Here is a 72,089-nt window from a genome sequence, read left to right on the forward strand (position 1 = left end):
GTGGACCGGTTAGGCCAAAATTACACTAGTTTATTTCAGTCTTGTTACGAATCAGCGACACATTCTTGGGCGATGCAACGAATAAAGCAAAAAAAAACAGAAGAAAATATGTGGAGAATATAACCTCGATTAAACCATTTTTATAGGTCTTGCAGTTTCAGCAAAGAATAATGAAAAAGGAAGAAAGCAAAATGCTCTGATGAAATAGTCTGCTGGTATTTTTGCGGTTTGAGCGACAAACATCAAGATTAGAAAAAAAGAGCTTTTGATAGAGCGAATGTACTGGCGTCCAGATTAGTGTAAATTTCGTGAATTTTTTTGAAAAATAGAGTGTTCAAATTTACATAGAATACCAATCTTTGACAATTTCCGGGGATTGGATAAGTAAAAGTGCTCAGATTATTCTGTTATGACTAATTTCTGAAATCATTCAAATAAAAAACAAGTAAATAATGCGCCGAAGTTTCTTCGGCGCAAACGAGTTTTCTATACAGCATATAATGTATAGTGCTCTCAGCCACAGCTCATGGAACTCTCAGCCGAGGTCCATGAAACTTTCAGCCGCTGCCCGTCGGTGTCCTGTGTTGTTGGCACCTACAGTGTTGCCAAACGCACGATCAGGGCTAAATTTAACCTTAAATAAAACAGACACTACTGAGGCTAGAGGGCTGCAATTTGGTATGTTTGATGACTGGAGAGTGGATGATCCACATACCAAATTTCAGCCCTTTAGCCTCAGTAGTTTTTAAGGGCGGACAGAAAAGTGCGGACGGACAGACAAATAACCATCTCAATAGATTTCTTTTACAGAAAACTAAATTGGTCGCTAAAGCAACAGTCTCCCGCACTTTGGAATTTGTTAAGGTAAAGAACGAAGGCACTTCAAATGATAGTACAAATAGAAAATATTTGGTGCATGAGAGAGTCCGTGGAAAGGGAAGGGGCTAAATTCAAAGATAATGATAATAATGTGAAAACAAATTCACAGTTATGTATATGTATAGATATCTTAAGGGCTAAGAATGGAAATCGAACAGTTTCCCGAAAGCTTTCTGTACAGATTTATCTTTAAACATAACTGTGGATTTGGTTCTCCATTTCAAGACTCATAGTACTATAAGATTTTTTAAAATAATAATAATAATAAAATAATAATAATAATAATAATAATAATAATAATAATAATAACATAGAAACTACATTTTAACGTCAATGCACCTATCTGTAATGCATCAGAAATCTTGATGGTCAATGTGTAGGTACTTGTTTATAATTATGTGCGCAAGCGTGTTCGTGTCCATTGCCAGTGCTATTTTCGTCGTAGACCACATCCGACGTTTGCCTTCATTTACGCTACTCGGTGTACATAACAGCCAAGAGACCTTGAACCGCAGTTTGTCAAGTTCGCCAAAGATTTTCCTTTTCGTACCATGTTCTTCAGCTTTCTGTACTGACTCATAGTTACGCACACACACACACACACACACACACACACACACATATATATATATATATATATATATATATATATATATATATATATGCTTGATTTCAAATCACGAAAAAGGTAAGAACGATGATTACTCGAACAAAGTTAGAGCTCTTGGTCATAAGACGAAAGTACTTAGCATCGCAATTGTTTCACTTTTCCTTCGTGGCTGTAATTTTGTTCTTATATATATATATATATATATATTATATATATATATATATATATATATATATATGTGTGTGAGCATCTAATTCACTATCTCTTGGGAACAACTTACATCAGGGGAATTATAACTGATAAGCGCTTCTGCGCCCTCAGTTATTCCCAAGGTAGTGGGAAGTGGCTGTTAAACGATATTTGCAGTTTAACGTATTATATATATATATATATATATATATATATATATATATATATATATATATATATACCCACACACACACACACACACATATATATATATATATATATATATATATATATATATATATATTATATATACATAAAAGAGAAAGGAAGAGAGCCTGTAATTTACTCTGCAATAGTGTAGGAACGTCAAAAATTTAATCCAACCTAACGTCCATTTTCTTTCCTTTTGTAATGCTATTTTCCAATTGAAACTGTGATTATAAAATACCTATCATAATTGGTTCCGTGTTCTAGAATTACAGAAATTATCTGTAGTTCTCTAAGTTTAATTTGTTAAAAATAATTATATTCATAATCTTTTTATCTAAGTAGTGTGCATTTAAAGATCCATAAATGTGGACCATTTCGAAAAAAGGTAATTTCATTTTGGAATTACGATTCCAGATGAAGTAATGTGGAAATGATTTCTGTTCCTGATTTCTCGGTGACCAAAAACGACCGATTATTGGTCATTGAGAAAACGTCAGCATCACGGTGTCCACTATTGCCATTTCCGACATGAAATAACCTGTTTTCTAAATATAGAAAAACCTTATTAGGATATTTATGATTAAGGTTTTCACCTGACGTTCCCTGTTCAGCAATAGATAGAAAAATGAATCTGGGTTATGGTGTCTGTAACTGAATTTGTGAACTAAAACCATATGAATGATCGCTAATTTCATAATTTTAATAATAAAAACGGTCATAAGATACTCTGTATATTAACAGTTAAAGGCACAGTCCATATCATCCCGTTTAACTTTGTAGTTATAAGAAAATGTTGGATTTTTTTTTGTTATTTAACAATTGCATCTCATTTTTTTTTCCAGTTATTTCAACAGCTTTACCTCGGCGTCATACTGCAAGTAGTACCTAGAACGAAAACATATTTCTATTTGGTCAAGTTTTTATATATTTCAAGAAATTCTTTGCAGTATTTCATTTCATTTTCATTTCGCTGAAATTTATTATGAATTAGCTGCTGTAGTCTTTCCTCTCTGCTAAGTCATTTTATTGCTTCGTTTCGAGTTTTGACTTTTTGTCTTGATTCTGTTTCGAACATAATTTTTGTCACCCATTGTCTCCGTAATGACAGGAAGAGAGAGAGAGAGAGAGAGAGAGAGAGAGAGAGAGAGAGAGAGAGAGATAGAGAAGAAAGATAGGAGAGAGAGAGAGAGAGAGAGAGAGAGAGAGAGCAGTGACTACCTCGCTGAGTTCAATTCAGGTAGTTATAATAAAAATAAATAGAGATAAGATGAGGATTGCCTCGTCGTCGACCTTATAGGGAGACAGATAAGCAGGGATAGATCGATTTAAAGATGTCTGAAAAATAGTTTCATCTCGGTGGTATATATATATATATATATATATATATACCTATATATATATATTCTATATACATCATACATACATACTACATACATACATACATATAATATATATATATATATATACATATATAGAATTCTGTTGAAACAGAATTCCATCTAATAAAAGGAACCCGTAAAAATGCCAAAAGTTAGAGTTTTTATGGGCTCCTTTTATTATATGTAATCTATACTGTTCACCATTGATACCCTCCTTTGGAGAGTGCCAGAAGGGCACATATTTCCTGTTCCTCAGAAAGTCTTCAGTGCGAAGGTTGCAACCTCACTCCCAACTTTCTTGACCCATAGCAGACCCTGGTACCCATTTAGAGCTGAGTGAACTGGGGCGCAGTGAGTAGGGTGGGGGCGATCCACGGACCTAGCAAAAATTGAGCGGTGCAGTCCCACTCTGGATGAGCGCTTCTTCCAAAGGTGGACGTTGGGAGAGAGATAGATCTTCAGAGAGACAGACAGACAGAGGGAAAGATAGGTTGTGATGCAAAGAAAGACGATCATGTGAACAATAGGGGTAGCGAATCGCCGAAGAGCGCGCGACCAATTAGCACCGTAGCTCTCGCCTCTCATTTGCTCAACGTTACCTTTCATTACCGTGGAATGAAAGTTCCTGGTTTCTGCCAGTCATCATTAGCATCCGACTCCCTCATAGAAAGACCTTTTTCTATCAAAATGAACGCCGGTGACCTTGAAATCGCCCCGAGTGTAGGTGTGGCCATACAGTTGACGGCCTAAGGTGCTCGCCTGTATATATACAGACGTGAAGAATACATCAAGTGTCTATTTCGATTCGTCTGCTTCGCCGAGAACATCACAACCAGCACCATGGTGAGAGACGCACTTTTAATTTATGCAAATGTTTCTCGTTTTTAAAGCATATGCACATTTATTAAACTTATTCTCTATTTCTTTTTACATTTTAAAGTCAAGAAGGATAGAAAGACTTTCTTTTCTATAACTTTTTTCCTTATAACAGCGAGATATGGCTTTTTGATTTATCCATATCAAAGTTTTTGAAGCGTTCAGTGTAGAATCGTGGTAATTCTTCTTTTTGATAAATTTTAAAACAATTTTCAAGTTAACTGTCCAGTTGCCAATAATTGCCAGTTTGTATTTTAATATTTCGTCCGTAGTACTTTATAAATCAAGCAGTTTTGAGTGAAGGAGTAGCTCCTTAAATTTTGATACATTTTTATCAGTTTGTTGACTTATTAATTGTTTTTTTTTTTTTGTTTTTTTTAATAAGGGATCTCTTCTTTCTGTATTTCCCTTTACCTCGTCTTACTTCTTCCTAATAAACACCATATTCTTTGGAAGCTTGTTTCATATGAAAAAGGTTCCATCTTTTGAATATAATTATAATATAATTTTCTGTGAGTTTTTTAGTCTAAAAACAGCGAACTATCCAGTTGTGCATGACGGTAATCTATTTTTCTTTTGTAATATTCAGTTATTTTTTTTATTGCATACGCTTTCAGGAAGTATCAGTGTCCCATGATATTCAGCCGTAGCATTAGTAACTCTAATGATTCGCCTAGAGATGGCGTCTTTTTGTGTATAATGTAAACTATGAGTTTTTCCTCAATATTTGGAGTCTAGCATTTTCAGTTTAGAATTAGTTTCCTGTGTAAGTGAAGTGTTTGTGGCGATTATTAACTTTCAACTCGATAAAAGGAAAACATGTCCTTCATACAGGCAAAGTACAGTAAAAAAAAGAAAAAGAAAAAAAAAACAGAAGAAAATTTTTTGAATAAGATCAATATATGAAATTATGAAGTTGAAAAGGTGAAACGGCTATTTAATCATAACAAAGTTTTCTATAATCTCGGCGCACCAAATTCAAAAGGTCATCTGTTACATAAAATCGTGCTTCCAAGAATTTGTGACCTGTGTAGTTACGGATATGATCAGCGTTTTAGCAGATTGCGTTAGATGCTTTAGAATTGCAAGGCGCTTTAAAAAGATAAAATGAATCTATGATGACATTTATATCGGTACGAGAAAGCGATTTGACTCTAAAATGCATATTGGATGTTAACCATATTCCTGTTAATAATATAGTATAGAATTGCCAAAGAATCAATTCTCAATTCTAGGAACGAATAATAGCTTCTCTACATTTGGCAATAAACATGAGTTATTCTGATACAAACTTCAATATCCATATTGTAATGTAAGTTTGTTTCGTTGCTATTGTGTAACAAAACGTTTTTGCATTTTTGATAAATCAGGATATTGTGTTACAAAATAAACATGCAAACAAATACTTAGCATATTGTATTTAGGAACATAACATGGAGCGTTTGCAGTGCGGAGGTTTACCAAATTGCATAGTGAGGAAGAAAAAGATATTTTGATATCATGAATCAGTGGCATAGATAAAACAGACCTGCAATTATTGTTCTTTTCAGTGAAGTTCTGCTTACAATTATCCAGAAGCGCTTTGTGGCCATAAAACCATTTGCGTTGAACCTCTGGGTTTTGCCGTAACCCCTTTGCAGTGGCTTGAAATAGTTGGGTTTTATTTTATGAACAAACATATTTTTCACATACAAGTGCACTTGGCAATACGCTATTGTTTGTTTATGGAGCTTAATCAGGCCTCAGCAATGTCACTCATTATCATTTTCCAAATTCCAGAAATTCGCCCTGACTCTCGTCGCCCTCTTGGCTGCCGTCTGCTCTGCCTTCCCTTCGGACTCCTACGGGCCGGCCAACTCCTACGGTCAGGACAACACCATCAAGATCCACCACGTCTACTACAAGCACGATGGCTACGGCAAAGATGGCTACGGCAATGATGGCTACGGCAAAGGAACCTTAGTCGACGGAGGTTACTCCACAGCCAACTTCGTCCTGGGGACTAAGGGAGGATACAGCTTCGGCGGCCTCGGAAACGCCGGTGTCCACGGAGGTCACGGCAGCGGTGGCTACGGAAACGCTGGCCATGGCGGATACGGCCACTAAGTTGGTGGCTGTAGTATCAACGGACGCAACGGTGGCCATACAGTTTCCCACTAAAGTTATGGCCACAGTTACAATTGTCATGAGCAAGTGGAACTGAAAATGTATTCTTATTTTGGTAGAATAAATATTTATCTATTATTCATGTTCCCTTTTCTTACTTCTTTAGTTTAAAAACAGTCCTAAAAATGAGGAGTTTGCTCTGGCATAAAGAATGCCAGCTTTATATAACACAACACCTCGCTGCTTGTAAATAGCATATCATATTTCTAGTGAGGAAATGATACTTATCAGGAGATCTGAAACTTCTTAACATCTGCGACACAGATCTGATTATTGATTGAACTAGCTCGAAATGTCCAGTCGAGACTACCAACTTCTATTATTTGGACGAGAGAAATAAGAACGGAGCAAGCAAATAACGATGTCTTTCTCCAATTCTGCTTCTAGAAAGACGGAAAGTAATAGAACAGGAGGAATATATTTCAGTACATTGCTGATGTAGCCTAACTGAAGCCAGAGCGCAAAAACTGTCTAGGTTTCCTGCTTCCATGATCTGAAGTAAAGTTAATAATGTTTGATTTAGTTTTGCCCTAGGCAATCCCGTAAAATATGCAGAGCACCCTACAGATCTTGTTTACTCTCCAGTTTGTCTAGGTCAGTGGTTCCCAATCTTATTTTGGCCATGCCCCGCCTAATCACCTCTGAAATCCTGGTGTCCCCTGTTGTGATATATCATTCTTATATATTCACGTGGAGGAAGCCTAAAAGACAATTAACTTGGTGTAAATATTCTCGAATTGCCCCCCTTATAAATGAGATTACCCCCTGGTGGGGCGTATACCCCACGTTGGGAACCACTGGTCTAGGTAATCATTAACACAACTCATTTAGTGACACATATAGATGGTTAATGGAGAATTTCAACAAATTTCCTGGTAGCAATAGACTCAGAAAAACCCGGAAACTCATCATCAGGATATTTGCTTCTCAGGAAAAGTCGAAGGTGACCTTGAGTGACCTTCTGATACAGTTCACACCGAAGGGCAATGAAAAGCTCAGCTGTAGGTCGACTACCTTGGTCATTATTAAAAGAACCAATTTTATTTGCTATCTGAACTTAGCAAATCTTACTTCCGACTTACTTTGGACTTCCAGATCACTCCCGAAAGAACTTGCCATGTCATACTTTTGATTATAAATCAACCATTAGTCACAGCTAATACTTCAAAATTAAAAGAAGTTATGATATTGAAAATATCGTATTAAAATAAAATAAAAATTCTTTTTGTTTTGGTTGCAGAACTTTGTTGACAGAAGTTCTGTTGTCCTCTTTAGAAACCTCAGTGGAACAACATTTTTAGAAAGTTTTCGAAGTGATAACTCAGTCTAAAAAAATAGGTATTGAAAGACGAGATGTTGTCACTAATTGAAGCAACGGTAAGCTTAGCTTTTTCTTAATAGTCAAATGCTGTAATCCAGAAAGACTGAGCCCATAAGAATAGCCTACATATTCCTGAAAATAAGGGTGATTATGTCAGAAGAAAACTGATTAACCAAGCACTGGATTCCAATCGTACCATAAATGTAGGATTTGGCGCAAGGAAGATATTATGTGTGAAGTGAACGAGATCACAGTAAATTACTTATGTTTACACATGGCCTAGTACGAAGGGTAACCGATATAGGTAAACACTTTTCAAGAGAATTACGGTACTGTATAGCTGCTAAAGCAAAATTGGGAGGAGAAATTATGGTTTGTGTCTTCATAAAGCAATAATCGTAAAACCAGAAATTGGGCGAAAAATGGTTCACAGTAATCACTCCTTCTGCTGTTATCTGTGCTCTGTGTAGGTCTATGATTTTAACATTACATCCTGAAACTATCTTTGCTCGAGACCATGCGCATAGTATCAAGCACTTCTATGTTGCACATACCATTTCGTTACCTAGATGCTTTAGATCTTCCTTTGCAGGAACTCTTTTACGCCTTCAGAAATTGCACTTTCACAGTCTTCTGCTAATCTTTTCTTTTAACACATCCGAATCAAACATTCTTTTCACCAATCTGTCATACTCTGTTCCTTCCAAATGATCATGTTACCTTTAACGCTCAAATCAAATTTTTTTTTGTCTGTTTTCCTTTCTCCTCAGTTTCTGTTACTTTGTATTTCTCTTAGTGACAAACTTTCTTATATTGTATTTACTGCGAATTCATTTAATCTCAGCAGCTCCCCCTGTTGTCTGCATTTAGCATCCAAACTTCATTTCCATAACAGGAGAGTCAAGTCAATAATTCCTTCATATTTTTAAACCTTTTGCAGAGCCACTACCGCCTTTCTTACTGCATTTTTTCTTATCAAAATCTTCTCCATTTTCACACTGAATTTATTGACAAACATCAGTATCATTCGACCACTTCCAGTCTTACACCAATCACGTTGGTATTCATTTACATTCATAAGTTCACTCTTGCTGACATTCGTTACCAATTTTGTTTCTTTTACCAACACTTTCAGGCAATTTTCTCAGTCTCTGTAGTTTCTCATCCTGATCACCACTAAACTCTATAATTTACCGGCAACAAATTCTTCGCACTCCAACCTCAACTATTTTCTATTCCACAATCTTGCTTCTACGTCTCCAATCTTTTTCCTGACCCTTTTTGTTACTGTGTTTATTGAATCATCAAACAGACGAGGGGAACACAGAGTACCATTGACATTTTATATACACACATATATATACATATGTATATATATGCATACGTATATATATATATATACATATAAACACACATACATGTATATATATATATATATATATATATATCTATAAATCTTATCTATCTATCTATCTATCTATCTATATCTATCTATTCTATCTATATATATATGTATATATATATATATATATATATATATATATATATATATATGTGTGTGTGTGTGTGTGTGTGTGTGTGTGTGTGTGTGTGTCATTAATAGACACGTGACTTTTTCATGCCCACAAGTATTAAGTGACCAGTATCAATTAACATCAAATTTCCTTTACCTTATACGTAACTTATACCTAAAGGAAATTATAAATGACAAATGCATCATCACTAGTCAGGATTCGATCCTATGCCTTTTGGGTTTGATACAGATGCGGCAGAGAATTATCCATTCGGTTATCAAAAGAGATAAAAGTTGACTTCATCTGTACTTAAAATCGAAATCAACAAATATCCGCCATGAGAGACGATTGCTAAGATTGTAACATTATTAGACACATGACTTTTAGTTTCCTGTAAAAGAAAACTACTGAGGTGGCTTTGCCTGTCCGTCCTCACTCTTTTTGTACGTCCTCAGATCTTAAACACTACTGAGGCTATAGAGGGCTGCAAATTGCGATGTTGGTCATCCACCCTCCAATCATCATTTGCAGCCCTCTAGCCTCAGTAGTTTTTTATTTTGTTTAAGTTTAAGGTTAGTCATGGATCGTCGTCTGGTACCACTATATATTTATACACACACACACACACACACACACACACACACACACACACACATATATATATATATATATATATATATATATATATATATATATATACACACACACATATATTTGTGTGTATAGTAAGTGCGAACTTATAGGGTATAAGTGTCTTATTATAAATAAACACACATTAGCCTATATGTATATGTGCATGTATATATAATGCATACACACAGACATACACAAATATATATATATATATATATATATATATATATATATATATATATATATATATTACGTACAGTCAATTAGAAAGAACTAATCATTAATGGTTGAAGAGAACTATATTGAAAAATTCTTTTGCTTAGTTTACTCAATATTTTCATGTCTGTGTTCATTGGATATCAAGACACTTGGGAGAAGTAAAGAAAAATAACGACTATCGTAATTCTCCAGCAAATGGAAGGTTTTTGACATTCAACAGGCAAACGTCAAAAAATTATTATCATTATTATTATACTGTAATATGCTCCATTTCCCCAGTTATCTTATATGGAGTCTGCGAAGCTCATTCATTTTTTGTCGGCTGTTTTTAAGACTTTGTTAAAAGACAGCATCATTTACCTATCAAAGGTAAGTCTATAGAGTTACGGACTAAATCGAACTTACCGAAATGTAACATAATATCACTGATTCCTATTCAGTTTTGTAAGCTTGAAACAACTTGCAATTGTTCTATTTCCTGATTCTTACAACACAAGTTCACGTGACCTATTAGGAGTAAAAATAATAATTCTTTTTATTTTGATCATTTTATAAAGCCCAAGATAAAGGAAAAGGGTATTCCAGTGAACTATTCTTGCCCTGGTTCGAAGGAAATTAGGAAAAATGAGGGTGGCATATATTTTGCCAACTGTTTACATGTTACAGTAAATATGTGAAATCAGGGATTTCACGAAATATCTAGGGAATAAGTGAAATGACCAATTCGATTAGGTATATTTGCACTCCAAGGGCTGGTACTAAACAGGGCGAAACAGTGTAGATGGATCACTGTTTCATCGTGTTTAGTACTAGCTCCTAGGGAATCAAATGCACTTAGGACATTTAATCCCTCCCGGGCTAGTAATACTAAACACGGTGAAACACATCTGACCACCAAGGGGCTAGTACTAAACACGGCAAAACATTGCAGATGAATCACTGTATCGCCGTCTTTAGTACTAGCCCTCGGGATCACATGCTCATTGTATTGTGTCGATTTGTATAACCTGTTTGTTTATGCTTTGTTTGCTGGTAAACGATTACAAACCATGAAATATTATTTTGTGTTAATTGACTCACTGGTTCCTTTGAGGAGGTTATTTAAAAGGTTATCTGTTATTCTCACATATTTTTATAATTAGCCTGTAACGTTCTGTCGTCTATTGTTGTTATGAAGTTAATTTCAGTTGTTATCACTGATAAATATGTGTTAGAGATATGATGTCCTATTGCCAACATAGAGTTAACAATATGACTACAAGGGCATTTCCTATGAGGATGATATATCTTGACAGTTCAAATAAAATGTCACTACACCAGGTGAAATTTTTCCTTTGTCATTGACAGTCACTTAGTTACATTTATTTCCATCGGATATATTTTGGAATAAAGTCTGCTGAGCAGAGTAATCTCTTTTCCACCTGTATTTCAACTAAAGAATTCTTTGCTGATGGCGTCATTTTGCCTGAAAATTGATTTTCCATTTCACTGGATTTCTGCAACTTTACGTATGTCTTCTAAATGTTTTAATCAATAACACTGTGCGCATTCGTTCATGAATTTGACTAGTGTATTTGTACCGAATGTTAAAAACAGAGGAGATAGGAGTAAACTTAATATGAAATGAAGATGAATGAAAGTGCAGAGGCTGTATATGTGAATCATTTCTTCATAATATTATTATTCGTAACATTTGAGAACTGCTGTGTAAGAAACCTGAAAGCAATTGGAATGCGAGAAAAGAAAGTGAAACGGATGACTGAGAAAACAGGAGCAAAATCTAAGAAGACAGAAATCTAAAACAAACATATTGAAGAATCGAGAAATAAAAGTAACCCGAATAAACTCTGGCATATTAAAAATATCTCCGAAAGTCCTTGAGGTCGCCCGCAGTGTAGGCGTGGTTGACGAGTTGGCCTACGGTTCGCTATATATACAGATTCTGCTGGAAAATAAAGCATCATAGTTGCTTGCTCAGTGTGAAGAAGACATCACAACAAATCATCCACGATGGTAAGTTTGGGCTCTGAATATAAAGGTTATAGGACTTTGGAAGGAAAGACAGAAGCATGAGGCTACTCGTACTCCAAAGTTTGCGGAGAGAGGGTAAGAAGAGGTTCGAGGAAAGGCGCTAAAGTTATGGCTGGATTTCTCTTAAGAGAGGGTTAGTAAAAGAGAGAGAGTCTTTTTAGAAATTAAAGATTTGAACTAGCCCTTGTGCTTTCGTTAGCAGTAGGGGGTTTTCTGTGACTAGAAACTTTAAAACCTTAAGCGTTTCTCTACTACGTATGCATTTGCGTAATAAAACAACGTATGTACTCTGCATGATATGGTCCCATATTTTGTTGCTTGCGATGTGCTTGTAGTAATTTTCCGTAAATTTGGCTATAAATACTTATTAAGCTATCGCCAAAATGTTGCATTTACCTCAGCAAAGACCAGGTACTATCCGTAATCTTTATTGACTTTTATGGTCTGATGTAAATATTCGATAAATTCCAGTTATAATAAACAGAAAAAATTCAGTAATTGCAGAACTTTACCCTAATGATTCCATATCTTAAAAATGTCTATACACGTAAGATTTGTTATTTATTTATCTCTAAAAATAACGAGCCTTTTAACTGCGAGTTGTGTCTTGAAGTATTTTTTTTGAATTCCAGAGATTTAATTGACATGCTTCATAATTGCAGGAATTGTCAGAATTTTTAAAATGGACTTTCCCAGAACTTCAGAAATCAATGTCCAATTAATAATTTTTTACAAAATCTATCTGACAGGCTTACGCATTCCATCAATCCATTTGACATTCTTTCAAATTTAGGAACTTTATTTTACTTTTCGTTGAATGTATCATATATTTTCATAGTTACAGAATATATTTCAGAATATATTTGTTTATTTTCTATAATTCAGTTATTTATCAGCTCTTTTAGAGCTTCACAAATTATTCGACAATTTAAAGATATTCAAAAATTCATTCTGACTCCTTCCAAATTCCAGAAATTCGCCCTGACTCTCGTCGCCCTCTTGGCTGCCGTCTGCTCTGCCTTCCCATCGGACTCCTACGGGCCAGCCAACTCTTACGACCGGGACAACACCATCAAGATCCACCACGTCTACTACAAGAACGATGGCTACGGCAGTGATGGCTACGGCAAGGGAACCTTAGTCGACGGAGGTTACTCCACAGCCAACTTCGTCTTGGGGACTAAGGGAGGACACAGCTTCGGTGGCCTCGGAAACGCCGGTGTCCACGGAGGTCACGGCAGTGGTGGCTACGGAAACGCTGGCCATGGCGGATACGGCCACTAAGTTAATGGCCACTGTGGCTTTGAACTAATGGGGCCACTGTAGTCCATTGCGGACACATCTGCTGAGATAATGGACCCGTTGAGTTATGGGTTCTCAGTGTCAGTAATATCTACTATTTAAATAAAGAGCTATATAAAAATCATCCACGTTTTTTAATTGTCTTATGATATTGCAAGAATTTAAGCAGTTTTAGATTTCCAATAGTAAGGTTGATAACAAACTCAGACTAGAGCTTTAAATACTCTCATGGTATGAAATTTTTCGGTAGATCTAGGGTACTTATCCGCGGCGGCCTAGACTATGGTAGTTGCGGTTTTTCTATGCAGTTTTACCTACTGAACAAGAATTTTAAGTAATATTTATCTGGACGACTGTAATTAACCCCCCAGGGGCCAGTAATAAACACGGCGAAATAGGTACATTGGACGCCCCAATCCCTAGTGGATGTCGTATCCGCGGTTACGTTCCTTGCAGTCCGTGCGTACTGCTTCTGTAGAAATACCAATTTTTCTAGATGTATCTTAGAAAAATTTATGAACGTTTGATATAACTTTAAAGCCTTTTAAAATGTTTAGTATAGTCCCACCTTTATTGCACAATAGAAAATTGGTGAATAACTGCATACAAAGCAGTTTTTTCGCTCTTGCCAGTATGTCACCGATTATCGTTTAAGCCCACACATGTAAATAATGTATGATGGAAAAAGAAACAATTAGAGAGAGAGAGAGAGAGAGAGAGAGAGAGAGAGAGAGAGAGAAGAAGAGCGATAGAGAGAGCAGAGGAGAGAGAGAGAGAGAGAGAGAGAGAGAGAGAGAGAGAGAGAGAGAGAGATGGGCATTGCATAAAGCCATAAATGAATGGGTTACAGGGTGCCGAATGAGATTTATGTCATTGCAAAAGGATTTGTTAATAACCTCCTCTTGCTGGGTAGACAGCCAGACTGACTTTAGCAGTAGACAGTCAATTTGAGAAATCCCAAAAGGTGGGCTTGGATTCAATGCTCTGTATCTGTGGACGCTGTAACATTAAATGACATATAAACAGAAGATTCCTGTCGTTTGTAACAAAAAACTTCAGTGGAAAAATGGATGGTGTTATCTGCAGATAGTGAAACCAGGCATTTCGCTAACTGCATGAAATTTCAGGCAGGTAGCGAAATGCACTTAGAGACATTTGATTACCTCAGAGGCTAGTATTAAATACGGTAAACTAGTGACTCACCTACGCTGGTGGGTCAAATGTATTTTGCCATATTTAGTACTAGCCCCTGGGGGTCAAATGCATTTTCCTGTGTTTAGTACTAGCCTCTGGGGGATCAAATGTATTTCCCTGTGTTTAATACCAGCCCCTGGCAGTCAAATGTATTTCTCTGTATTTAGTACTACCCCCTTGGGGGTCAAATGTATTTCGCCTTGTTCATTACTACCCCCTTGGTGATCAAAAGCCCCTAAGTGCATTTCATTATCTGCCTGAAATTTCAGGCAGTTCGTGTAATGCCTAGTTTTTTCATCTGATGAAACGAGAAGATGGGCAGGCTATGTAAAGATTACAGAGGTGATAAGAGACTCACGATTGAGATGGTAAGGGCATGTGTTGAGGATGGATGACGAGGAGAGAGTGAAGAGGACTTGGGAGGAACCTGTTAGAGGAAAAAGACTGAGAGGGAGACAGAAAATTAGATGGCGAGATAAAGTGAAGGAAAATATGGAGAGAAGAGGTTGGGTGGAGGATGATGCCTTTGATAGAAGGCAGTTGAGAAGGCGCATCAGGCGACCGACCCCTTACTGTAGGGATAACAATGGGAAAGAAGGTATATAAATGTGAATATATCTATCTATCTGTCTATATATATATATATATATATATATATATATATATATATATATATATATAGTGTACGTACCATGAGGTTAAGGCTTCGCTGCTTGTTTGCCCTGTATGTCTATAAGTCTGGTAATTGAGAGCATTAGGTCACACACACACACACACACACACACATATATATATATATATATATATATATATATATATATATATATATGATATATATATGGGCCTTTATCTTAATATATATATATATATATATATATATATATATATATATATATATATATATATATATGTGTGTGTGTGTGTGTGTGTTAAGACATATATATATATATATATATATGTTATATCTAATATATATATATATATATATATATATATATATATATATATATATATATATATATATTAAGATAAAAGGCCCATAAAACACTATTTTAACATTGCAACCATATATTTCGAGCACTTCCTTCTGTGTTCCTGATCACTGGTAAAATATGCACATACGATGTCTTACAAGAGTATATATACAAAAACATATGTAGGTGTGGCAGTAAGTCTGTGTTGGTGACTCAGGAAGGGTGGAAATTAAACTATTCTCTAGTGATTTCTGACCTCATTAACTCCCGTCTGGCGACTCGTCCGGTGGTCGGATGTTCTTGGACACCTGCTTGAGGAGCGGCCTAAGGACCATTTAATTAAACAGTTTACACCGCAATGCGCCTCCCTACCTTATATGTATGGTTTAGCCAAGACACATAAAATCAATAACCCTATCAGACCAATCATTAGTTCAGTGGGCTCAGTTACGTATAATTTATCTAAATGGCTTGTAAAAATTCTTACTCCTTTGGTAGGAAACATTTCTAACACGAATGTTAAAAACAATGTTGATTTTATAAACAAATTGAATAGTTTAAATTTGAATTTTGATTTTAATATGGTTAGTTTTGATGTTGTCTCTTTATTTACAAAAGTTCCTGTAGATGACTTACTTGAATATTTGGAGGAGGAATTAGAACGTCATGACATTCCCTTAAGAAGTAGCAACCTCATTAGTCTTATAAGGTTATGTATCAAAGATAGTAAATTTTGTTTTAATGGGGAATTTTTTGTACAAAAGTTTGGTATGGCTATGGGTAATCCCTTATCTCCTGTCCTTAGCAATATTTACATGGAATTTTTTGAGACAAAACTCTTACCAAGAATTTTGCCCCAAAAAGTTATTTGGTTTAGATATGTGGATGATATCTTCTGTATTTGTCCAGTTCACGAAAATCTCCAGGAATTCCTTAATAATCTCAATAATTTAGTCCCTTCTATAAAATTTACTGTAGAGGAAGAAAGAAATTGTAATTTGAATTTTCTTGATGTAACTGTCCATAGAAATGATAGAAATTTCACCTTTTCAGTCTTTCAAAAATCAACTAACATTGCCTCTTTTGTTCATTACTACTCCAATCACCATCAAAATGTTAAATTCTCTGTTTTTTCTGGGATGTTCCTAAGGGCTTTACGTGTCTGTAGCCCGCAGTTTATTGACGCTGAAATTAAAACTATTTATGATATTGCATTGAAACTTAAATACCCAAGGACTTTTGTAGATGTGGCATGGAAAAGAGCTAGAAAAACATTTTATTCAACTAATGACAAACTTGAATTTAGTAAGCATAACATTCTAAAATTACCTTATGATGAAAGGTTTTTAGATATTCCTAGAATTTTAAAGCTTTTTAACATAAATGTTGTTTTCAGTAATATTAATGTCAAGAGTTTAGTAATCAAAAATTCTCCTAAAGATCTTCCAGGCTGCATATATGAAATTCCTTGCAAAAAGTGTGATAAAGTCTATTACGGACAGACCGGTAAATCTCTTTCACAACGTCTCAAACAGCATCAGTATTCTGTGAGAACTGGGCAAATATCGAATGCATTATTCGTACATATGAGAGATTTAGACCATCCTATTAACTGGAGTCAAGCAAGAGCCTTAATCCCATGTAATGACACAGTTAAAAGGAATATAATTGAATCTTGTTTCATCAAGTCAAATAATAGAAATGTTCTAAATTTAAGTCTTGGTTTATTTAAACTTGATGCTTTCATAATTAAAAAAGTTGTAGATAAATATAAGCAACAAAATTAATATATCTCTTTTAATTTTTACCCTTTTGACAATTAACCATCTGGTATTCTTGATCTTGTTTTGTACCTGAGACCTTTCTCTCTCCAATTGTACTTCATTAGCTCCTTGACAATGTCTGAGTAAAGACGAAAGCTCTTGGATTTCTGACTATCATTTTCCTGTGGGATTCGCTTATTTATGAAGTCACGTGCATCTACTGTGATTTTTTAAGCATATATATATATATGCATATATATATGTATATATATGTATATATACATATATATATACATATATATATATAATATATATATATATATATATATATATATATATATATATTAGAGGCAAAAACCACGAGGCCTCATAGTACTCCTTCCTTTCACATTCCTTCGTGGTTTTTTTCTTTATTTATATATTCATCACGTTCCAAATTTTCGTGATTCAGTTATACATACATAAGTATATATATTTATATAGGTATGTAATATACATATAGGTACTAGTGTATATTATATTTATATATATAAATTTTTAAATATATGATATATATATATATATATATATAGATATATATATATATATATATATATATATATTATATATACATATATATATAATATATATTATATGTATATATAATCCATCCAATGCCTAGCACAAAGGAACATGTACCAGAGAATTTCCTTAAATTCACGGTAGAAAGATAAATGAAACCGCGATTTGGAACAATTACTTTCTTGGTTTATTCAACAAGTTCACACTATTATATTCCGGGTGAAGTTGAAAATGTAGAATAAACTAAGAAAGTACTTGTTCTAAGTACCTGTTTCACTTACTTTACTACCGTGGATTTAATTATATATATATACATATATATATATATATATATATATATATATATATATATATATATATATATATATATATATATATATATATGTATATATATACATATCATATATATATATATATATATATATATATATATCTATATATTATATATATTCATTGAATAGAATGGCTTTTTCATTGTTAAGAAGATTTTTTTATGTTTTCTAATTACTTTCTTCATTGTTTAGGTCACTAATAGACAGTTAGGTAATGCTGTTCTCCCATTTACTCCGGTATTTACAAATACTGGAGTAAATGGAAGGAACCCCATTACCTGACTGTGACTATTAGTAACCTTAACAATGAACTGAAGAAAATAATGAGGAAATATGAAGCAATATAAAAAAAAGCTGGTTAACAATAAAAAACCAATCTATTCAATGAACGTTGTATCCGTGAAAATTGTGCACTAAAAGTGTATATATATATATATATATATATATATATATATATATATATATATATATATATATATATATATATATATATGTGACATAATGAGAAAATATGAAGTAATATAAACAACCAATCTATTCAATGAACGTTGCATCCGTGAAAAATTGTGCCCTGAAAGTATATATATATATATATATATATATATATATATATATATATATATATATATATATATATATATATATATATATATATATGAGACATAGGGCTCTCAGATACTAGGCTTATAGGCATACGAGTACAAGACAAACATGCAACAAAGTCTAAACTTCACGTTACGTACACTAAATATTTTTGTATACGTTTTTCACTGAAGGCTTGCATTCAAATTGTTTCAGCTGAATTCATGCTTATTTTACTTTATATTAAAAATATCCTTCACGACTCTGGGAAAGTATCCGTTATTTCTTTAGATATACAAAATTTTTATTTAGCTGGTAAACCCTTAGTGTCGACACCTTAAGGAACTTCATATTCGCACATACAGACAGACGTACACACACTTTCACACACGCACACACACACACACACACATATATATATATATTATTATATAACTATATTTACATAAATATATATATATATATATATATATATATATATATAAATAAATAAATAAATGCATATCATCTATCTATCTATCTATCTATCTATCTATCTGTCTGTCTATCTATCATATATTTAATCTATCTATCTATCTATCTATCTATCTATATATATAAATTTCACAAAGAAAAACGGATGAAATAGAAGACAATATTAAAAATGCATATCAAGGGGTACACGTTGGGCACACACGCATTATATATAACAATAATTATTTATTATATATGTATATTATTATATATATTTACTATATATATATATATATATATATATATAAATATATATATATATATAATATATATATTATCTTTATAACTACACACTTATAAATAAGCACGCACAGACTGACACTGGACAAGTCATGACAAATAATGAAGGGTGAGAGGCGATCTAGTATCCTTCGACGAAGAACGAGTTTCCAGAAATCAAGGTTAGAAAAGGAAAAGTCAGCGAATGCGTCTATTTTCATGACAATGGATCCTTTCACACCTCGAAAGGTGAGCAATTGAATTCCTCATTCTCACGGGAATGCAATTTAAAGACAATTTCCCTCTCATTTTTGTATTAAGTTGATTCTTGTTTCCTGCATAATGGCTGAAGAGAGATCTACTTGGGGAGTACCAGTCGGATTCTCAATCAGAGATTGTTTTGCCCCAGGAAGCCGTCACTCAAGTTTAATGACAAGGCGGCCTACAAACCCAGCGGCGTGAGGTTCATAAAAGATGACCCCGTTTGTGTCACGAAAGGTCCACTTCATGGGATAGGTCCCGTTAGATCTTTACTAGTGGGATATCACAAGGAGTCTTACCTCAGGGGGAGGTTGATCGTAATCCTTTTATAGGGAGCTGGGATAACGCGATGGTGCGTGCCATGGGATCCTACACTCTGAGGGATCATGAAGAAATCTACACCAGGTGGTGTATTTGCCTTTGGTTTATCTCACTTGGGCGTCTGTCGAGAAAGTTATTAATAAACCATGGTGGTGTTATGCGGGACGGCTACCCGGGCCTTATGAATGATCATTCCTTGGAATTGTTGTAACGAGTCCTCACTCCAGAATGCTGCTATAGGGCCTTTGCACCTGGCCGGTCACGAGCATGACATTTCCAGGTGGTTACCAATCTAGTCTTTCCCTCTCTCAGCTTGTGGGAAAATACGACTGTCATGGTTTTTGATGGTATGTTCTGTCACACACTTATGCAGAAATGGAGATGTGATGACAATATCAGTGGCAGTCGAAGACCTTACTCGCATCAGAAACTCTCTGACCTCAATCTTTCTTTGCATCTTGAAGATATAGAAACAGAGTGAGAGATACCGACTTTCTTTCACATGGTTAGAGAGAGAGAGAGAGAGAGAGAGAGAGAGAGAGAGAGAGAGAGAGAGAGAGAGAATTCCAAGTTTTCCTTACATCGGTGGAAATCCTGTCTGCAATTTGGGAGAGCGGGTCATTTTAAAATAAGCTCGATTCCTTCAGTAATTGTTGTGTGGGTTAATTTATCGTCTCTTACTGGGTCGAGCACGTTGCTCCTAAATGATGATAGCATTCCAATAAAAGGAAAGAAACTGAGAGAAATTAAATGTATTTTTATCCGGGGAAATGAGATTAACAAAAACACGTCCTCTAACAGTCTAAAAGTCTAAAAGGATTTGGTGACAATAATTAAAAGAAATAAAACGTGAATGTCATGGAGATACATTTATAAATTCAGTTGACTGTCTGCACAGGAAAAATGATCTAATTAATCAATTATAAAAGATAGCAATAGCAAGAAACTTATTTAGATAATTTTGAGATTTAGTGATAAGAATTAAAGGAAAAAACAAAAGAGAATGTCATGGAGATGCATTTATAATTTCAAATGGCTGTCTGTATGGAAAAAATTACCTAATTAACCAACTATGTCAGATAGCACTAGCAAGAAACTTATTTAGACAATTTTTTCCTGTAAGACTATCTCACATTTATCTTAATTTCTCTTTCTTCTTTTTGAAAGGTTCATACTTTGACGGAGCAATGAAAACCTTAGGCTAATTGTTTATTTTTGATTCACTCCTTTCTTCCCCTTAACTGCGACTCACAGCGGTCGATTAACAACTTAGTGCATTATGAATTTTGAGGAACGTGCCCTTTTGTCACCTCGTACCGTTCGACGGTTGAACGCTGGTCTCTCAGATTCCGAGTGGAGTGTGCTTACCTCTGTGTCATGTCATGGAATTATATATATATTATATATATATATATATATATATATATATATATCGTATATATATATATATATATATATATATATATATATATATATATATATATATAGAGAGAGAGAGAGAGAGAGAGAGAAAAAAAAAAATTGGCGTAATCTTTCTGTGTTCCCACAATTTGATTATTATGCCTGACTTTCTAACTCTCAAAACAGTAAATACCGTCACTTACAGAAATAAATAATTAAATAGATATACACACACTCATACACACACACACACACACACACACACACACACACACAACATATATATATATACATATGTTATATATATACACACACACACACACACACACACACATATATATATATATATATATATATATATATATATATATATATGATTTGAGAGAGAGAGAGAGAGAGAGAGAGAGTGCTGCTTCATATTTTAAACATAATACTTGGCTGATACTTGAACCTTTCTAATCTTTATTTGGTTCAGTACCGGCGAAGAGAAAGAGAGAGAATTCTGAGAATGGCTTTCTAACTTTCAAGCTACTCAGTACAGTCTCATTACGTACATAAATACGCACACATATACGCACACACACATATTTATATATACATTTACAAGTGTGTGTTTGTGTGTTCGGTATCGTATTATCGCATTATGACGCAGAAGAATTTAAAGTAAATGAGAAACTCTCCCACATTAAGCTTCCTTTTGATAATCGAGCGACACTCGAATAATTTCGCTTCGTGTACAAAGCAGGAATACAACAACAGAACAGCGATGATGCCGCCACATCGGGTGTCAAATCATAACAGCTGACAGCAGCTTTCCTGAGAAATTTCACCTGGCAATCTCATCGAGACAATCGCCAATTTCAGACCCCGACGGAACCGCTGAAATCTAAAAGTGAATAATAGCTTTGCTTCTGCGGTCGTCACTCCGAAATAGAGTTGACCTTTTCCCCTGCCGTTTGTTTCACCCATTCGGGGTTACTGACTCATTACTTTAAGGCAAAACACCATTGTCAGTGACTGACGCATGACTCACACTGGTGTTGTTATTATTGCTTGTCATGATTAAGAATGGATACAGAGAGAATTAAAGGAAAGGTGCTCTTTTTTTTTTTTGGATACCTTCTGGTGCCCTTGGACCCTTGCATTAAGTAGGTGTGGCCGAACCCCGGTGGACGAAAGTGTATATATATATATGAAAACGACTCACTCTCATCATATACGCATTTGTGAAGTGACCGTGTCACCTCTTAGTGGACCTACTTATATACACAGACAATGGTAAGGCTTTCTATATTTTTTCATTTGTAGGTAGATATAGAATTTATACATATATATATATAAATCTATATAATATATCTATATATCATATATATATTATAATTATACATATATAGATCGTATATCTATATCTATGTCAATTTGACATATGCATGTATATATATATATATATATATATATATATATATAGTATATATATATATATATATATATATATATATATATGTGTGTGTGTGTGTGTGTGTGTGTGTGTGTGTGTGTGTGTGTGTGTGTGTGTGTAAGTTCCTTATAGTTCACAAAGACAGTTATTAGCATAAATTATTATTACCTAAGCATTCATTATTCGATTATCTGTGTTTCCTTTTTACTAAGAATCTCTCTTTCCCTACAAGAATACTTTAAACTGCAGCGAGGCGTGAAAATTTGTCTAATAACTTAGAAATTCACAGAGCAGCTTAGCTGAATATGTTTCATTTTCGTCAGTGAATGTTTACTACTGAATTAAGGCACGCTTTCTGATTTGCCGATGGTCCATAGGCGAGTGTCCCCAGTGAAGTAAAACATTTCATGAACGCACTTTGGAAACTTTTCCCACACATCACAGGTCACACTGAAGTTGACAACTTATTGTTAGTGCTGATCAGTGCTTTAGACGATTATCCAACACTTGCTAAAGATTTGGTCTCCACTTACAGTCGCTGATTAATTTTGTTTTCAACCTGTTTGTGATACGTATGCGCTCAGCTTCGATGCACGTCTGTCTATCTGTCTATCTGTCTCTTTTGAAGCAAGAGAAGGGATCTAAAAATAGGTTAGTAGCATCTATAATATTTAAGGGTGCATGCCCCTTTCCTGTTGATTTTTTTTTATATATTTCTTACTCTTCTGCGTAGCTTCCTTCATATCAGAGAATTTACTCATGGCAATTCGCTAGTTTGTACTTTCAAGCAGAAGGGATTACGTAACCAGAGATTGCCTGATGTTACTCTATGGGTCTTTTTGTCTAAACTGATATAGTCTACAGGAATTTAGGCCTCCCGATCTTAGCATACTCTACACGATTTCAATCCTTTTAAAAGAAGTTGTTCTTAAGCAGGACCAGTTCTTAAGGTCTTGAATCCTGTAGACGTCTCCGAAACGTGTAACCAACGTAAGAGGGTTTGTCGACTTATCAATTATTACAAATCTTCAGTTATATTCGGTATCTATCATCCGTTCCTCTCCTTCCAGAAAGCGGTAATGATCCTTAACATAAACAATGGCCACACTAAAATCTAATAAGATAGAGGGCACATTTAGTTTTCGAGAATATTAAGAGAAGGATGTTACAGTTTCTACTCCTCTTTAACAGTACATAAAGAGTTTTTGGATTAGTTTGGATTTTAACATTTTCTTCAACTATTAGTTCCTCGTTGGACTAGTGGGTTACGTGCTAGCCTACCGATTAGGTAGACCGAGTTCGATTCCCCGCTCTGCCAACGTGGAATCAGAGGAATTTATTTCTGGTGATTAGAAATTAATTTCTCGATATAATGTGGTTCGAATCCAGCAATAAGCTGTAGGTATCCAATTGGTTCCTAGTTACGTAGAAATATCTAATTCTTCGGGGCAGTCCTAGGAGCGTTGTTAATCAGTTCACTAGTCTAGTTAAACTAAGATATATTTAACTTTTTTCCTTCAACTATCACTGCTTCAAAAGAGAGAGAGAGAGAGAGAGTGGAGAGGAGAGGATCAGAGATGCAGATGGAGAAGCGAGAGAGAGAGAGAGAGAGAGAGAGAGTTTATTCATAACAGTTCAAACAAAGCTCTCCATTAACCACCCTTTTAATGCAAGAACAGCGTCATAGGCACCTTCAAATACGTCTGTTCCGGGGTTGATGAAAACTAGAAAAAAAAAAAAAAGAGTTTGATTGATCGAGTACAGGAATGGTCAATCAAAGAAGTAAGTCATGTTAGGTCAAGGTTTGCAACGGAGGTTGTCTTTAGCATTGTGTTTATTTTGTTATGATTTTAGTTTTCTGTAAAAGAAAACTATTAAGGTGGCTATTTGTCTGTCCTTCCGCACTTTTCTATCCGCTCTTAGATCTTAAGAATAGCTAAGGCAAGAGGGCTGCAAATTGATATGTTGATCATCCACCCTCCAATCATCAAACATACCAAACTGCAGCCCTCTAGCCTTAGTAGTTTTTATTTTATTTAAGGTTAAATTTATCCTTGATTGTGCGTCTGGCACTATTATAGTTGCCAACAACACAGGACCGTGGCTGAAAGTTTAATGGACAGCGGCTAAGAGTTTCAGTGGCCGTGGCTGAGAGCTTCATATAGAATTATACGCTGCACAGAAAACTCGATTGCGCCGAAGATGCTTCGGCGCATTTTTTACTTGTTTGATGAAATTCCGAATATGGGGAATATATTTCTTACATAAAACCCACCAGTTCACTATTTTATTGCAGTTTCAGTTTAATTCTATTTTACACTAAATGAATTTTTCATATCGTATTTAGAAATTTCTTCCCGTTTGTGATAACTTTTGTCAGCTATGATTACAGATGTCAAATTCACAGGCATTCATTATGTTATTTCACTGTCTAATTTTTCTAGTTTTTCAGTTTTTTAAGTGATATTCTATTACAGATTTTTCAGTCATATTTGGATTAGCAAATTATTCTTTTCTTTATAATTTCCGTGTTATTGTAATTGTTAACTTTCCAGTATTCATGAATTTCATTTTGACACATATTTGAAGTCATGAAACATTAGTTTTGATATAAGAATGAAGGAACTGTCATTTGCAGCCTTTTGATTTCATAGATTAACCATTATATATTTTGATTATTTTTTTTTACGAATTTTTGAAAAATATAATGAAAATTACTGACGTATTTTGGTTCAGCAGGTGAGTTTGGAACTGTGACAAAATCTAAAAGAATTCTGAATAAAAACCTTGAATTGTTCATTAAAATGCGCACTTGACTCTACTATTGTCACATAAAAATTATTATAAGAAAATTTAGTAAGATTATAAATACCAATTACTTTTTCAAGAATATACCTCTGTATGCATTACTTTTTAGTTTTCTGTAGAAGAATGCTATTGAGATGGCTCTGTCTGTCCGTCCGTACTTTTCTCCCCGCACTTTTTCTGTCCACCCTCAGATCTTAAAAACTACTGAGGCTAGAGGGCTGCAAATTGGTTTGTTGTTCATCCACCCTCCAATCATCAAACATCCAAATTGTTGTCTTGTAGCCTCAGTAGTTTGACTTTATTTAAGGTTAAAGATCGCAATGATCGTGTGTCTATCAACGATATAGGACAGACACAACTGGGCCGTGGGTGAAGTTTTATGGGCAGCGGCTCATACAGCATTATACCGAGACCATCGAAAAACAGATTTATTTTCGATGGCCTTGATTTTACGCTGTGCATAAAATTCGATTACGCCGAAGAAACTTCGACGCATTTTTACTTGTTTTGTGGTTGTGACTGCGTGCATATAAACACTATTATTTACTCATACACGTACTATGTGTGTTTTTTTTCTTTTTTTGCAGAAGTTCATCATAGCCCTGGCAGCCGTTTCGGCTTCCGTGTGTTTGGCTGAAGTCGACTACGGCTACGCCCAGGACAACACTGTGAAGATCAACCACGGCCACTTCAAGTACGACCCTTACGGGAAAGGCGGCGCCTACGTGGACGGAGGTTACTCCACCTCCAACTTCGTCCTGAAGACGCCCTATGGCTACAGCTTCGGAGGATTAGGAAACGCCGGTGTCCACGGATCGCCTGGGCATGGCTATGGATACGGGCACGGTCATGGAGGAGGGTACGGTGTTCTTGGCCATGGTGTCCATGGAGGTGTGGGACATCTTGGCGGTTTAGGGGTTGGTCATGGTCTAGGACTTGGCGTCCAGAAAGGTTTGGGACATCGTCACGGCATTCATCATGGCGGCCTAGGCTTCGGCAAAGGACTTGGCCATGGTCTCCACGGAATAGTACATTAATAATTATACAATGTTCTCGAAGTGTCTTGGTTTTATAAAAAAGTAAAATATTTATGCGAAGTTAGAATTGTTATTATCCAGTTAATTGCAGTGGTATCAGTTACAGGTATGAACTGAGGAAATTAGAAAATGAGATTTTGAGCAATCTGCAAACTTAATATTTTAAACGGATATGTGGCTATCATCATAGGAGATATTTGAATAACCGTATTAATGTTACTCTACATTACGACAAATTCCATATGACCTGAAACAAGGGGTATATACTAAATAATATCTGTCATATATTAATATATAATAGGAGAATAATAAAACCAGTCCTAATCCACATATGCTATGCTCTTACGGTGAGAAGAAATACGTGATGGAAATATTCAAAAGGAAAACATTGAAAGGTAGAGGTAAAGCAAAAATAAAAATATAGATGAAAACGAAAGAAATAAACGAAGGAAAATGAAGAAGGTGGATAGTCTTCTGAAGATTGAACATAGGGGGAAGGGGAGGGATCGCAAGAATGAGAAGATGAAAAAGACAAATATCCTTGGAATTCTCACACTTGGAAAAGGCGCGAGGTTGGTTGTGCTAAGAGTCTTGGATGCAAAAGTAAGTATATTGATATTTTGAGATAGAGTGTTTCATAGGTTTGGAGCAAACTGAAAGAAAACAGAGACCCAGGTTAAGGACCTTGGTATTATTCTGTCTTTTTCTCCTCCAAGTCCCATTTCATGTATGAGAAACTGAGTACTTACGTGACTTTTCATGGGTAACAGTATTCCAGGAATTCTTACTCGGAAGATTCATTATAAGAAGCTTAATAATCTTTACAGGTAGAGTTGCATACAATATGATTCACCTTTGTTATTTGATACCTATAATGCAAAACATGGACACCATTAATTCTTTAGTTTTCATTTGGGAACAGTATCTTGGCTAATGATGAATTTATGGATATGGATGATGAAGGTGATGGTGTCACACACTAAATAGTGAGGCCACTATCACTAAGTGATCCTTGCTTCTTCATCTTTTTTATGAAATATCATTCTTTGGAACGAAAATTTTTGCTTAATCTAAGAGAGAGAGAGAGAGAGAGAGAGAGAGAGTTGAGAGAGAGAGAGAGAGAGAGAGAGAGAGAGAGAGAGAGAGAGAGAATTTGTTTTCCCATACGAAAATAAACCTAATTCCATAAAAAAATAAATGGTTCATTTCTCTCGAAGATTGAGGTTAAGAAAGTCTATGTCTTTTGCTGATTTACTGACAGAACTCTGGGAATAAGTAGGTTTCACACATGTTTTTCTAAAGTGTTTGTTTTCAGTGTCATATGTTGCACAGTGACATAATATTCCGATTGTTACAAAAATGTTAGTTAATTGAATTGTTTCTGCTGATGTGGAAATCGTCTTGTGCTTGGTAAACACATTAAATTGACTGGGGAAAGTAATTACTTCATCGACCTTGCAACATCCTGGCTTTTAATACCCGTTTTAATTCGTTATTATGCTACTCTCTCCTAAAAAATCTTTGACGAAGCCCGTTTTTCTTGCCTGACCCATTAATGTCCGCGAGAATTCACGATTACCTGGCATTCTCTTTAAGAACCATTGACGCAGTCGCAGTTTCATGAGATTTGTTGGAAAGTCTCCATAAGTCACGAACACCGATGGCCACTTGTATTTACAAGAGTGTACCAAGGTCCTTTAAAAGATATCGACTATTGATAATTGTTTTCTCCCCTAAACCATTGTAAAGTGATGACAGTGAATTCGAAGCACTTAAGGGATACTATAGTAATGATGGAAGGTTTATTATCATAATACCATTAGAATTATGATTTCCAGATCAGATGTAATTATCGCATGATAATGATCATGGGCTAGTTTCATCGTTTTCAGCTGCCAGATGTGCCATTTTACTTTTCTGTGGAATTAAACTATTGAGATGGCTTTGTTTGACCGTCGGCACTTTTTCTGTCCGCTCTCACATCTTGAAAATTAGAGGGCTGCAAATTGGTATGTTGATCATCCACCCTCCAATCATCAAACATACGAAATTGCAGCCCTCTATCCTCAGCAGATTTTGTTTTATTTAAGGTTAAAGTTACCCATGATCGTGCGTCTGGGACAGCAACAACACAGGCATCCACGGCCGGCTAAGAGTTTCATGGGCCGTGGCTGTGTTTCACACAGCATTTGACGCTGTACAGAAATCTCGACTGCGTCGAAGAAGCTTCGGCGCATTTTTTACTTGCTTATATTGGCACTTCTATATAGGCGCATTTGGAACCATTGAAGGCAAGAACAAGGGGAAGTCTATCTATTCATTGACCTTTCATCAAGATCAAGAACTGCCTAATGTTACAAATTCGGTTACAGAGACTCTCCATACCATTTGGGTTTCATCATGATACATAATTGATCCTTTTAACATTATGTCTGATTAAGATTTTTGCAAATATTATGAAACTGGTCATTTTCTAAAAGTTCATTTCATTTTCACATTTATTATTATTACTAATTTTATTATTCTTTTATTATTATTATTATTATTATTATTATTATTATTATTATTATTATTATTATTATTAAAATACTCATGGCAACATTAGTCATAAAATGGAGAAACAAATCCACATAATATCTATGTACATCATTATATGTAAAGATACAACTGTACAGTTTTATCTTTAAATATTATGTACTTATACATACCTGTGAATTTGTTTCTCTATTATTATTATTGTTATTATTATTACTTTCCATAATATAAAAAAACAATAAAATAAATGATAAATCCATCATGATTTATTGCCAAAATTCGGTATGTTTGGTACAAGATTTTATAAAAGAATACATTTATTTTTGCTGTTTTCGTCAAATTCGATTTCGTCATCGTCTTCACCGATATCATTGTAAAGCATAGTAATCAATCCATCGAAAGCATGAGATTCTGACGTCGAAGTATCGCTCACTGGCCTTGGGCCAGAGTGAAGCTTGAGGAAGTTACTCAAGCGGAGGGGGTATATACGTATATATGTCAACCTCGAACGGACGCGTGACCATTCCGCTCTCGGCCTACTACATGAGAACAATTATAACTCTCGTCATGGTAAGTTTTCTTTTCATTCGATGGATTCCGCTCTTAGGTCTCATTTCTGGCTTGTGGAAGAACCGAATTTGTTTGTGTGCTTTATGTTCCTGAAATTTACGGATATTTTCCGTTTGCATTTGGTTTATTTTCATAATAATTACAGATTTAGACTTATTTTTAGAAGAATTTAGCATTTTATATCAAAGTGACACCCTGATTTTCTGGGAAAATTGTCTCGGTTAATGTTAGTTTATTTTTTTTTAAAGAGGATTCACCAACTGATATTCAGGGCGCATTAGGTTTATTTCTATATATTTTATTATTAATATTATTTGAATTTGTAATATGTACTGTTTTTTGGAGGATTTGCTTAAAGGTGGCCTGTTTTTCGCCATAAGATTCATGTTAATTTTAAGGCTGCATTCTGTTCATTCCCAGAATATGGAATATTTGACATTATACTTTCTTATCTGGAACTTTATGGATATCATTCTGAGGTCAAAACTCAGGCTTTGAGAAGAATGGCGTGGCTGTGTAAGCTAGACCCGTATATTTCTTGAAGATTTTTAGGGAACTGAATTGAACGTTGCTCTGTTTATTGCCTGAATAATTAATTAAGAGCTGTCTGATATTACACTGTCCTTGTTATCAGAAGATTCATTTGACAGACTTTTTTAAGGACTTGTTCTGTTTGCATCAAATGGTTTTCACCTATTCTAAACTGGTTATTAAGAGTCTCCTTTTTTGGTTATGAAGATATTTTTTATTCTTCTCTTCCTGTACAAGAGCAGAATCGCTGTTGGCTATGATTGCTTTGTTATAGCGTATTTGTGTATAATAAAGCACATGTCTGCTCCTGAGTATATATAAGTGCTTTGTTTGATTTATTCGAATTTCTCCGAACCCTTCACATTTCTTAAAATATACATCGCTTTCTTAATATTTATTCACAGTCACCAACACATGGCGTTGTTTTCTAAGACTTGTAACATTGTTTTGAAAGATCATTTACTATGTAGGTATATTTTAGATCACTAACATAGGTATGTTTTTCTTGAGATTTAGGATTAATTATATATAACTTTCCTTTTCAACTATAGTCTGCTCTTCTTCTTTTTTTATTTTAAAGATTCATTCGAGTGTTCCATTGATACTTAGCTATTCCATTTCTAACATTATGAATACCTTATAAGAATCTGTTTCCTCAAATTTGGACCGCGAAAGATTTATTCGCCCCTTCGTAATATGAAATTTTGCTTCTTTAGGCTCCAGATCTGTCTCCTAAGTTTTATTCAAAGAATATATCTCAGCTTCCTAAAATATTCATATATTTCTGCATATTTATGCGAATTCATCGAATAATTTTGACGCATACCTGGTGCCTGAAATTATCTGCATTTCCATTATAATGTGTTTTGATATGTCAAAGTATATTAGATTTTTCTTTTCAGTCAGAAAGTCACGTTTGATTTTGTTTTCACTTCATTCGTCTATTTATAAGCATTTTAAAGCGAGAAATTCCCAGACAAATGACATGAAAGAAATTTAGTTTTAAATCATTTTCAAGTTTCGTCCATTTTCTTTTCCACTTGACCTGTGGATAAAGACCATCTAAATAATATTTCTTATTTCATACAGGAAATTCTAACTGAATCTGTTTAATATGATTTAAGGTTATATTTGAAAAAAAAAAAAAAAAATATTCGGGAATCTTTATATGCTCTAAATTTTCTTAATCATGTCAAGTATATCACGATTTAAGACTTATTATGATGATTTGACATCCACTTATCTAATGGATTTCGCTCAGCAGAGATTACCATTCCAAGTTCGCGGTTTTGAATACATTTGAATTAGATTAGATTTGCATCACCTGAGCGAAAAGAATGTCTTAAGCAATTTCCTGTCCGTGTGAATCCGAACACTTTCATTCCCTCTCAAATTGAATATCACGGAGACTTGCTTAACGCCTTGTGATGTTTGAGGTGTTATGATTTCGGTATCTATTGCAAATTCACATGCAATAATAATGACTTTGCGAAATCCGAACGGAGGAAAACAATTTTTCGATATGATCAGAAAAGCTACGTCCCCATCTGTGAGAGTCCTTCCTTTCTGCTTCCAGAAACTGACGTTGGCATTTCTTGCGTTGGTCGCCGCGCTCTGCGTAGCAGAGCCTGGCGGTGGCTATGGACACGACAACGCCATTTACATCAACCATGCCCACTACAAGAGCCACGGCTATGGCCACGGCGGGTACGGTGGCCACAAAAGCTTTGGCGGAAGTGGCCATTCATTCTCCAATTTCAACTTGAAGAGTCACGGAGGCTATAGCTTTGGTGGCCCTGGAAACTCTGGTCTTCATGGTGTCCATGGGCATGGTGGGTACGGCCACTAGATGCCCATGTCAAGTTTGCCATAATTCTTATGGCCACGGCTCTAGAGGTCTCGAACGTCGAGGGTTTCGCTAAGGGCACGGCCGTTGTGGACAAGGACATCAGGAGATCAACATTAGACTTGGAGTGCTCTCTGCAGCTGTGGTCATGACTGTGTTGCGATATTTTCGAATAAACTTGAAAATCTAATGAATGTTTATTGTCCTCTTCGATTATTTTGTTGATCCTGTTAAGGAGATAGCAAGAGAACTAAAGTTGGAAATTATAATTGCTCTCCTGATCCGTTTTATATTTCTGTAAAAATTGAAGGTCCCAGGCAGATAGGAGAACTAGGCAAGTCTTGACCTCCACAGCGTCTGCAGTAACTCCCAGATATGAACTGTAGTTACAATAAGTTTTTCCTTTGCCAGGGAAAATACAGTTGGTTTCATAAGACCTAACTAAACGTAACCTATGCTATGCATTAGGCTTAGATGTTTCAAGAGGCGATTTTAGATTAATATCTTACGATTTATAGCAATTTGAAAAATAAAATCTTCTTTTGCCATATTAGAGAAGGAAATTCCCTGAAATAAACCCTCCAACATAAACTTAACCCAACTGAAGGTTTAAGAGTTGAATATAAAATTTAGGCCAAAGGCTAAGCACTGGGACCTATGAAGTCATTCAGCGCTGAAATGGAAATTGACAGCGAAAAGTTTGTAAGGTGTAACAGGAGGAAAACCTGGCTGGTGCGCTATGAATAAGTGTTAAGAGAGGTTGGAAAGTAAGATGAAGAAAGTAAATATGAAAGGAGGTACAGTAAAAGGAACGAAAGTGGTTGCAGCTAGGTGCCGAAGGCACGCTGGAAAGAACCTTAAGTATTGCCTACAGTGCACCGCATAAGGTTCACTGACGGCACTACCCCCCTACGGGAAACTGACGGTTTGGACTTACATCAACCATCAGCGTTATAGCACCGGGTGAATAAAAGACTTTTCATGAGTATGTTAAGGCCCGAAAAACAAAATCCTATTGGTTTTTTTTTTGAAGGAAATTATTATCATTATTATATCACTTCAGTAGATGAAACCTATTCACAAAGAACAAGCAAGCACAACAAAGGGGCCATTGAATCGAAATTCAAGCTTCCAAAGAATGTTGGTTTCAACCTCCCAATGCAGACACCACACTGCTGCAGCAACTGATCATGATACAGAGCCAGTTATGTTTCATCGCCCTGGTTGAGACAGGAACCTGCGACAGCTGAGTGGCATGGCACAACACTAACCACTCTACCAACGACTAGGGAAGACGACCGCCAAAAACCTACTCCCTTGACTTTACTCAAGCGCGATTCTACCGTCAATGTTCTCAGTCAACACAGTTGAAACAGGATGACACATATACTCAAATAACACCTTACTGCATTAAGAAAGGTTGGTTCTGTTATAAGAAATAGAAAATATAAATTCCTAGTTTTATTATTATTATTATTATTATTATTATTATTATTATTGAATCAAGAGTACTCTACGGAGTAGTAACAGAAAGTCTCTCCTCAACATTTTAAACTCTATGAATAAATATTTTAAACTCTATGAATAAATACTTTAAACTCTGTGAATAAATATTTTTAACATTACTGTGGCTTTTAATTATTATTATTATTATTATTATTATTATTATTATTATTATTATTATTATTATTATTATTATTAGTTATTAGGGAAAAACTCTCTATCACGAGAGTATATATAATGTTCTAAAGGGTCCACAATAATACAAAGTGTAAAAAGTCCGTGTATAATTTTGAAGACTTTACAGAAAGCTTTCGAACCCTTCCCTGGGTTCATCTTCAGTCCAATGGACTAAAGATGAACCCAGGGAAAGGTTCGAAAGCTTTCTGTAAAGTCTTCAAAACTGTACACGGACTTTTTACACTTTGTATTATTGTGGGCCCTTTAGAACATTATTATTATTATTATTATTATTATTATTATTATTATTATTATTATTATTATTATTATTATTATTATTATTAGTTATTATTATTATTATTATTATTATTTGATTGCAGGTCCGCAATAATATCGCATGTGCAGTATAAAGTCTTGAATAATAAGAGCTTTCGAACCTTGAACTAAGTTCAACTTCAGTCAAGTGAACATTATGAATTTAAAAATCCGTCGAAGTAAACTTCTGAATACTTCGACGGATTTTTAAATTCACAATGTTCACTTGACTGAAGATGAACCTAGTACAAGGTTCGAAATCTCTTATCATTACGACTTTATACTTCACATGCGATATTATTGTGGACCTGGAATCATTGTCATCATTTTCGACACTGAAAATTGTGCCCATTATTATTATTATTATTATTATTATTATTATTATTATTATTATTATTATTATTATTATTATTATTATTATTATTATTATTATTATTATTAGTATTCTGACATTATCACAGTCCTCCAATTCGACTGGGTGGTATTTATAGTATGGGGTTCCGGGTTGCATCCTGCCTCCTTAGGAGTCCATCACTTTCCTTACTATGTGTGCCGTTTCTAGGATCACACTCTTCTGCATGAGTCCTGGAGCTACTTCAGCCTCTAGTTTTTCTAGATTCCTTTTCAGGGATCTTGGGATCGTGCCTAGTGCTCCTATGATTATGGGTACGATTTCCACTGGCATATCCCATATCCTTCTTATTTCTATTTTCAGATCTTGATACTTATCCATTTTTTCCCTCTCTTCTCTTCAACTCCGGTGTCCCCATGGTATTGCGACATCAGTGAGTGATACTTTCTTCTTGACTTTGTCAATCAACGTCACGTCTGGTCTATTTGCACGTATCACCCTATCCGTTCAGATACCATAGTCCCAAAGGATCTTTGCCTGATCGTTTTCTATCACTCCCTCAGGTTGGTGCTCGTACCACTTATTACTGCAAGGTAGCTGATGTTTCTTGCACAAGCTCCAGTGGAGGGCTTTTTGCCACTGAATCATGCCTCTTTTTGTACTGGTTCTGTGCAAGTGCCGAGCATTCACTTGCTATGTGGTTTATGGTTTCATTTTTCATATTGCACTTCCTACATATGGGAGAGATGTTATTTCCGTCTACCGTTCTTTGAACATATCTGGTTCTTAGGGCCTGATCTTGTGCCGCTGTTATCATTCCTTCAGTTTCCTTCTTTAGCTCTCCCCTCTGTAGCCATTGCCAATTGTCCTCGCTGGCTAGTTCTTTAGTCTGTCTCATGTATTGTCCGTACATTGGTTTGTTGTGCCAGTCCTCTGTTCTGTCTGTCTTTCTCCTGTCTCTGTATATTTCTGGGTCTTCGTCTACTTTTATTAGTCCTTCTTCCCATGCACTCTTTAGTCCACTCGTCTTCACTGGTTTTCAGATATTGCCCCAGTGCTCTGTTATTATTATTATTATTATTATTATTATTATTATTATTATTATTATTATTATTATTACTACTACTACTTCAGACCTCATAACATTCATGACCTAGTGGCTGAACACAATCTAAAGTTGAAAGTAAGCTAGAGAGTGAAACTAATAAACAATGAAAAAATTAGGAAATGCTTTGTACCGTTGACTCCTTAAATTTAGGAAAACAATTTATTCCTGATGAATAATATTTAAAGGTAAAAAGAAATACTAAATACTAGTTTTCTCAGCACTCATTGCACCTTGGAAGTAACGTATAACTAAATTAGTATAGTATTATATATATATTATATATATATATAATATATGGATAATATATATATCTATATGGTATATATATATATAATATATATATATTATATTATATATATCGGTACAGTTTGCTTATAAAATTATAATATTTCATTGTCATATTATATATATATATAATAATTTTAGTATATATATATATATATATATAACTATATATAATATATATATATATAATAATATCATATATATAATATTGTACATTTTGCTATACATTATAATATATTTTCAATAATATATATATTTATTATATATAATAACTATATATATATATATAAATTATTTAGATGAAAAATAAATATAGATATATATAATATATATATACACACATATAATATATATATATATATATCATATTGTATATACATATATATATAACATATTTATAGATATGTATGGTATGTAAAGAAAACAAAACTTAGGAAAAACAATTATTCCTGATGAAAATAATTTTTAAATGGTAAAAGAAATATAACTAGTTTTCTCAGTCACTCAATTCCACCTTGGAAGTAACGTTCTAAATTTATTATATATATATATATTATATCTATAAGAATAACTATAGTATATATATAGATATTTATATATTATATATATATATATATATATATATATGTATATATTATATATATATATATATATATATATACATTATATGTACATTTTGCTATTAAATTAATAATATATTTCATATATATCGTATCTATAGATATATCATATATAATATATATATATATATATATATATATTATATATAATAGATATTATATTATCTATTATATATATAGGTACATTTGCTATAAATTATAATATATTCATATATATATATATATATATATAAACATATAATATATATATATATATATATATATTTATATATATATATATAGAATTATATTTATAAATATGTATATAAAACAAACAATATCTACTTATATATATATATATATATATATATTATATATATATAGATTAATAAAAATATATATAATATATTATATCAGATTATACATATATATATATATATAATATGTATATATATTATACTAGATAATATATTTCATATATATATATATATATATATATATATATAATATATATCTTTTATATATATATATATATATATATATATATATATATCTATATATATAATATATATGTACATTTTTGCTATACATTATAAAATATATTTCATATATATATATATATGATATATTATATATTTTATATATATATATATATATATATATATTTATATTTATATATCAGATTATATATAAAATGTAATATACACACATATATATATCTATATATATATATATAGATATATATATAGATAGATATCTATATATATATATATACTCTATATACATATATATATATATATATATATATATATAATATATATATATATATATATATATATTTTAGACATATTATATCATAAATATATATATATATATACTATATATATATTATATATATATATATTATATTGTATGTATGCATATAAAGAAAACAAAAATTGATTCACATGAAAACAAACTTATCAATCTTAAACAAAAAAAATCTTAAAGTTGATTCAAAATGTGAAATACTGAAATGATTTGCCAGATAATTGTCGTGACAGAATTCGGCATGACGAAGCAGATCTCATGTGATAAAGCAGTTAATTGTCTTTTGTGCATGAACGTTTGTGTTGATTGCAACCGCTTTCTCTCTTTCAGATACACTAATGCTCATACTTAGGATTTTAACGTGACTTATTGTGAATAATTGACCAAATTATAGTTAGTAGAGTTGCCGAGAGTGAAATAATCTCGGCCCAATTGGAAAATTGAAAATTGATATGTTTATATTTCGTGTAGTATACTTGTCTTAACAAAAAAAAAGATTATGCTTAATATAAAAAGGATTTTCCAAGTGGAAATTTTATATTAATATAGTCTGCATAATAATGTGAGGATTAATGCTTCCTCATTCTTCATTTCCTTTTTTCGGGAACAGTTCATTCCTCTAAGAAGACAGAAAAGGCTTTAAACGGTAACTCTGGCGAGAGCCCCACTTTGATTACATTGTTAACAAATTTTTAAAAAATCTGAAAACTTTAGTTTATTTCTCAAAGGTCACCGCCGCATGCACTGCCATTTAGATATCTAAGGTGGCTGAGCCTTGCAACAAACCCCGAGCGGTGTTGCACAAGTGGCAACAGGTCAAAATGCGGTCTGAAAGTCAATGGTTGAAGTAACAATAATAAAGGTAAGAACTAAATGTGGACATGTCACGTGGACATGTGCTAGTAAACAGGGCAATTTAGCCAAATAAAATAAAATAAAATAAAATAAAATAAAATAAAATAAAATAAAATAAAAAATAAAATAAAATAAAATAAAAAATAAAATAAATAAAAAATAAAATAAAATAAAATAAAATAAAATAAATAAATAAAATAAAATAAAATAAAATAAAATAAAATAAAATAAATAAAATAAAAATAAAATAAAATAAAAATAAATAAAATAAAATAAAATAAAATAAAAAATAAATAAAATAAAATAAAATAAATAAATAAATAAATAAATAAATAAATAAATAAATAAACTAATAAATAAATAAATAAATAAATAAATAAATAAATAAATAAATAAATAAATAAATAATAAATAAATAAATAATAAATAAAACTAAACTAAACTAAACTAAACTAAACTAAACTAAACTAAACTAAACTAAACTAAACTAAACTAAACTAAACTAAACTAAAATAAAATAAAATAAAATAAAATAAAATAAAATAAAATAAAATAAAATAAAATAAAATAAAATAAAATAAAATAAAATAAAATAAAATAAAATAAAATAAAATAAATAATAAATAAATAAATAAATAAATAAATAAATAATAACATAAACATATAAATTAATTAATAAAAGAATGAAATCAAATAATAAAAAAAACATACGAGAAAAACTTGTAAGAGGTATCCCTCGTGTGACCGCTAATGATCGAAAAGACAATATTATATAAATAAAAGATATGAATATAACTCAAGTGGGCTATCTCATAGCACCTGCTCTCGTAAGTAAGGTGCTGCAAGAAAAAGAGAGTTGCAAAAGAATCAGTTAATAAAACCGATCATTTCACTTTTAGAGGTCAGGAACCACCAGTCAGACCACACGCTTAAAAAGATAGAAAGAAAGGAAAAAAAAAAAAAAAGCCGCGAAAAGTGTATTATACGGATGGTTGGAGCATGACAAGTGTAATGAACACTGCTCCTCCCCCTACTATCGACCCCACCCTTCCCTGCCCCTTCCCTACCACCTGTGATCATTAAAGCGAACACAGCGAAACGGTCACGTGTCGATGACATAAGCGTATTGCTGACTGCAGAGATAACGGTCGCGTACTCTTTCAATTCAGCATTGTAACGCAGTCTTATATCTGCTACGTGACGAGCTAGTAAAGCGACTGAGTGGAATAAGGTATTACGTTATACTTGGGCTCTCTCTCTCTCTCTCTCTCTCTCTCTCTCTCTCTAATTGATTTATTTCATGGTCGCTGACAGGTGACAAGATCACGGTCGTCAGTAAGCAAGCCACTAGAAGAATAGCTATTACAACTCCATTACTACTATTTACAACTACAGGACCATTCATTACAGCTGGAATACTATTGTTTACAGCTACAGTACTTTTTTTTTTTCTTTTTGTACTACCACAACTATAGCAGATTCACATCAACCGTGCATTTGATGTCTAGGCCAGTCCTTTTCGGCGCTCCTGATTGGCTGTTGATAAGCCAATCACAGGGCTGGAAACTCTCAGTCTCTCTCGAGAGTTCACATGGTTAAGATCTATATTCCACCTCTCTTGAGGGATACTTTTGAAATGCGTATCCCTTCAGAGAGGTGGAACATGCATCATACCTATGTGAACTCTTGAGAGAGACTGAGTTTCCAGCCTTGTGATTGGCTTATCAACAGCCAATCAGGAGTATAGTAAGGGACTGGCCTAGACATCAAATGCACGGTTGATGTGAATCTATTATAGTAATAAAGAATGATGCGTCCATCCTCCAGTTAAGTAGGGTTAACGAGCGTCGTCCTATATTGCAAAATGACTGTTGGCAACTACCACCCATATCAATGATTATTATTGATGCCGATGCTCGTTTTGTTTTCATTTTCATGCTCTGTTTTCGTTGCGCATGAGCATTCTGCTCTTTGGAATTTGTTTTAAGATAGTGCCATGTAAACACTTGAGGCCAAGTGAATAATAATAATAATAATAATAATAATAATAATAATAATAATAATAAAATCCGAGTGGATCTGATCTTGTTTGTCCTCCTCCGGGTGACACAGCCACCCACCCCCTACAAACCGGTTTGTCTGCCCCAGGTAGGGGTGGGGTAGGTAGGGGAATGGGAGGGCAGGAAGATAACCACCCTCCTCCTGCAAACCTGTTTGTCCACCCTGGTTGGGCAGAGTAGTTAGGGAATTGGGAGGGTGGGGGAGATAGGAGCCCTGCGTTCAAGCGTGTGTAGCGTGCACCAACAAACTTGTAATAATAATAATAATAATAATAATGATAATAATAATGGAATGAAAGATTCCATTGCTGTAGAACTTTTGTGTAAATTAAAATCACGATAACAATGAAAGTCTCACCGGTAAAGAATTCTTTTTTTTTTATTATTATTATTTCGTAAAGCATTTATGTAAAACTAATAATTGATAAAACTGTATCCTATATTTTTTCTTTTTACTAAGTGATAGACGTTTACATTATCTCTGTATTTACTTATTGAGTCATATATATTATTCATATGCAAGTGTAGGATGGGTTTGACGAAAAAGTCTCAAAACAACATGACACAGCCACCCACCCGCTGAAAACTGGTTTGTCCGCCCCAGAGGGTGCTGGTTAGGTAGGGAATGGGAGGGTAGGGGAGACATCCACTCTTCTCTTGCAAACCCGTTTGTTCGCCCTGGGTTGGGACGAGGTGGGTAGGTGATTGGGGGAAAATAGGGGAGACAGCAGGGCCGGGTTTCAGGGCGTGTAGCGCGAGATAAGAAGTTTGTAATTGTTAATGCACTGTTCTTCTATTGCTTAACGTGAATGATGGAGAAACACAATTTTGACCACGCACATAGTTAGTTCTTTCATTAAGATCCATGACGGTCAACATCGCATATGGTTATATTGTTAGGCGTTTATACATGTAGACTTGACGTATGCAGCGTAACTTGAAGTGATGTGATGTGATGTGATGTGGTTCAATTACTATGGATAAAAGAAATCAACGTATGAATAATATGCTAATTTATACAAAATTATTGAGTTAAATAACTAAGACTGATAGAAACAATATGCAAAGCTTAATTAAGTAAAATATGCATGAATAACGGCTAATTACAAAAAGCTAATACACAAAGTCAATATAATTAAGGCTCATATAAAGACATACGTTATATACAATGTAGGCTTAAAAATGGGAAAAGATGAATCTGCTATTCTAAAACAATATAATAGGCGTTTACTTACAATTGTGTTCCTATAACAAACGGTCCAAATATTCCTCAGTAAATACCAACTTTCGTTATATTCGTTATATCCGTTCTGTATGAAATCTCTTTTAAAACTGATAACTTTCCTCATTTGTTTACAGGAAGACACTATCGAATACCAAAAAGTACACGTGACCGATAACTATGCATAAATTAGCTAAAACAACCCAACACCAAGTAAACAATTATTATGGCCGAGCGTAGACTCGAACCAGCAAACTACCACACAGCAAACCTTACCATTAACCATCGCGATAACAAGACAACACGAACATTATTTACAGTTAATCGTTGGGCATCAACATTACTCGACCTCTAAATCATATGATTTACAAAAAAAAATATAGGATGCACAACTAATATTTCATTTCATACTACAATACGTGAATAGAACATGAATAAACCAAGCTTAAGAACGAACATTAAAACGATAAACACAACAAAAATAAAAATGAGTTTGACAAACAGATATGAACTAGAAATATCAATGTCATATAGTGTCTCTGGATAATATCTATAACACTTGATCTTCTTTTGAATTAAGAGTACGAGCTTGGTCACTGGTCTGTGCAGTTCAGAAGATTGGGTTTCGAAGTTTGACGCTTCTCACAACACCTCTGGAGTCTGGCAGTACCTCTGTTACACGTGCTAGCGGCCAGTGAAGTCTTGGCGTGTTCTCGTCTTTCAGGAACACGACGTCACCTTCCCGTGTATTTCGTTGTTGTTTGTTCCATTTGGGGCGTTGCTATGTACTCCCTTTTCCATCTGCTCCAGAACAAGTCCGACAAATATTGTACTCTACGCCACCTTTTTCTTGAGTACACATTCTGGTTGCGAAGGTCCCGGTATTAACCTCTTGGGTGACTTCATGTGGAGGATCTGACTCGGACTTAGTGGGTCCATGTCGTCGGGATCATCAGAACAGGTCGTGATCGGTCTCGAGTTCACAATATATTCTACCTCGCAGAGAAGCGTGCGGAATGATTCGTCATCAAGGCGAGTCCCGTGGTTGTAGAATAGCGCAGATAGAACTTTCCGAATGGTACGGATCTGGCGCTCCCATACGCCGCCCATGTGCGATGCCATAGGTGGGTTGAGTTTCCAGTCGATATTCATGTACAGTAGTTGTTTTTGGATTTTGTTTTGGTTCAGATCTGACCAAGCCTTGTTCAGTTCATTCCGTGTTCCGATGAAGTTGGACCCGTTGTTGCATCGGATTTCTTGTACCGTACCTCTGCGGGCTATGAAGCGTTGCAAGCAGTGAATAAAGGAATCTGTTTCGAGACTGTTAGCAGCTTCCAGATGAATGGAGCGACTGACAAGACAGTGAATATGACGCCGTAACGTTTGAGCTCCTTGCGTCCCTCTTTTATAATGAACGGCCCGAAGAAGTCTACGCCTGTGAATGTAAATGGTGGAGCTGGCTCGAGACGATCTTGAGGTAAGTCGGACATTTTTTGCTCTTGGCATGGCTTTCTTATTTTTCTGCACGTTATGCATTTGTGGAGTTGACGTCGGACAGCAGAGTTGATTGAAACAATCCAAAAGCGTTCTCTAATTGCTGCAATGGTGTGATTTCTACCAGCATGGCCGAGTTTCTCATGAGCATCTCGTACAATTAGAGTCGTGACGTGCGAGTGTTGTGGCAGTAGCATTGGATGTTTCACGTCAGAGTCCATTGCGGCTTTCGAGAGGCGTCCTCCCACTCGCAGAGTTCCGTCGATGAGCACTGGGTCGAGACGGAATATCTTACATGTTTTTGGTAGTGAGTGTTCTCTCTTGTCTTCTTTCATGGTTGTTTTCTTGAGATTCTCGACCTCGTTTGCAAAGGTGATCTTTTGTATAAAGCAAACTATTGCCTTTTCAGCCTTTTGCATGATCTGTGTGGTCCTTAAATTTATAGTTTGTTCTTTGTTTTGTAAGAAAGCCAAAAATGCTATGAATACTGCTACTGCTCTCTTCAGTCTCTCCCACCTGGAGAAATGGGTGATTAAAGACATAAACGGTGAGCCTTCTTCTGATGTAGCAGTAGTAGCTAAAGACATAAAGTCTTCTTCTATAACCTGCGGTTCACTGATGGGGTGCATCTTTGCAGGGCATTCTGAAGCCGGCATATTCAAGAAATCCGGACCTTCCAGCCAATGAGTCATGTCTGACGATATCACAGAACCTACCCCACGTGATGCAACGTCTGCTGGGTTCAAATCAGTGCTAACGTACTTCCACTGGTTAGCGTTGCTGAAGTCTCTTATTTGACGGACTCTGTTGGCCACAAACACTGGAAAACGCTTTCTCTCAGCTCTGATGTAATAAAGGACTGTTGTTGAATCTGTGTAATAGCAGATATCGTTGAGATGGAGATCAAGCTCAAGGGTCATTTTCTGTCCTAAATTTACAGCTACAGCAGCCGCTGTGAGTTCAAGCCGTGGGATAGATGTTGCTTTCAATGGAGCAACCCTTGCTTTTCCGATGAGAAATGAAGTTTTCGAACATCCACCCTCGTTTGAGGTTAGGTATGCAACAGCGCCATACCCAGATGCACTGGCATCTGAGAAAACGTGCATCTGAAACACCGTATCTTTTGCTTGCTGTGGTAACTTTAGACATCTCGGGATTGTTATCTTCTGAAGGTTCGGGGCTTCGCTAATCCATTGTTTGAAACGTCGCTGGTGATCATCAGGCACTTCGTCATCCCAGGTGAGAGTGGTTTCTTTGCAGAGGTCTTGCAGTATTTGCTTTGCCGGCAGCACAAATGGAGCAGCAAAACCAAGGGGGTCATAGATGGATGATACTATGGAGAGAATGCCTCTTCTTGTCAGCGGTTTGTCTGGCAACAACACTGAGAAGCCAAATGTGTCTGTTTCGACGACCCAAAGTATTCCGAGGGCGTGCTCGGTAGGCAGTGGGTCATAATTGATGTCTCTTGTCTTTAACTCTTTAGATCGATCGTCAGCTGGGATGGTGTTTAGGACAGAGACGTCATTACTAGTATATTTACACAGTTTGAATCCACAGCCCCTGCAGGCGGCAGTCAGTTCAGCAATCAGAGAACTGGCTTTGGTGGCGTTCGGTACAGACTTTAGACAGTCATCAACATAGAAGTTCCGCTTAATTGTATGGGCGACTTCTGAACTTAAGTTGTTTCCTTCATCTGCAACGCGTCTAAGTGCGTAGTTGGCGATACTTGGTGAGCTCACTGCACCGAACAGGTGTACCTTCATCCAGTACTCTTAGAGTTCCTTTGATATGTCACCGTTCGGCCACCAGAGGAATCTGAGATGGTTGTATTGGTGTTTGGGTACTTTCACTTGGTAGAACATAGACTCCACGTCACAAGTGAAGGCTACCTGGTGTTCTCTGAATCTGGTTAGAACACCTATCAGAGAATTGGTGAGATCAGGCCCTTGCAACAACTGATCGTTTAAGGATATTCCATTGAATTTAGCACTACAGTCAAACACCACTCTAATTTTATCCGGTTTTCTTTGATTGTATACTCCATGATGTGGCAGGTACCACACATGTCCAGATTTGGCTGTAAGCAGGGAGTCTGGGATACGTTCAGCATAGTCATTCTGGAGTATTTTGTCAATGAAGTTGACGTAGTCAGAGTGGTACTTGGGATCCTTTTGCATTTTCTTCTTTTGATAGAGTGCTCGTTTGATTGCAAGGATCTTATTATTTGGCACCATTAAGTTCTGATTCCTGAAAGGGAGAGGGATCTCAAAGTGACCGTCTTTGAACACTACATTGCTTTCAGCCTTCTTCATGAATGTAGTATCCTCTGGAGACAATCCTTTCTCTCCAGGATACCTTGCTACCCGGCTATCAATAAAGTCACTTTCCAGAATATTCAGTATTCTGTTTGGGGAGAGAATTTCAGTAGCCTGCTCAATATCCTCGGTCACAATGCGATTACTGTTTACCCGATGTGTAGACGTTACGCTGTTGTCTTCTACCGGGGAGCTGACTGTCCATCCGTGACGATACTGCAGAGCGAATGGGCCTTTGCCGTCTGTTGATATGATTTTCAGAGGCTCCATTGCTAGTGGGCAATTACTGCCAATCAGTAGACCGATGTCTATTTCTGGCATTACTTCAGGAATCGATTTTGCCACGTCATGAAGATATGGCCAGTGTCGTAACAGTTCTGGACGTGGTATTTGATCATGGCTCACTGGAATTTCTTGTCTGGAATAAGTTTTTGGAAGCAGTATACCATTCTGGCCGTTTATATCACTGACGATGAGATCCTGGACAAGGTAGCTTTTGACTATGCTCTCCCCATGCATAGTTTTCAGACGCAGATTTGTTTGAACACCGGAAGCTTGCAAGTCGTCTTTCAGTTCTTCTGATAGGAAGCACCCTGTGCTTCCTGGGTCATAAAGGGCGTAGGTGAGAACTTCTCGGTTGCTTCCCCTCTGTTTTATACGAACAGGTAGTATTGTTTGAAGAACCATTGAGGAACCATGAGAAATAACGTTGCTGGTAGCTGTATCTGGAGGGTTTTGGCTGGATTCCTCTGTACGGTTTTGAGAATATGAAGATCTGTCAGAGTAGTCTGACCTCCAAGGTTGTTTGAAGCCATCTATATGCATGGCCGTAGGATGACCTTTGCCACATTTGTGACATTTTCGCTTGTTCATGCACCCCTTCGATGTATGATTCAGACCGTAGCAACTGAAGCATCTACGCTGCTCTATAATAAACTTTCTTTTCTCTTCGAGAGATTTCTGCCTGAAATCTGCACAGTTATCCAGATCGTGATTTTTGCCGCAGTAAAAACAGGAGGGTGACCCAAAACCACGAGTTCTACTTTGGCTCTCACGATTAACTTGCATAGCAAATGCAGACTCTGTTGGTTTCCCTTTTGATGGTTTACTAGAATTCAGTTCTCTATGCATTGCTTCTTTGCCGAACACTGGGTCATTGACACACTCTGCAGCGTTAATAACAAACTGGACAATGTCACCAAAGCACGAAGACCTGTTCTCGAGGAGTCTACGGTTTGTGGCTTTTTCACGCCATTTATTCTGGAGATAACTTGGCAATTTCTGGACCGCCACTTGCAGGTTCGGTGCATGATCAAGAACAGCTAGGTGAGTAAGTGTTTGCATGGCGCTGAAGCATTTTAGCAAGTAATGCGAATATCTTTTCAGACATTTCCCTTCATCTGGTTTTATCGGCTTCCACTCGTTTAGTTGTTTCAAGTATGCCAAGGATACTTTATAAGGATCACCATACTCTTGTTGTAGCAACTGTCTTGCCCGGCTATAGCCTTGGTCTGCCTGCATGTATATACAGCTGCTGATGAGGTCCTTAGGTTCACCGTCGGTATGCTGCAGGAGGTAGTAAAGTCTGTCACTGCTACTGGCTGTTCTAGAGGAGATCCTGGTGTCAAACGCCAGTATGAAGTCACTGTATTCCAGAAGATCACCGGTAAACTTGGGAACTTCCGGTGCAGGCAAAGCTAGAGCTGTGGCGATACCACTAATCTGCTGCTGTATGGTGTTAACTGGAGGTGAATTAGGCAGTGGATAGGGTGCACCAAAGTTACTGTTCTCAGGTGTATTTACAGGCAGATACGTATACTGTTCTTGATTTGGAAACGTTGATGACGTGGTATTCGAAGCGTTGACCGGAGGTGCACGAGTGTTAGTACCAGTCTCTGAAGAATTTCTGGGAACAAATTCTTGTGTAGTGCTGGGATTTAGACTGGGTAAGCTGGCACTATTTTCCTGGGTGACAGGAAGTATAACCTGGTTATCCATATTGCCGCCGTTAGCACCTCCACTCACACAAATTCCAGGGGCAGCTAAACTAGGTCCAGCGACCATAACATTCACGTCCTGATGGTTGGCTCGTTGCACAATAATGCTGGTATGTGTCTCATTGTCCTTGTTACCAACATTGTCATCGCCAATGTCATTTTCGGTTTCTGCAAAAACACGTGCTTTTGCTCGAATCTTGGCTATTTCGATATCCAGTAGAATCTCTTCTGTCTTTGCCTCCTGTTCCTTTTTCTTTGTCACAAGTTCTTTTTCGGCAAGCAACTCGGCGAGGCGTGCTTTGGCTTGTACCTTTTCGGACATAGCCGATTTGCCAGAAGGAAGGGAAGAAGGCCGTTGGGAAGAACGTTTTGAACCAGATCGGCTGAAAAGACTCTTCAGGTCTTCTTCAAGTCGTTTTTCGTTTATGGCTATCCATTCACCAGTATGGTTTCGGAATTGCAGAATGCTAATTTCCTTGGTCTCATATCTGGACAATTCCTGGTCTTGCTCCAATTCATCTGAGATATTATCCATGACACGATTAAAGTTTTTTTTTTGTTTTTTTTGTACTTATCGAGAGCTTCGTTATATTCCTCTAGACACATTTTCACCAAGTGCAGGTTGTCAGGATTTGACATGAGGCCTGTGAGTTCATTGCGTTTTTTCGTTACGTTGGCAAGTGATGATCTCAATTTATTTTTCAATGTTCGAATATCAACTGTCGTACCAGAGTTTTCGACGGGAGCACTATTCTGGACAGCCTCATCAGACTCCTCCATCTTGTCTGTAGTTGTTTATAACAGGCAGTAATTCCACTTCTTAAGGCTCACGTATAAGAGTTATAATAGCGAGAGTCGTTGATGGTAGTTTAACAATTTAATTGAACGATGTTAATGCACTGTTCTTCTATTGCTTAACGTGAATGATGGAGAAACACAATTTTGACACGCACATATAGTTCTTTATTAGATCCATGACGGTAACATCGATATGGTTATATTGTTAGGCGTTTATACATGTAGACTTGACGTATGCAGCGTAACTTGAAGTGATGTGATGTGATGTGATGTGGTTCAATTACTATGGATAAAAGAAATCAACGTATGAATAATATGCTAATTTATACAAAATTATTGAGTTAAATAACTAAGACTGATAGAAACAATATGCAAAGCTTAATTAAGTAAAATATGCATGAATAACGGCTAATTACAAAAAGCTAATACACAAAGTCAATATAATTAAGGCTCATATAAAGACATACGTTATATACAATGTAGGCTTAAAAATGGAAAAGATGAATCTGCTATTCTAAAACAATATAATAGGCGTTTACTTACAATTGTGTTCCTATAACAAACGGTCCAAATATTCCTCAGTAAATACCAACTTTCGTTATATTCGTTATATCCGTTCTGTATGAAATCTCTTTTAAAACTGATAACTTTCCTCATTTGTTTACAGGAAGACACTATCGAATACCAAAAAGTACACGTGACCGATAACTATGCATAAATTAGCTAAAACAACCCAACACCAAGTAAACAATTATTATGGCCGAGCGTAGACTCGAACCAGCAAACTACCACACAGCAAACCTTACCATTAACCATTGCGATAACAAGACAACACGAACATTATTTACAGTTAATCGTTGGGCATCAACAGTAATAATAATAATAATAATAATAATAATAATAATAATAATAATAATAATAATAATATCAGTACTCATGTTACTTAAAAGGCCATTTTTTTGGAAGAGCAGTGAGGCAAAGGCATAATTCTTCCCATTGTGAAGAATAGAGATGAAACTAAAGCCATGTTTACGTCTCTGATTTCGCAACCCTCTTCAACCGATCTGTTCCCAATTTTTAACTGCTCCCTCCCTATCCCGCCATGGTTTGGAATTCTTTTTCTGCTTCTGTACTTCCTATCATAAGCTTACATTTATCAATGAGCAGTTCTATTGCTTTTTCCGGGGTTAAACCCAAATCCTCCTCCTTCGTTATCCTCTTTTCGTATTTCATTTCGGGGCTGGGCTAGAAAGTAGCATGAGGTTGCTATTCCCATTCATTTAGTACCTAAGGAAAAGAAATGGGAACCACTTTCTGATCCCTTTATGAGGAATGATTTTCGCAATAGATGACAAACATCAAAGTTCCATTCATTTCAAAAAGATTTATTCTCACTCATATTCCCAGATAACGACAAACGGTCTCAGTGATATCCTCCCCCGTGTCCGTATCCTCCCTTGGGTCCGGACAAGTGGAAATGCTGGTCGGACTTTCCACCGCCGTAGTGCTTCCTATGGACGACGTGGCCCTTTCCATAACCACCGTGGCCGTGTCCGTGGCCATCGTCATGTCCGTAGCCGCCATGGCCGTGTCCGTGGCCGCCGCCATGACCATAACCGTCATCATGTCCATGTCCGTAGCCGCCACCGCTGACAAGGGTGACCAGGACGAGGACCGTTGCTAAGGCGGCTAAGAAGAATCTCTGAAATGCATCAACATTCGGCGTCATATTTCTGAAGTAACAGGAAATGAACTTGAACAGGACTGAATCCGTCTCTTGAAATGAACAGAACAATGAATAATTGTGTGCAAAGTCATTCAAAGGGATCTGGCATTTAGGAACTTGTATCTAAGTCATGGCTAACGGAAATCTACGAGTGAAATTCGCGGTCTTTTCAGCCGAAAAATAATACTTTTAATCATATAGTAATTTCGAATAAATTAAACCACAGCCTTTTCAGGAGACTTCAAATAATATTTATAATCACATAGGTAATTTTGAATAAATTAAAAGCACACCCTTTTCAGGAAACAAATAATTCTTATAATCATATAGGTGATTTTGAATAAATCAAATCTATTATCAAGTTCATTATTAACGATATATAAAATTAAAACAATCTAATATTGAAAGTGATAAGTTAAATCAAAATAACTCGTATTACTATTATTTATAATTAACCCGTTATACAGCATCAATTATATGGGTTTCCCCTGCAACTCAGTGCCTGACGATCTAACGATGATTAAAGACACACAGACAAACACACACACACACACATACATACATACATACATACATACATACATAACATACATACACACACACACACATATATATAATATATATATATATATATATATATATATATATATGTCTACATATCCATATACATAAATATACCTATACATACATACTATATATACATATATATATATATATATATATATATATTATATATATATATATAAATATATATATCATTAGAGTTAATGAAGGTAAATAGTTAAGATAAAATTACCATCTTGAATGCACAATTAGAGAAGGCCGTTGCTCTCAGGAAGGCGAGGAACGAATGAATGGATAATGAATGTAGGAAGACCGAAGCTTTTTATACCTAATTGAAATGAGGGACAATGAGTCTGTTTCCACCCTTCACTTAGCAACGAAAGTCAAAAGCGTAGTTCATAGCGCAATCAGTTTAGGGTCTCATTCTATTTCCTTTCGTTTTTGTCTCGCTCCATTTTTCTTCCCGTGTTGCAACGATGATTTTTCGTTTTCTTTCTGTTTTGATTTTCCCTTCTGGAGATGGAACAAGATTCGTCGATTCTCAGATGTTCGGTAATTGTCAAAGTCTTCCGCTATTTTTTTGTATTACCTTATTTCAGTTTGGTTAGTTGGCATCGCAACACTCTGCAAGGCTTCGAAAGCATAGTTTTCAAGGAGTTTTGGATGGTTCTTGACCTGCAAGTCGAAATAATTGCTGGGTCCAGAAATATTACGTCAATATTTTAGAAACTGAGGTAATAGGCTTCGAATAATAATATGCGCTAAGTTTCTTTGACTCATCGCTATAATTGATTACGTTTGATTTTAAATCACGAAAAAGTTAACAGCGTGATGTTTATACGAACAAAGTTACAGCCACGAAGGAAAAGCGAAACAATTGAGATATGCTAAGCACTTTCGTCTTATTATCAAGACATAATCACAGCAACTAAAGATATACAGAAGCAAGGATATATATATATATATATATATATATATATATATATATATATATATGTATATATATATATTATATATATATATATATATATATGATATATATATATATATATGCGCCCTTGTCTCTATAGCTTTAGTTGCTGTGACAATCTCTTGACAATAAAACGAAATTGCTTAGTATATCTCAATTGTTTCACTTTTCCTTCGTGGCTGTTACTGATCACTGATTATATGTGAATGATTATACTGTACACAATATTGATCCCTGAATTAGGAAATAATCTTCCGGTAACCTTTGAGGATATTTAAGGGTTATTTCCTCTAGTTCTCACGTTTGTTGACAAATGTCCAGCACTATGAAAGTAAAGAAATAAAAGACCTCTGCACCTTACTCAGTCTCCCTGACTGTTTGATTGGTGTGAATTTGAAGTGATTATGTGTATTTTTGGATTGTCTTTGATTGCTTGGTTGCTGCGTTTGATGTGGATTTTAGTTTTCCGTAAAAGATAAAAGAAAACTATTTGTTCGTCCGTCTGCACTTTTTCTGCCGCCCTCAGATCTTAAAAACTACTGAGCTTGGAGGGCTGTAAATTGGTATGTTGATCATCCACCCTCCAATCATTTAACATATCAAATTACAGCCCTCTAGCCACAGTAGTTTTTATCTAATTTAAGGTTAAAGTTAGCCATGATCCTGTGTCTGGCACCGGGTCGTGGCTGAAATTTTCACGGGCCATGGCTAAGAGTTTCATGGGCCGTAGCTGAGAGTTTCATACAGCATTATAAATTGTACAGAAAATTCGATTGCGTCGAAGAACGGCGCATTTTCTGCTGGTTGTTTTAGCATGTACGTCTTTGAAAATCATGACAATGCTTCCAACTTGATAGGTTTTTAGAAGTATGCAGTGTGATTAATAGGTACAAGTTGCGGAGCAATTTTTTTTACGGAAGTTTTTGGAGATATTAAAGCTTCCTAATTTCTGTGAATTCTTTACGTGTAAATAAACCTGTTTATAGGTACTTCGGAGTTCAAAGAATGTATCAGTCCTATGAAAAATAATGTTTTTTTTTATTTTTCTATCTTACTTAAGGTTCTTTTTCATTTCTTTTATCTACTTCTCTTTGTTAATTATTTTTCGTACTTTATTGGTGATATTTATTTATTTATTCTATTAACATATTTTCCTGAGACAGCTTTATCGTCAGGCCATGATTTATGTATCATATTAAACTTTATCTAGCAATATCATTGTATTTCAAAATCTTATTCAGCCTCCCCCTTGCTTAGTTTGCTTTTCTCTTCTTTCGTTTCTTTAATTTCATTTACGTTTTGATTATTTTAATACTTTATTTATAAAATTTATTTATCTATTCTATTTCTCTATTGCTTTGAGATATGGTTTCTTTATTTATGATATGTCTTTATTGCTCTGAGATATGGTTTCTTTATCTATTCTTTTTCTCTATTGCTTTGAGATATGATTTCTTTATCTATGCTATGTCTTTATTGCTTTGAGATATGGTTTCATTGTCAAACCAAGTCGCCTCATTTTCGTATATCGATGCAGATCGTACTAGACTTATGCTTATTCTTACTGGTTCCTGCAGTTGCAGTCCATTACTAAATTTAATTCAGCCTACAAATACATTAGTTTGCTTTCGCTAATTTTTGTGAAATTCCATCTTAAACACATGGCACATTTAGATAATTTATTTCAAAGAAATGCGTTTGACATCAAACAAAAAAATGACAATGAAGCAACCCTTTGCTTGCTTTTACAACCACGATCATCATTATTAGTGGTAACCATGGCCATGTCCGTGACCATGTCCGTGACCATGTCCGTGTCCATAGCCACCATGGCCATGTGGCCCTGAGAGATGGAAATGCTGGCTGGATTTTCCTCCGCCGTGGTGCTTCTTATGGACAACGTGGCCCTTACCATATCCTCCGTGGCCATGCCCGTGGCCGTGGCCATGCCCGTGGCCATACCCATGGCCGTGTCCATGTCCATGTCCGTGTCCATGTCCGTGTCCATGTCCGTGCCATGTCCGTGGCCATGGCCGTAATCAGCGTTGACCAAGACGACCATGAGAAGAATGGCCACGGCGACCAAGAAGAATCTCTGTAATATGAGAAATAAATCAACTAATGGAGAGAGTCTTATTATTTCCTGTCCTATAGACTCTAATTAAATGCAGCCTGTAACATTGATAATATTAGGTTCAATTTGTTTTGTTGAAATTTTCAATGACTTTCCTGACTTTCAATGACTTTCCTGACTTCCATAGAAGGGTAAAAATCTGCTGATCTTTCTTCGAGAACCTAGACCATATAATTTACCTGTTAAGAGACTGTTTTAAAGTTCGGTCTATTCTTTGAGGCCATTTTATTTTTAGTTGTTTTTTGGTTCGTCAAAGGGCAGTTTCTGAACTCAATTGGAATACTTCAATTACATTATTTACCATTTTAAAAGACTACGATGAATAAAATTTCTTTGCCAAGTAGGACTGCCATATTCAGTGAAAGCTTTGCCATGTTAGTGACCTGAGCACTTATATACTGTAATAGAACTTGGACGTTGTTAACCTTTATTTCTGGACGCCAGTTGGATGTAAATTAATCAATCAGTCAGTTACTGAAAACTTACTTATGAGAATATAAAAGTGACAAGACAATGGAATTCAAATAAAAGAAAGGGTGGGGGCGGGGGTGTGATATCAGTGAGCTGCTGATGAGCCTTGTGCGTTGGTATAGGTAACGGCTAAAATATTAGAAGTTTCCTGTACAAGGGATTCCATCCCTGCAAGATGATTAAGTTAGTAAAACGTACTCATTGTCAACTAGAGACATCTTATTATTAATAATAATATATTAATATCATTATTCCGAGCAACTGGAAAGTGTGGAAAAGATAATTACTATCTCCCACTTTATCATATGTATGGGAGCTTTATAAAGTTTGAAGATATATGAGCCGCTATGTTTGCACATAACCAGAGTATCTGCTCTAATTCTTATGGTCTATTTTCTTATCTAAATCTTCCTGTTCATTATTATAACTTCACCAGTCTCTTGTCGAAGTTCCACAGCCAATTTACAAAGTTGGTATAGTGGTTAGTGTCGTGGTATGACACTCTTATGTCACGGGTTTGCGTCTCCACCAGGGCGATGAAAAATCACTGGCTCTGAATCCTGATCAGTGACTCCTGCAGTGTGGGGTCTGCGGTGGCAGGTTGAAACCAATAACCTTTGGAAACTTGAATTTCAAGTCAATGGCCCCTGTGTGCTTGTTCTTTATGAATAGGTTTCAAATACTGAAATAACAATAATAATAACATCTTAGAAGAAGACCACCTTTCTAACATATTCTATTAAAATGAATGGCTGTTTAGCGAATTAATTTAGTATGATAACTTTTCTATTTTTCTTATCGATCGCCTTTCTGGCTCTGCATTACTATTAAATAGTATTACTGAGCCAAAAAAGTGATTAAAAAAAAAATAGAAAAGTTGTCATATAAAATTAAGTCGGTAAATATAATAATAATAATAATAATAATAATAATAATAATAATAATAATAATAATAATAATAATAATAATAATCTGTCACAGGCTATTGTCAAAGTTTTGAAGTGTCTCTTATCAAAATTTTGCAGCTTTTTTTATTTTTATTTTTTTTTATCAATGTGATTCTTTCTCTTATCACAGTTCCACAAGTTTCTACCGAAATGTTGCCGTTTCTTACTACTCTCCAGTCACGTCTTATCCAGGTTTTACGGTATCGTAAACTTTCAGTCACTGCGTATTTTAGTCATTACTTAGTATTTATAAGTTTTTCGAAATGTTTGAAATAATTGCATTAATGTTCTGAAGGATCAGGAGTCTTTCAAGAATCGCACTTTCGTATCTAATTAAAACACAAGGTTTCGTTTATATATATATATATATATATATATATATATATATATATATATATATATATATATATATATATATGTATATAGTATATATATATATATATATATATATACTATATATATATATATATATATATATCTATATATATATATATATATTATATATATATATAGATATAGATATATATGTATATGATATATATATATATTATATATATCATATATATAATATAATATATATATAACTATATATATATATAAATATATATATATAGATAGATATATCATATATATATATATATATATATATATATTATATATATATATATATATATATATATATATATATATACTTACACACACATGTATACAGACACCATATAATCACGAGTACTAGGCCACAATATAGAATTCATTTCATCATGGGAATAACTTATACCTAAAAGGAATTATAAACTCGAATTTCTTGATTATAACCAAAATGCCAAGGTTCGAATCCTGGCCAGCGATGATGCACTTATCACCTATAATTCCTTTTCGGTATAAGTTACTCCAAGGTGGATTCGGGTATTGTGCTTTGATACTGTATTTAAGAGTATGAAAAAGTAAAAGTTTATATATATATATATATATATATATATATATATATATATATATATATATATAGAGTTTGTTTGTATTTGTCACCGTACGCATTTTACGACCCTCCGGAGGGGGTTGCCCTTGAAGGATACAGTCCTCTTGTTTCTCAACAAGTCCTTTTCGGAGGAGGCAGCTACCCCATGCCCCGGTACCCCTTTACATTTGGGTGACCTGGTGTCAAGGCTTGTGCCAGGCGTCACTTTAGAGTTTAGACCGATGACTACCGATTCCTCTTTTCTAACACCAAACGATTAAAAAACACAATTGTCGTTTTTGGGATCAGCTCTAACCATCTTGCAGAAGGCTGAAGTAAACAGGAGACCTCGAGGAGTAACTATGTGACTGTATCCAGAGGCAGCTTGTAACTGTAACCCTCGAAGCAAGCTGCTCTGTTTATATAGAACCCTTCTACTGTGAAGGGAAAAGTAGAGGTCATGTCACAGCAATTGCGATCAGACGGCGTCACATGTCGAGAAGGGTCAACTCAAGGCTTACCTGATTTCCCATTGTTCATTGTCAACGGGTATTTAAATTTCCCTTTATTTATATCTTGAGCAACAACTTGGGAAGTTGGTTTTGAGAATAAAGAGCGTGAAAAAAAAAGGACGTGCTCTTTGGTCGAGGACGCTTAGTGTCTTTGCATGAGCGACTATGGGTAAGTTATGTTGGAAGTTCCGACGTGACGAATTCGATTATTGGCCGCTTGCTATTGTGGTCTTGCTGTATGTCTAACCCCAATCTCTCTCTCTCTCTCTCTCTCTCTCTCCTCTCTCTCTCTCTCTCTCTCCGCCACAAAAACACAACACACGTACACACACATATGCATGCAATATCTACCTCTGCTTCTGTAGATCGAGGTCTTCAAGAAATATGTACTAAGCAAGGTATCCTCTCTCTCTCTCTCTCCTCTCTCTCTCTCTCTCTCTCTCTCTCTCTCTCCTATGTATTTTCATAAAAATTTTGAACGTTTTCTTCATTTTTAGATTCCAATGATAATAACACCAGTAAGAAAGCTCATTAACATATCGTAAATCGGTCTCCGAAGAATATACTGCGAGAAGTCTGATTAAATATCTAAATCGTGATGTTTTCAAATTTCAATTTATTTTCCATAGAAATTTGAAGTGTATCGAACTTTCATTTCTTTTTAATTGAAACTATTAGGCTTAAGAGAAGATTTAGAATAAATATATCTTCGGTGAATTTCAGGAAAAGAAAAAGTACATCTTGAGTTTTGAAGGTGTTAATAGTAAAGAATAAAAAAATTTATACTCTCTCTCTCTCTCTCTCTCTCCTCTCTCTCTCTCTCTCTCTCTCTTTCTACGGAACTTTTTCTTCATGTACTCATATATTCCATGGTTATTTGAACGCTACATTACACAACTTATCTTTTCCATATCTATCATTTTCGTTCACATAATTCTATTTCTTATGCCATCAACATTTTGGAGAGATCCAGAATATGCAAAGACGCTTTCCCTATTTAACATTCGTTTCCCGAACTCTCGTTAGCTCAGGGTCACATGTACTCATTAAGTAACCAGAAAATTACGAAATCCTACAAAAGGAATTGGTAATTTTTCGCCAAAAAGCAATCCGTCAGTGGGTTTTGGTGGCTGAACATTGTACTTGCAGCTGCTTGCAGGGCATCGGAATGTCTTTTTGGCTCTCAGTATAGCCCGTCAAAGTCACATTCAAAGGAAGTGCCATAAGGCTGACTTAACTTAATAACAGCAACAACAGAGCGCCTCATTGGCGTAATCGGTATTGTGTTGGCGTACCACACCTCGGTGGCCGCAAATTCGATTCTCGGGCATTTCATTGAGGTGTGAGAGATGTGTATTCCTGGTGATAGAAGTTCACTCTCGACAAGGTTCGAAGTCACGGAAAGCCATTGGTCCCGTTGCTGAATAACCACTGGTTCCATGCAAAGAGAACAGATGGAAAATGAAAATCAGAAAGATGTGCAACTAGGAGCTGAAGGGACTGAAAAGATGATGTTGTTGATGCTTTTGTTTGTTATTAAGTTAATTCAGCCTTATGGTACGATGGACTCATGACCTCAAGAGCAGCACTTCCTTTGAATGTGACTTTGACGTGCCTATACTGAGAGCAACAACAACATCTTCTTCGCAGTCCCTTCAGCTCCTAGCTGCACATCTTTCTGATTTTCATTTTCCATCTGTTCTCTTTCGTCTCTTCCCACTTGGCTGTCCAACTTCTTCTACTTTTCTCTTTCCATTTTCATCACTCAATGAATCCCAAAATACTTACAAGCAGGCCATTGGAGTCTGGCGTCGGTCACACTGGTTTAAAAAAGGACCTAGACGTAGTTTGTATATTACGGAAAGTTTCTTCTCTCAAGTCCTGCTCAATTGAATAGAACTATTAGTATGGGGTAATAACCATTATATTAAGTATATCAGCCATGGCCATGCCTATGGATTGATGGATACGTTGATGATCTCTGTATCTATTAAAAGAATAGTTGCCGCATCCAAGATGTAGTACCATAAATTATGACAAGTCGGGGAAACCAAACAAATCGGTCAGTCAATTGGAGTTTGAAATCTCTCTTGAATTACAAGTTTCTGACCGAGGCCACAGTAAGAATAGAAACAAAGACGTACGAAAAGACTTTATTCATAGTTATTCAGTATCGTTCATTGTTAACAAACATTTCTGTTTATTAATCAGGGACAGATCAAATATTCATATAAGCAGAAAAGAGTCATCAGTGTCCAAAGGACTGGTTTATATTTCATTTTCCTAGAGTCTTCAGCGCTAACATCCTAAACTTCCGGCTAATGGTATCCTCCGTGGCCTCCGTAATATCCTTCATAGACGAGGCTGCCTTTGTGTCCACTTTTCCCAAGCCAAAATTCGTAGCTGGATTTGCCTCCAGGGGATATTTTCGGGTAGCCATACCCATGTCCACCATGCCCATGGCCGTATCCTCCGTGTCCACCGTGCCCATGGCCGAATCCTCCGTGTCCACCGTGCCCATGGCCGTATCCTCCGTGTCCACCGTGTCCATGGCCGTGTCCACCGTGACCGTGGCCGTAGCCACCAGCACTGACGAAGGCAACCAGGAGTAGCATTACTACTTCAGCGAGCAACAACCTCTGTAGCAGGATGAAGGAAGACTTTAGGTCCATCTTGATATCAAGGAAATAATACAACAATCTCAACAACGATAATAATAATAATAAATAATTCGGTTTCTTGATCCTCGACCACATACGTTAGGCAACCCTGACTCGGAATGGAATCATCAAAGTAGTTTCAAATGTTTTAATATAATTTCCGATACCTTTTCGAAAACGTTAAAAATAGTCAAGGACTATTGATTCTGCACACACATACACACACACACACACACACCACACACACAAGTTTTGGAATATCCATCTAACGTGAACAATTCCCTCCATTGTATTTCCACAAGTTAAGTCTAAGAGTGAAAATAGATCATTATATGTCCTTCAAAACAATGATTCGGTCTATTGTTGGGAAAAGAAACGTGCAAATACCCGAGTCTTGTGTTTTATCGCGTTAGTTATTATTTTTGTTTTTATATTTAATTTAATTTTCACGGAAAACATTCCTAGGTGAACGTATTCCTTCATGTAGATTCTACTGGTCACTTTTCACTAGATATGCGTGTAATTGAATAAGGCACAATGCCTCGTTAACTTCTCGAATTCTTCACACTTTTTCGATACAAGTCCTGAGATCCAACAGCAAGAATATGAAGAAATTCTGACGTCTGAAACCTGATTCAGATCCGCATCCAGAGTATCAGAACGAAGTTCTGATCTCAGGCTTTCTACCTAGTGATAGGCGTATCCAAAAAGCGTGACTAATTCGAGAAATTAAGAGGATATTACAGTTCTTTCAATTACATATTCCTAAATGTACAGCATATAAAAAATCTAAAATAAAATATAGTAACACAAATGAGTCGTGCAGTGAATTCCTATCATGAGAACTCTGATGAAAAAACTAATGATGCATTTTATTGTAAATTTTCCCAAGGGTAAAAGTACTAGTCTACTCATATGATGAGTTATTATAAGAAGACAATTTGGACTGGTCCAAGAAGCCTAACAATAAAGGGCCTAACCATGCTGGATGTATTTCAGAGCAGAACAAAATAGAAGGAGAAACAGAGAACCAGGAATGATCAAGAACAATGCGATCAACTGCTTTATATATATATTTTTCGGCTGTCAAGGGGGACAAGGTGACTGACGAACGCAGCTTCCCTTCACTTTTGAGTTCTGGAACCGATTGGGTCGATGTATTGTTTTTGCTTGTCTGTGGAAACCTTCGGCGGCTGGCTGAAGGCTTAGGTCTGCAATGACGAAATCGCGAGATATTTAGTTACTTCGTTAATTTGTAAACGTTTAACTCTAAACTGTAAGAGGGCATGTTAACTGCTGTCGCTATAATAAGGCAATAAACATTATTTAAAAGCCTTAGAAAAGCAATTGTGTACAGAAGCATCTAAATACGAGATTTTTATTTTAACCTTTTGATTTTGTCTCCAATTTCTCCTTTTTGAAACGCAATAAAAGCCGCAGAGATAACGAGCGATTTATGGAGTCAAATCTCGAGGCATCAAACCTCTCTAGAGCGGGAGACCCTTCTCTGGTTCTTGGTTACTTTGGTCATTAGGAGCGATTTCACGTACGGCTGTGAAATCGCAGTTATGTCACAGCTGTCGTTCACGTATTCGTAAGAAATGTCTTGGTGTGCGCTCAGCACTCTCTCATTGTAACAACTAAGCTGTGACAGTTATTTAAGCGTGCATGATAGGTAATTAGGCGACCTTAATGGAAAGGGGCCAGGGCAGTTTTTATATCAAGAGTTCATGGATGAAAAATCGTGAGTCAAAGCCCCTGGGCCAAAATATTTCGATAAAAAAAAAATTCATTGTGGCAAAAAACCGACGCAGGGCAAAATGCTCACATGTCACAAGCTCATGAGGCAAAAACTCACATGTCAAAGTGGTCAGAGCTAAAAAAAAATCATATGTAAAAACTCATGGGGCAAAATTCGAATACAAAATGATCACATGTCAAAAGGCTCACGAGCAAAAATATCCAGGTCAAAAACCTTAATTAAGAATCTCAAAATTTCATATCCAAAACTCACAAACCGCAAAATCAAGACCAAATACGCATGCAAAAAACACGAGTCAAAAACTATAAATAAACAAGTAAAAATTGCGCAGAAGTTCCTTCGGCTCAATCGAGTTTTCGGTACAGCGTATAATGCTGCATGAAACTCTCGATATGCTGCTTTATGAAACTCTCAACCACGACTCGGGCAGAGCTCAGTTGCTCCCGGGATGCGGTGAAGTGAAGATACGTCGGCGGCTGGCATCTCTATCCTTAACCTTAAATAAAATAAACACTACTGAGGCTAGAGGGCTGCAGTTTCGTATGTTCGATGATTGGAGGCCAATGGAAGGTGCATGGATGATCAACATACCAATTTGCAGCCCTCTGGCCTCAGTAGTTCTTAAAATTTGAGAGCAGAAAGAAAAATAGCCATCTCAATAGTTTTTATTTATTTTTTTGTATTTTATCAGAAAACTAAAACTCACGACCACCAGTTCAAGAGACAGAATCTCATTCGACACCGCAAAGTAAAAATTCTCAAGCCGAAGTTCAATATCCAGGGCTTATGCTGAATTTCACGGAACAAACGTTTCATGTTCATTTAGTTAATTAAAAGAGGCTGTTTGTAGTCAAAATTTCGTATAACACACACACACACACACACACAATTTTTAAAATTTTGTATTAAAAATGTTGAGATGCGTCTGGAAAAAGTTGTATTTTTTTATTTTATTTTTTTTCCCTCGTGAAATCCAAGAGAGAAATATTAAGAAAAAAAATAAAATTTCCTTTCACTGGTGCAGTTCATTTTCAGAACAATTACTTTTTCATTCCAGGTTATGAATTAACAAAAGTACGTTTTTCATCACGTCGCATTAAACTACAGACATGTTTGCCTAGTAATAAAATGAAAATACATTTGAACGACGTCATAAATAAGGAGGGCATAAAAATTTGTTTCTATAAGATTAAAAAACACAACGAAAAAGTAAAAAAAGGAATACGAATGATTTCCTAAAAAAATATATATTTTTCGTGGACACAGGAATGCATCAAAATTATTTTCCGGTTCCTATAAAATTTCAACTCTCAATTTATTTGAAAACATGAGTTTTCTCATATACACAGCAAACACTAATGTAACGTTGACATAGTTTAGGATTTTTCATATGATAACTCGAAAATGATAACGCGAAATTTGTTCCGATGGTTTAAAAAATATTGAAATTTTAGACATGTTTTCCTTTCAGACGAAGTAATGGATATTTCCTCTACAGTTCAGGAGGAGCAGAAAGAAAAAGTTTTCATTGTCTGGCAAAGATTTGTCTTCACGTCTTCGTCAAAGTGGAAATAAATTCTGTTGGTGGACTTCTGTATGATAAGACTATAGTTGTCTTGACAAAAAAGAAATGTGTACAAAGACACACAAATTTATATATATATATATATATATATATATATATATATATATATATATGTGTGTGTGTGTGTGTGTGTGTGTGTGTGTGTACAGCCCACATCCTTTATAATTAAAATATTCCCTCTGATTAGGATCGAACACAAAAAGTCACAAACAAAGGTGGGATCCAAGTACTTGATAGTACCTAGGCCCTTTTTTTATTATGCATATATTATATCTAGTATCTTCTCTCTCTCTCTCTCTTCTCTCTCTCTCTCTCTCTCTCTCTCTTCTCTCTCTCTCTCTCTCTCTCCTCTATATATATATATATATATATACTATATATATATATATATTTATATATATATATATAGCTTGATGATAATAATAATGCCAAGACCAGGAAGAACATTCTTTAATATTACGAGCTTTCGAGGTTTAATACCTCATCTTCAGAAGACTGAAAAAATGACAAGGATGAGAAATCACTAAAAATTACATTAAAAATGAATTGTCTTACTAAAAGCTTCAGTAAAAACATAAAATAAAACGAACATCACATACAAACAAAATAAAATTTATTACGAAGAAATTAAAACAAACACAACACATGCAAAAACAGAAATAAAAATAAGACGGAAGGTAAACAAACTACCACACTCAAAAATAAAATGGCTAACGACCTACTTTGTGTACCTACTATGAAACTATATGATAGCTAGTTATCATTTAGTTTCATAGTAGGTACACAAAGTTACATTGTGAAACTTTTTTATTTTTTATTTTTTTTACTATGCATAAATACTATAAAATTTTTACAAAATATATATCATCCATTTTTTACCTAAAATATTGCAATAATTTATTTTTGTAGACATTATTTTTAAATTTTCGAAATTATTCACTTTTCAAAAAATATCTTTTTGGTCAATTTTTTTTTAGCTGCAAAATAATGTTCAAACATCCAGCAAGCTACCATAAGTTTCGTGCAAATCCACAAATAATTAAATAGTTAAATAAAACCTCGAAAATTACATACCCATCTTCCATTTCACGTACTAAGTTTGGCTGTCGCACTTAACGTGGTCGGGGACCACTTTGCGGACATATGCGAAAGGTAAGTTACCATATCGCTAAATATTCTTGTTTTCTATAGACTTTGTGTTATTCTGGTTTATTTTCATGCATAAATAATTTAATACTAATTACAACAATTCTTATAAGAAATTTTCCTGGTGAAACTAAGTCAACAAATTATCTTTACGTTGGATTAAGTTTTTGGGACAGTTTTTTTTTATGACTGCTTTTTTATGGCTGCAAAATGTTCAATCATCCAGCAAGCCACCATAATAGTTTTATGCAAATCCACGCGTAATTAGATAAGAAACACATTGAAATTTACAGTACATTCCTCCATTTCAGGTGGTAGATATGGCTGTCGAAGTAGGTGTCGACTGCGGCCATTTTATTGGCATATCCGAAAGTCAAGTTTCCATATCTCTATATTCCTGTTCTCTATAGAGTTTGTGGTATTCTGGTAGATTTTCATGCATAAATATCATATCTTATAAATAAGTTACAACGATTTTCATAAGATTTTCATGGTGAAACTAGGTTGAAAAATGACCTTTAGATTTGGCCCTTAATATAACAGCAAATAACATTTGTGCAGATTTTTTTTACATGATTCCGTTCTAGGATAATAGTTTATTCTATAAAAGAAATTAGCCACTTCCTATTTCATTTATGTACCCCAAAAAGTTTGTGAAATTTTGACTTTTTATTTTCTTCCAAAAAACTTACCAAATTTTTTTCCCCCAAAAAACTTCCCTTTTTTTCTCTTCAGATTTTAACCTCAATGTGTCAGACACCTTCTCTGACAGTCACATATTGTAAATAGTAGACTTAGGAAGGATTCCCTCAATTTTTGTGTATAGGCTATTTTGTATTTTTTTAAATATTTCCTTATTTTTTGTATACTTATTATTTTAATATATTTGTAATAAATATTTAATTTGTAGATGGGTATTATTTATCTTTTCAGTAGTGTTCTGCAATGGTTAAATTAATTTTAGAAATTAAAATGTACAGCAAAAATGCAGTAAGTAATTTTTGGAAAATTTTTCTGGGCGCTCGGGACAAGCTCAACCCACACGCACCTGTAACGGGGTACCAATGTAGCGAAACCTATCCAGGGTTGAGGTGGTACATAGTTTTCCTTTTGACAGGCTGATAATTGCCATTCCACAGATATATGAAAATACACTTTTCTATACATCTACCAACATCAGCTGGAACTGGATACACCTGGGAAACATACCATCACTTGGATAGTGCAGTTGCATTAACTAGTACACTCTTTTGGAATAAAGTTAGACTTCGTTTATAAAGTGGCCCTAACATTTTCAAAATATCTTTGATGTTTTCCCAGTTCGCCCATACAAACTGTACAGGTAGTTCATAATCATTGTTATGGATTATACCTAGATTTTAAAACTGCCTGTTTTCATTTCTATCCCGGTTTCTGGCCAGTCACGATTCTTTCCATGATACGATTCCCACCATGTAAGTTTTCTTTTTAAGTCTCGCTCCACTTGGTGCTTTATGGTCATTAATGACCCGTGAAGTTTCCTTAATACTCCTTAATTTATTCACAATAATAGTGCTATCATCAGCAAAACCAACTACAAACAGTTTATAACCCATTTGGAAAGTCAGGAGAAAAATCCCTCTTAAGCTTCAGCATTCTATACAACGGTTCTTGAGCTATAGCAAATAAAATCATTGATAATGGGCAATCCCGTCGAACAGACTATCTTATAGGAAATGTGTCAGATTTGTGGATATGTAACTTTTGGCATCCGTATAAAGCATTTTAAGTTCACAAAATCTAAAGAAAATCAAAGTTTGGACAGCGTTCCGAAGAAGAAGTCCAGATTAATCCTGTAAAATGCTTTGTACCAATCTAGGTTTATTTGGGCAGCTGTCTTGTTCTTATAAAAAGTATATTATATCCCTTAGCAAAGTATCCCTTAAAGTAACAATTATTTATTAACCTTCCAGGGACAGCGCAGAAGTGGTCCTTTGATACCAATGTTGAAAGCATTTATTTTAAAGTTGCCATAACCTTTGTTGTAATTTTGTAACCTACATTTAACATAGTTATAGGTCCCAGTTGTTAAGGTCACACTATCTCCATCCTTTGGTACAAGCTTAATAATTCCCTTATTTGAGTCCTTCCATATTTCAAATTTAGTAAATGTATGTCTCGTTACTTTAATGAATTAGTTTTTTTTTTTTTTTATAATACTCCACATATTTTTGTAAAATTCTATAGCTAATCCATCCATACCAGGGCATTTCCCATTTTGTATTCCACATATGGCTTTCCAAACCTGTGTCTTACTTCAGCCTTCAAGGTTAAATTCATGTCATCTAGTGACAGCGTTCATAGTTTCAAGAAATTTATATTTTAACAGTTTCTTTGTATAGATTTGTATAAAACTCCAATATATTCCTTTGTATAGACTTTGTGTCATACATATACACCCTCCTTTTCACAAAGTTGATACTTTTTTCACATTCGTTTTTTTTCTTGTGTAGATAATTTTTCACCATTCATTCTCTCATCAATTCTAGTTCTTATCTTAACCCCTTCACATATTTCATCTTCAATCAGATTTCTTTAAGTTCCTCTATTTCATGAACCTATTGCAGTTGGCAGAATGGATCCAATGATTCCTTCCTAATTCGGTTTTCAGCAAATTCAGGAACCCAAATATCTCTTGATTAATAGTTTTTGAGACTGACGAAAAAAAAAGTTTACCTTTTGCATAATTCCACCAATCTAAAATAGAATGAAATTGTAAATCGCCTATTTTCCCTTTCAAATGGTCTGGAAAATGAACATAGTTTTCCATTTTTAGTGTCTTAGAATATTTGTATTCAATTTCCAGTATCCTTTGCCAATACTAATATCCTTGTCCATCTTAATCTTAACCCTAACATAATTATTATCAGACTAACTCTGTGGTATATTTTCAGATTCAGTTCCATTACTTCCCAAATCTCGTACATATATATAGAAGATCAATCCTAGAGCCATATTTATGTCAAATATACGTATACTCTATCAAACGATTTGTTAAGAGCCACACATCTCTACGCTGCAAATCATTTTTCCAATTTTGAAGAGCTTCTGAACTAATATGGTTATCCTAGTTAGAACAATCTCTCTTACTTGTTATACTGTTCCAATCTCCCTTTATGATCACATTTCGTAAATTTTCTCAAGTAATACAGCATAACATTCAAGAACAGTTCCCCTCTTTAAATTTTTTTTATTTGTCCCAGAAGGGGCATATGCATTTATTAATCGGAAATCTGTTTCTTTATAGGTACATTTTACACTTGATTATTTGACCCTTTACATCCATCTCATGATTCAGAACCTTTCACTCTTGGCTTTTTAATGAAAAGGATAACAGATGTGCCTCCCTTCAGCAAGAAAGTTGGCTTCAGTATGATATCGTAATTCTTTTCAACATGCGCAAGTTGCGATATTTCTTTGGCATTATGTTCTTGCCCAAATAGTACGTCCAAATGATAAAAATACATAAAATCAATCAATTTTAATTTGCTTACGACCCATACATAACCATTAACATTAATAGTTGCTAAATTTAGGTAAGTGAAGGCTCCAAATATAAGGAATCTCTTCATCATTCATCTAATTTAAAAAGTTTATTCACAGGCAATTGACTTGAATCATCTTCAGAGCTACTTTTGGGTTCATCGAACACTGATTTATCTTCATGTTCGACTCGGAGAGTACGCCACTACTATCTATCCTTGGTTAACCTCAGAAGAATGCCCTTGCTTGGTTGGTCACTAATGGTAGCTTACTACATTCCGTCGTCACTCATGTTTCCAAAATTTACAACACTGTATTGTATGTTCTTCGTCATATTCTATATTACTTCCCTCTTTCGCTTCATGTTTCTGAATTTCACTCTCCACTTCTTCGATTGGCTCCTCTTCATTTTGTACGTGACATAATTGAAAAGTCCATTTCCTTTTCGATGTCAGCCTCATCAGCGTGGATTGCTGCTTCAATTGTGGAAATAATTAATCCATCGTCGGGTGATACAGGGCTTTCCATAAACCCTTCAGCTGCTTCGTCGTCTTGCCTTTCCTTACGCGTTTCCGCTTCGCTCATTTGTCCATCTTCAGTCCTTGTCTCACTGGACGTTCTCGTGCTTTCATCACTTAGTAAGTCTGAATGAACGTTTCCTACGACTGGTTCCGCTCTCTCTGATTCTGCGACTTCGCTCTATCTACATGCTCTTCGTCCCCTCCACTATTGTTCACATAGGATGTATTCTTTTCATTCCTTTGTATTTCAGGATAATCACCCTCACTAAAAATGTAATTACTCTCAGATTTATATTGCAGTCCTTCACTAGATGGCGTTTGCCACATTTGTAACACGTTCTTCTCTGTCCACTGTAAAGAAAGGTTTAATTGTAGCCACCAATATAAATTGATGAAGGGATATTTTCTCTATCCCTTATCTTTGCCGTTCGAATGCTACTAAGTAAATCTTCAAAAACCCCAACTGGAAATTTCTTATGCCTTAAATGTTCTACCTTTCCATACCTATTCAATTTATCTATTATCACTTGATCGTTTATCTCGAAAGGTGCGTTCCTTATTGATACAAATGACACTTGCGAACTTAAATTTACAACTTTTACGAAGTCTGTATCATTTATTTTGATAACCTTATCCTCAAAATTCTTCACAACATCTGTAAATATATCTGTTGATCAGTTTTACCACAATCTTATTTCGATTTATATCTGAACACCTTATATGTCAGTAATTCCTAATTTCATATCCTTGAATACAACATTACCAACCATTTCCATGGTTGCATGAGGTGCTGTGAAATGTAGGCCTGTGGAGTCCTTTCTCCTTTATGTATTGTAACCCATCTTGATGAACCAGCTTATTTGCCGGCTAACTGGCAGTACTGTTTACCCGGGGAAAGGAGGGCGCTCTAAGGGAGGGAGGAAGGGAGGGAGGGACGCCGCGAGAATTAAAGCAACTATCGCCTCAGGGCATATTCGTTTACCGGCCAAGACTTCTTTACGAGGATTGATTGATTGAGAGTTATCTGGCGTCACAACTACCAGGGTCACCGACACCGAATACTAAATGTGATCTTTTAACTTTTATAATATATTATAGAACATTCAAAATACCTTTATCTTTATGAGAGACATACGTATAAATTTGATTTAAGAAAATAAAATAAATTTCTGATAAAAGTAAAAATAATATTCCGATAAAAAGAATTGTGATTAATCACAACCGTAAAATTATTAAAAAGAAAAGAATATGTATATACTAAGACAGCACAGCTGTCAGATATATTTGAGGAAGACCAGCTTCTTTGATAAAAGAGATAATGTTATAAATACATGCGCTTTCTCCCAACAGTTTTTGCCATGCTATAATTACCCCCCCCCTGCTTCACTACTATAACCTAAAAACGATTCCTAAGTTCCACCAGACTGGGACACTCAACCAGCAAAGTGCCTAACGGTTAGCGGAACTAAGCAATCGTCACAGAAGGGCTCATGCTCCCCATCCATCAGATAGCCATGAGTTAAACGCGTATGGCCAATACGTAATCTACACAATACAACCTCCCACTTCCTTGGTATTAGGTCATATTTCCAAGGGTGTGTCTGACTAGTAATTTCTTTCATTTTATTGGGGCCTACTCTGTCCCACTGAACTACCCATAAATGCTGGATGGATTTCCATATATCATAGAATGTATCACGATATGGAACAGGGCATTTTCTTGGTATCAAAGTTTGCGCAGCTGATTTGGCTAGCTTGTCTGCCTCTTCGTTTCCTGATATGTTCACATGAGCAGGAACCCAACAAAAAGAAACAATGCTCCCTCTATACTGGTGCAAGAAAATCCACTGCAAGATCTTCAACACCAAGGGATGATCAGTATTAAAGACTTCCAGGGACTGTAGGGCACTTTTGGAGTCACAAAATATTGTGTAGCTACACACTGGGAGTGTTGTAATATGTTCCAGTGCTACTAGGATGCCATACAATTCAGCTGTAAAGTTTGAGGCAATAGAAGGAAGTGCACCTCTTCGGTTGAAAGATTCGCTAAAAACTCCATATCCAACGCCAGCACTGGACTTAGAGCCATCAGTAAATATAAAACTTGTATCTACATGCTCTGATACATGCTCTAAAAATATGGCCCTCATTTCCTCATCAGATTTATCCCTCTTTGCTCCACTGAAGTACCTACAGAATTTCACATCAGGTAACCTCCAGACAGGAGTACTGGGATACACAAAGGGGATAATGGGGGAAATTTTTCTAAAATAATTCGTATCCTCTAAAATTTTTTTAATTCTATAGCTAAAAGGAGTGGGATACCTTGGATGACTTTCGTAAAAACCGTTAAAAATATTTCTATTTGCCACAGCAAATGCCAGAGATTTGGGGAGTCTTTGCACTCTAAACCAGTACCGAAGTAATGATGACTGGCGATAGAGTTCAAGGGGCATCTCTCCTGCATCAACTAGCATACTAGGTATTGGTGACAATCGGAAAGCTCCTGTGGCTATACGAATACCTGAATGATGCACTGAATCTAAAATTTTTAAGTTACATGAGGAAGCTGAAGAATAAACTTCACAACCATATGGACAGCTTTGACAAGATTAAAGATTTATGAAGCTTCAGTAAAAGATTTCTATCAGCTCCCCAACTGGTGTGAGAAAGCACCTTCAAAATGTGTAGAGCTTCTAGGCTCTTTGCTTTTATATGTTTGATATGGGGGACCCAAGTTAATCTACGGTCAAAAACTAGGCCTAAGAAGTGTGCTTGTTCTACACATGGGATTCTACGGCCATACAAATATAGGTCTGGATCAGGATGTACTCCCCTGATCCGACAGAAGTGGACAGCAGTAGTCTTGCTTACAGAGATATTTTAAAACCCTGTTCTCAGCCCAACTTACTATTTTATTTATTGTTAATTGTAGCTTTCTTTCTGCTACAGTCATCTGGGTGGCAGCAAAGGATATTGACAAGTCATCCACAAACAGTGTCTTTAAAACCTCTCTTGGAATGACAGCTGCAACACTGTTTATGGCCAGAGCAAAAAAGTGTTACATGAGAACACTACCCTGGGGAACACCTTCTTCTTGGCACCTTTTCTCTGATAAAATACTGCCAACTTTAACTTTAAAATACCTACGATGTAAAAAGGATTTCACAAATAAAGGTAATTTGCCTCGTAGACCACTATTATGCATAGTCTTCAGAATCCCATGTCTCCAAGCAGTGTCATATGCCTTTTCTATATCAAAAAACACTGTCACATGGTGTTGCTTGGAGGCAAAGGCCTCACAGATAGAGGCTTCAAGTTGCAGTAAGATGTCCAGGGTGGAGTGCATTTTTCAAAAACCACACTGAGAAGGTGTTAGAATATTGTTGTGCTCTAGATACCACATCAGTCTTACATTTACCATTTTTTCCATCAACTTACACAAACAGCAAGTTAAAGCAATGGGGCGGTAACTTGCTGCACAGAGAGGATCTTTTCCAGGCTTAAAGAATGGTAACATGGTAGCTAATTCCCATATGGTAGGGTAGCTGCTTTCATCCCATATTCTATTGATAATACTTATTATTAAAAAGTTTTGTGTTCCTTGAAATGTGTTTTTAAACATTTCATAAGGAATCTCATCTGGACCAGGGGCAGTGTTCTTGCTCCTAGATAAAGCAGAGTCAAATTCCCTCTCAGAAAACGGCATATTATATGATTCAGCTTTCTTTGCTGAAAAGTCAAGTACTTGTTGTTCTTCCATCATTCTGAAATTATGTCCTGGGAACTATCTGATTTCTCAGAGACTCGAGCGAAGTGTTCTGAAAATGTATTACTAACTTCTCTGGCATCTGTGACATGATTATTATTCACTTTAAGTACTGGAGGAGGATTGGGTGTAAATTTACCCTGAATTTTTTCTTATTTTCTTCCAAATGCTACAAACTGGTGTTCTGCTGTTAATAGAGGATACATATCCGGCCCATGATTGTCTTCTGGCAGCTTTTCATGGCTTTTCGAAATCGTGCCCTACACTGTTTGTAAATTATGACATTGTCCAAGGTGCGGTGTCTACGGCACCTGGTCAGTGATGTCCTTGTAGCTCGGTGTAACAGCCTGCTGCTGGAACTGTAGAAAATAGAGTATAAATCCCTGGGATAAACTCAAAGGCAATGAGTTCGTTACCTAATGAAGATCGTCGATGAGCTTTACTCTGTGAACATAGGCGATGAGTTTTAAGCCCCGTCCACACGGCTGAGCTTTGCTCGACGAACTTGTTCGATGTGACGTCAGAAGCGGAGAAACCGCTGCAAAGTTCTGACTTTTCTCGCTGTTTCTTCGCTTCTGACGTCACATCGGACAAAGTTCGTCGACCAAAGCTCGACCGTGGACGGGGCCTTACTATGTGAACACAAGTAGTGGTTTTCTTTCTGAACAGAGGCAATGAGTTGGTCATGAACACGATGAGTGTTATTGTGTACACAAGGAGAGTTCGCTACTCATAAATGC

At 35.4% G+C, this 72,089-nt stretch overlaps 7 protein-coding genes and 1 long non-coding RNA gene across 8 annotated transcripts; 4 read left to right on the forward strand and 4 right to left on the reverse strand.

The window, feature by feature from the left end:
* The first annotated feature begins 4,061 nt into the window (after positions 1–4,061).
* On the forward strand, positions 4,062–6,387 carry LOC135208899 (uncharacterized). The gene is made up of 2 exons (XM_064241467.1): positions 4,062–4,110; positions 5,923–6,387. Exons 1-2 carry the CDS (start codon positions 4,108–4,110, stop codon positions 6,247–6,249), a joined length of 330 nt encoding a protein of 109 aa, XP_064097537.1. The 5' UTR covers positions 4,062–4,107; the 3' UTR covers positions 6,250–6,387.
* Positions 6,388–11,930: 5,543 nt separating this feature from the next.
* Positions 11,931–13,453, forward strand: LOC135208900 (glycine-rich protein 3-like). Its single transcript, XM_064241468.1, has 2 exons — positions 11,931–12,009; positions 13,000–13,453. The coding sequence occupies exons 1-2, from the start codon at positions 12,007–12,009 to the stop codon at positions 13,309–13,311; spliced, it is 315 nt and encodes a 104-aa protein (XP_064097538.1). The 5' UTR covers positions 11,931–12,006; the 3' UTR covers positions 13,312–13,453.
* Positions 13,454–22,661: 9,208 nt separating this feature from the next.
* On the forward strand, positions 22,662–26,793 carry LOC135208901 (uncharacterized). Its single transcript, XM_064241469.1, has 2 exons — positions 22,662–22,728; positions 26,284–26,793. Exons 1-2 carry the CDS (start codon positions 22,726–22,728, stop codon positions 26,731–26,733), a joined length of 453 nt encoding a protein of 150 aa, XP_064097539.1. The 5' UTR covers positions 22,662–22,725; the 3' UTR covers positions 26,734–26,793.
* A 2,970-nt stretch (positions 26,794–29,763) lies between these two features.
* Positions 29,764–32,405, forward strand: LOC135209290 (uncharacterized). The gene is made up of 2 exons (XM_064241998.1): positions 29,764–29,838; positions 31,946–32,405. The coding sequence occupies exons 1-2, from the start codon at positions 29,764–29,766 to the stop codon at positions 32,216–32,218; spliced, it is 348 nt and encodes a 115-aa protein (XP_064098068.1). The 3' UTR covers positions 32,219–32,405.
* A 10,373-nt stretch (positions 32,406–42,778) lies between these two features.
* On the reverse strand, positions 42,779–44,758 carry LOC135209292 (uncharacterized). Its single transcript, XM_064241999.1, has one exon. It carries the CDS (start codon positions 44,756–44,758, stop codon positions 42,779–42,781), a length of 1,980 nt encoding a protein of 659 aa, XP_064098069.1.
* A 4,716-nt stretch (positions 44,759–49,474) lies between these two features.
* On the reverse strand, positions 49,475–50,667 carry LOC135208902 (uncharacterized). The gene is made up of 2 exons (XM_064241470.1): positions 50,628–50,667; positions 49,475–49,807 (listed from the first exon to the last, which is right to left on the reverse strand). Exons 1-2 carry the CDS (start codon positions 50,628–50,630, stop codon positions 49,529–49,531), a joined length of 282 nt encoding a protein of 93 aa, XP_064097540.1. The 5' UTR covers positions 50,631–50,667; the 3' UTR covers positions 49,475–49,528.
* Positions 50,668–53,030: 2,363 nt separating this feature from the next.
* Positions 53,031–56,261, reverse strand: LOC135208903 (uncharacterized). The gene is made up of 2 exons (XM_064241471.1): positions 56,189–56,261; positions 53,031–53,460 (listed from the first exon to the last, which is right to left on the reverse strand). Exons 1-2 carry the CDS (start codon positions 56,189–56,191, stop codon positions 53,050–53,052), a joined length of 414 nt encoding a protein of 137 aa, XP_064097541.1. The 5' UTR covers positions 56,192–56,261; the 3' UTR covers positions 53,031–53,049.
* Positions 56,262–58,525: 2,264 nt separating this feature from the next.
* On the reverse strand, positions 58,526–60,089 carry LOC135208904 (uncharacterized). The gene is made up of 2 exons (XR_010313240.1): positions 60,025–60,089; positions 58,526–59,023 (listed from the first exon to the last, which is right to left on the reverse strand). It is a non-coding gene; the product is annotated as an uncharacterized LOC135208904 (long non-coding RNA).
* Between the last annotated feature and the right edge of the window lie 12,000 nt (positions 60,090–72,089).

This window comes from Macrobrachium nipponense, chromosome 37 (assembly GCF_015104395.2).
Source record: "Macrobrachium nipponense isolate FS-2020 chromosome 37, ASM1510439v2, whole genome shotgun sequence".
Lineage (NCBI taxonomy): Eukaryota > Metazoa > Arthropoda > Malacostraca > Decapoda > Palaemonidae > Macrobrachium > Macrobrachium nipponense.

Bases quoted from the DNA above. Each gene is read 5' to 3' on its own strand.
- LOC135209290 (XM_064241998.1), top strand. From the start codon at position 29,764: ATGTCAACCTCGAACGGACGCGTGACCATTCCGCTCTCGGCCTACTAC. The intron at 29,839-31,945 runs GTAAGTTTTCTT...TTCTGCTTCCAG, and splicing joins CAATTATAACTCTCGTCATG to AAACTGACGTTGGCATTTCT.
- LOC135209292 (XM_064241999.1), bottom strand. From the start codon at position 44,758: ATGAAGGTACACCTGTTCGGTGCAGTGAGCTCACCAAGTATCGCCAAC.